Raw genomic sequence first — 72,089 nt, forward strand, 5'->3', positions numbered from 1 at the left:
TGTTCCTGCCTGTTTGTATGAGAGATTAAACCCGAATTCCGCTGGATGGATGGATGGATGGATGGATGGATGGATGGATGGATGGATGGATGGATGGATGGATGGATGGACGGATGGACGGATGGACGGATGGATGGATGGATGGATGGATGGATGGATGGATGGATGGATGGACGGACGGACGGACGGGCGTTGTCATAGGCTCCTGTAATGTATAAAAAGGCCACATAGAACGGTCTGTTTTCTACTTTTGATATTTCAGTACACTGAGTAATAACAAACAAGTTATCATCCAAACGCTTACCTATTCTGACACCATTCTGAAGCTCTCCCAAAATGCCATTATTCTCTGCCCATGCTTGAAGCTTTAATTTGATTGCCTCCATTGCTAGCCTGTATATTACCGATGTAATGGTCAACAGTCTAGACGAGTGAATTCTATGTTTCTCGCCCTTACCTTTATAAATTAAATTCATTCTACTTTGTCGCCAACTGTCTGGTATTCGTCTATCTTTTAAAGTTTTTCCAGTGCTTTCACCAGAGCGTCCTTACTTTTTGGTCCTAGTTCATTATTTAGCCTAACGGGAACCTCGTCCAGCCCTGTGGCTGTGCGCTTAGGAATTTTCTCTTCCGCTTTCTTCCAGTTTAAATTTGTCAGCACCAGCTCCTTATCCCCTTGGGTCTCTTTCGTGCTCTTTTTTTCATCAAGTACAACCTCGTCATTGCCTTGGAAAAATTCCGCTGTTGCTTTTCGGATGTAATTTATTGCCGCTTCTCCTTCCAGTCTGTTTTCATCTTCGTCTAGGATATGTTGGTGTATTGTTGTTGACTTCTTGCCTAATAATATTATGTGGTTCCAAAATATTTTAGGTGCGGCCTTCTTTTTCTCACGTATTTCTGACTACGAGCGTTCACTTTCACCTTTTAATTTTGCTTGCACCAGTATTTGAACCATAGACTTTTTCTCCCAGAATATTTCCAATTTACTAGTTACTTCAACCGGCGGCTACTGCGCCTTCTTTGCCTGCCTGTGCTCTCGAGATGCTTTCTGTCTTTCGGCGATCGCTTCTCGTATCTCCCTGTTCCACCAGCTTTTCGGTTTCTTTTTCGCTTTCCACCGAAGATGTTGTTTCTCTTTCCGTTTTCTGTCGTTATTACACTTAGAAGCTCACCATATTCCCACTCTTGGCCATTTCTCAAATTCTTCCTCAACTCTAGTGGCTATATTTGCTATTTGTTCAGCGTTCATATTTGGACTGGCCATTTTGCTCTCTTTGCCAACTACATATACGCCTTTATGGTCACTCCCTATGCTGCTAAACCTTTCCTCATCGATGACCATTTCTCTTAACTTATCAAGAATTCTTTCTGTCATCTGACAGTAATCAATGGTCGATTGCCGGTTTCCCACTTCCCACGTCATCTGTCCTTCACACTTAGGCCCTGCATTCACGATAACGAGGATATGTTGCTCACAAAGATCTAGTGCTGAATTCCCGTTGTTGTCGGTATAGCCATCTAAATCCTTTATGTGGGGATTCATGTCACCTAATAGGACAATTGCCTCACCATTTCTGAAACCCATAACATCAGCGCTTATGCATTCCACTAACTCTTTATTCTTCTCTGTGCAATTATTTCCGATCAACAAATACGTAACGCCCAGCCAAGTTTTTTTCCCACTCATTGTACCTGATAACCAAAGATGCTCTTGGCATTGTGAATTTACTTTTTTGCATTTGGCTCCCTGATGGATGAGCATTCCGACTTTCCGTCCCTTTCTTGCCCACTTAGTTCTGTTGTACCCCTTACCAAACATAATTCTCAATAACTGGCGGCTCTTCTGAGTCTCTTACGTGCGTTTCCGTAACCGCATAAACCCCTATTTGTTCGCTATTTAACTGCTCCTCAATCTCTGCCTACTTTTCCTTTCTTCTGCCGCCCTGCATATTTATGTAGCCTATTGCATGGCGAGCTCTTTTTCTTACTTTCCTCCTTTTTCTGTTATTGACGGTGATGCTCTTATGAGGTTCCCCTATAAGACCTTCTATATTACTACCTGCTCTGACCTCCAGTGCGCCCGCGGGCCCCATAAACAAGCAATAGCACGACCACCAAGTCACCAGCCCACTTCTCGTGCCAGCCTGTAATTGAAGTGGATCCCGTCTCGTTGAAAACCACCACACCTTCTCACTTCCCTGTTTACTTCGACAACCTCGAAGCATTTTTCTCGGCTCATTTTCCATATTGCCTCATTAGCAACCACTACGGCTCTTTGTACGTGACTCTGACGCACAGGCACCTCCGGTACCGTCCACACCACGATCTGCACCAGAGGGTGGTTCACTTGCTCGCGCAAGTCAACAACCCTCTTTGCCAAGCGCTGGCCTAGTCCTGTCCCTTTCCTGTTTACGACGTCGTTCAGCCCACCTGTTACTATGACGAGGTTGCTCACGTGGGCATTTTCCGCGAGCTTTTCTTTTGCTCGCTCCATGACAAAACCCAGTGTCTGCTCTGGAAATGTCCCTACCGCCACTCTTTTATCGCCTCGCACCCTCTCCACAATTGCTTTTGAGCACCCAGCCAGGTTTCATTTGCCGGCGATAATCACTCTTTCGCTCTCGCCTACCTCTCCTTGCTTCCCTTTGTCATTTTCCGCGTGATTCAGACTCTACAAGGGGCATTGTCCCCTGGGCTCCTGCTTTTTCCGTGTGGCGGCCTCAAGGTAGATGCCGCTGTTTCTTCATCACGCTGCACGCATTGCACGTACTTTCCTGACACTCCCTGTCCTGTCGCGTCGGGGGTCTGTGTCCCATTGTCACGCACATTCTCGTTCACAATGGCGGCCCTGTTCAGCTTTTCGTCGGCTGTTTCAAGTCCCTTTTCAACTACCTTTCGTGCATCACGCTCCCTGTTTAGCTCATTCCTGAACTCTTGCACCTGTTTGACAAGCGCTTCCTGGAAAGCCTCCATTTTCTGCAGCCTCGTATCCACATCACATTGTGTGCCGGTTGTTTCGACGCCCTCTCCATTCTCTTCCGTCTCCTCATCTGCCTTGAGGGACCTCCCGCGCACTTCCTGCTTTCCCTGCTTTCTCGCCATGTATTGCACGGCTTTTTGCAAATACTATAATACTATAATAATGCTACTACTGATGCAAATACTGGAGGCTTACGAAAAGGGTTCTACTCAAATTGAGGACGACACAACGAGCTATGGAAAGAAGAATGATAGGTGTAACGTTAAGGGATAAGAAAAGAGCAGATTGGGTGAGGGAACAAACGCGAGTTAATGACATCTTAGTTGAAATCAAGAAAAAGAAATGGGCATGGGCAGGACATGTAATGAGGAGGGAAGATAACCGATGGTCATTAAGGGTTACGGACTGGATCCCAAGGGAAGGGAAGCGTAGCAGGGGGCGGCAGAAAGTTAGGTGGGCGGATGAGATTAAGAAGTTTGCAGGGACGGCATGGCCACAATTAGTACATGACCGGGATTGTTGGAGAAGTATGGGAGAGGCCTTTGCCCTGCAGTGGGCGTAACCAGGCTGCTGCTGATGATGATGATGATGCAAATACTATAATACTATATGAATGCAGAGCACGTGCCTTTTAGAAAAAACCGACACGCACAGGATCCAAATCCTCAAAATGCCGCAAAGCAACTCTCACCATTGTTTCAAAAACAATCAATGCCGCGGAGGCCGAAGGTATGACACGCTCTCGCACGCGCTCAACCACGCGACCCCGCTCTCACTTTCCTACCAAAACACACACAGTAAAACCACTAATAGCTATTAGTTTTTTCACTTCCAAGCTACCATTTAAAGGCTACGAACACTCTATGTCCCACCCGGCTGCACGTGCACAAGCGCGTGGCGCGAAAGGACGTTTTAACCATTCTGCAAAACTAAATGTACACGAAACACACCCGCTCACCCGAAATACGAGAGACAAAGAAAAAGAAAGAAAGAAAGCCACCCAATTGCTATTTGAAGGCAAAAAAATCAGCAACTCAAGAACAGAAGCAAGCTCAAAGTATGCACAAAATCTTATGATTTCGTCGCCGCCACGGAGGCCCAAAAGCACGTCCATTCGACATGGCTGGATGGATGGAAGGTGGGAGCGTCCTTTTTGAAACCGGGTGATGGCAGTTGCAACCATGCTGAGCTTTTTATTTTGCCTTTTATTTTTGTTTACCTGTGTTGTGTGTAATTAAAATTCGCGATTTTCTTTAAGTATGTCTTCCTACCGTTTTAACCTTGTGTTACCTCTCCGCTTTTGAGCCACCAATCCTCGAAACGCGTTTTGCTAATTTCCACGGCATATTTTTTTGCATGAATATTGTTATCTCTGAACCCTAGGGCCTCAGGAATCGTTACTGCGGCCGCTTCGACATCGGGATTGATACCATCACATTTTAGTATGAGATGTTCCATTGCTTCTACATATTTAACACACACAGTACATGTGTCTTCTTCTTAGTCAAATTTCTTTTTGTAGCTCCGCGTTCTAAGACATCCTGACCTAGCTTCAAAGAGTAGGGCACTCTTGAATTATCATAAAACGCTTCCTTCCTGATCTGCTGTTTCCAGTATCGATATAGTTCCACATTATGCTTCTTTTCCATTGAATTTATCCAATTTTTACCTTCCGCGTTTTTAACCTGTCGTTTAATGCTCTGTCTTTCTGCGTCCTCGTGTCTGGCATACTTACTGGTTAGCTTCCTAGTTCTTTTCCGCCATTGTGAGTCAACGCTCTTTCTGTGTAGATGTTTCAATACCTTAGCCACCCACCTGTCATCGTCCAATTTCCGCAGACGTTTTTCGTATAGGAATTTACTCAGAGCTTCCCGTGCTTCGAACGATGCCCAGCCCATATCCGCCTGTACTGCTTCGTTTGTGGTTTTCCCGTGGGCTCCTATTGCTAATCTTCCCACAGCTCCCTGGTTTACTTCTAGCAGAGTCCTTCCATGTTTTTTCTGGTCCCGAAACTGCCGCCTCAGTTCCATATAGCGCCAGCGCTCGCCGCTAGAGGCGCAACCGTGCATGAGAGGGCATGCGAACGCCGCTACCGCTGTGGTTGTGTGTGGGGCAGCCTCGGTATTCTAGCTTTCTCAACTTCCTCAACGATCGCTTTAGTTTCACGTAACTATTTTTAACATTGAATATAATTAAATTACTGCCTGAGCGTGTCTTCTGCGATGATATGAGCGCACGGGACGAAAAAAAAAGCCGCTCATAACATGGAGCTTGCGGCGGTCTCAGACCAAAAAGAAGAAAGATCTGGAATTTTAAGAGCCAGAACCGCGATACTTTTATGAGGCACGCCGTAGTGGGGGACTCGGGATTAGTTTTGACCACCTGGGATCCTTTAAAATGCACCTAAATTTAAATAAACAGGTGTTTTGCATTTCGCCCCCGTCGAAGTGCGTCCGCTGTACACGGCCGGGCGGTCCCGGTCCGGATTTCTTCGTCATTGCCGTTCGCCTCAACGCTTCGGTGGGCTCCGCTTTTTAATATTTGCCTTAAATTAAACACCGCGCATTCGCAACAAAACGCCAGTGGTCCCACTTATCACCAGAGGAGTAAGCGCCAATTCTCCGTTGCGCATAGCGCCAGATTGTTCGCCGAGCACAGCTGTTCAGTTTCTGTTAAACTGTGGCATAGAAGCACTCTGTGGGCAGTATCTTATAACGAGATCAAAAGAATGAAATTGCTATTGCAAAGGGCTGCTACCGTAGAATACTTAATGACAAAGAAAAGGGAAATGAGCTGCTCCATGCGCTTAAGATTTCTTGCAAAGCGATGTCATTTCTGAATAAGATTTAGGTAGAATTAATGCAAGACGAACTTCGCTACTAAATGTCTTCCTAGACAATCACATGTAAGAAGATAGGACAGACAGACAGACCTGTCCTGTCTTCTTACATGTGATTGTCTAGAAAGCGCAACCAATGTTTCCTATTACAATGAACCAACTTGCCCAACAACGCATCCTGCTAAATGCCTTCGGTGCGACTTTTAACAACGGATTAAGGCGAACCTGAAGTGTTAGGACCTGCACAGTTGAAACTAGCTGTAATTAGGCAATTGCCTTAGCAAGCAGTCGTTTAGAAGCGTCAGTAAGCCCAGCACTTCACTGCTCGTGGTTTCGACGCAGAAACGACGAGACTAGGTATTTTGGTTCTCAATTCGCAACTATTTACAATATGTTAAAATGTTGCAATCACCGGTCCTGATATTCTTATCATGGTCGAAAAATGAAAAAAAAATCTTTATAATTCGATTAAGAAAATAAATAAAACGTGTTGGTGCAAAAACAAAATACAAGCACGATCATTTATTTATCATGTAAAATAAGCGGAGCGAAATACAGATAGCACGGAGGCGTCCGGTCACAAATGATCCACCATTCACAATGCAAGAAGTTTGTTAAAAGCATGACACTGATATAATACGCATAAAGAAATAAGATCAAACGTGAGAGGTATGCATTGGGAGGCAGGAAACAAACACCAGCAAACGAATGGCAATAAGTACAGAATGCATAGTCGATTGTTTCTATAAACAAGAAAGTGTAAAGCATAAGTATTTCATAACACACGGCCAAAGAACTCTCAAACGAACACAAGTAGCCACATCACAAATACAACAATTTTTTTTTTAAATGGCTTGTTAGAGATACCACCTTTCTACTTCTTCAGCTGTTACTTATACATGCAGACAAAACTTGCTCAGCAAATCACAATACAAATGTCGCTAACAGTGTGCTAATAACCTTCTTACTCATAGCAGCTTATAGACTTAAAAGTACGTGCAATTGAAGAATTGTAGCCCATCATTAGCCAAGACTAAAGGACAACGGAAAATAAAACAATGCATATTATTCTGTTTTAACACTTGCATTTAAAGGAATTCTAATGCTATACCTTTCATAGATGGTCGGGGTAAAGGCGCTATTGCTGTGAACTACTCTATCCTGGTATAACACAAATTCAGGTTGCAACAAAGCATAAAGCAAATGTGTTCAGCGTCGGCTTCTCACGCTCCAGGGACACGTCGTCGCCGTTGATGTTGAAATTGTACGCAGTGACGATGTCCGAGGCGTCAAAGTGTTTCGCGCACACACGTGTATACTTCGATTCGAAATTAAAACCGCCACTTTCCTGCCGCGGTACGGCCCGCTTCCATTTCTCGCGCTGCTCCTTGTTATTAGGTAAACAGAACAACGACACCTTTTCGGTCGTGCCCTTGTAGCCGGAACGGCACCCAGGCACGCAACACGTGTTCGGCATCGTTGTCCCAGCCCACCACTTCAACCGAACAGCCCAACACTCGAAAAATAGCACAGCACATGCACAGAACGTACCCGAAAAGTCAGCTCGCCTCGCACTGCGCACGCATTTCGGTACGCGAACGATGCCCTCTGTGGCACAGTGGCGCCGCGTCGCGGCACCTTTGGGCAGCATATGAACCTCTCCCATAGCGTGACGGCGGAGTTTCGTGACCAGAAAAACATGGAAGGACTCTGCTTCTAGTCTCGACTGAACCTCTGCCCTTAAACACAGGACCACATTCCCGAAAGTAAGCCCCGGCACCATTATTCCTTTCCAAATACCTCTCAGTACTTCATACCTGTTACCCGCAGGTGCGTCTGCGTCAGCAGGCCTTCGGTGTGTTGCGACACCACGTACCCGAGCACACGAGGGTTTGACCCTCCCGCGTGTAGCCGTGCGCGGCTTAGCCGTGTCCGGGGAAAGGGGGATCCTGGGGGTTGAGCCGATGCCGGGTGTACGGAACTTTAAGGCCACCCGGCGGAGGCAACACACCTTTTTGACCTCTGCCTCACGTAGACGGCACCCTGGGCTGACCCACCCAGGGGAAATCGGATGGTTGCCTTTTCCTGTCCCCCTGTCCGAATTTTTTTCTTTCCTGTGTACTTTCACCTCTGTCCTGTCTTCTGTTCTCTTCTGTTACTTCTACATTTTCGTAGGCGGCTTGGGTTACTCCCTTCCATTCACCATTACTCCCTTCCAAATTGCTCTCAGTACCACATACCTGTTGTACCCCCACAATGCCCTATGTTTCATTATCCCGGCATCTCTTCGCCCTTTTGCTATGAGAGACTGTTCGTGTTTTTTCGTTTACATCTGCCCCTTGTTTATCCATACCCCGAGATATTTGTATTCAGTCACTCGGGGTATTTCATGGCCTTGTATTGTAAGCTCCTGATCAGTTGTATCGTTGAAAAACATCCTACCGGACATAGCTGCACTAAAACTGAAACGTAAGCTGTCTCCTTTGTCTACACAGTAATTAATCAGAGTTTGAAAATCTTCCTGGCTACCTGCTAACAGTACAATGTCGTCCGCATACATTAAACCCGGTAGTCGTTGCTCAACAACCTTTCCGCCTAATATGTACGACAGATTATACCATAGATTGCTTCGTTGTAACCTTCTTTCCATACTTATCATATAAAGCATGAACAGCAGCGATGATAGAGGACAACCTTCCTTTAATCTTTTGTGTACCTCGATAGTTGCCATACTCTTAATTGCTTCCCATGTTATTTCAACATTATTTGCTCGATATATTTCTTGTAGAAAATCAATTACCTCATTACCGATACCTTCAGCTTTTAATATGCTCCACAGGAGTTCCCTGTTCACATTGTCGTATGCACCGCTTATGTCCAGGAAGGGTAAATACAGAGGTCTATTTCCCGCCTTAGCTATTTCTATACACTGGGTAAGCACGAACAGGCTATTATCTAAGCGCCTACCACTTCTGAACCCGTTCTGAAGTTCTCCGAGTATTCCTTTACTTTCTACCCATGACTGCATATTTAATTTCACCGCCTGCATCGCCAGCCTATATATAACTGATGTTATCGTAATTGGTCGGAAGGATTTTATGTTCTTCTTATCACGTTTCCCTTTATAAATCAAATTCATTTTACTCTGTTTCCAGCTGTGCGGAATTTGCTTATTTGTTATGACTGCCTCCAATGCTTTTATCATCGTTTCCTTGCTTCTTGGGCCAAGTTCATTAATTACCTTGATTGAAATCTCGTCTATCCCCGCGGACGTGCATTTTGGAACATTTGCTTCCGCCTTGTTGCAGTTAAGATTGGTCAGTTCTAAGCTGTTTTCTATTATGCTATCCTGTGTTGCTGCCTCATTTGGGGCGATTACCCTATCGTCTTTCCTAAATGACTTTGCAATAACTAAACCAATGTAGTTCACACCGTCATCTCCCTCTAAACAATTTCGTTCGGCATCGCGAATCTGTCCCTGCTTTCTGTGATTCGTTTTACCCAGCCAGCTTATATGTTTCCAGAATTTTCTTGACCCCCTTGTAGTTGCATCGCGAACTTCAGCCAGCCAACGATCAGAGGACTGCTTTATTTTAGCCTGGACGAGGACCTGCACTTGTTGTTTCTTTTGTCGATAAGATTCCCATTTTTGGCCTTTTTCGTCTTCAGGTAACTGCACCCTCTATGCTTCTCTGTGTTCCCGTTATGCCAACCGTCGTTGTTCGATGGCCTCCCTAATATCCTTATTCCACCAACTTCGTGGCTTTCTCTTCCCTAAATTATGGGGTTTTACGTGCGAAAACCACTTTCTGATTATGAGTCACGCCGTAGTGGAGTATTCCGAAAATTTCGACCACCTGAGGTTCTTTAACGTTCAATTAAATGTAAGTACACGGTTTTTTTTTTTTTTGCATTTCGCCTCCATTGAAATCCGGCCGCCGTGACCGGGATTCGATCCCGCGACCTCGCGCTCAGCAGCCCAACACCACAGGCACTGAGCAACCACGGCGGGCTTGCTTCCTCTTTCCTCTCCAGCGGTTTACTCCTTCTACTTCTTTTATTTTTGTACTAATGAGTAGTTCTAACTGATTATAATCCCACCTTTCCATGGGATGTTTCTCTATTGCTTCCTCTATGCCGGCCGCTATTTGCGCTATTTGTTCATCATTTAATTTAGCGTACTCTTTTTGACTTCCCTGCATTTCTCTTTTGAGCAGGGCTCCAAACTGTAGACAATACGCTTATGATCAGTTCCGAGGCTGTTCTTCCCCTCTTCGTCTATTTCCATTATTGCGAGCTTTCTTACAACCCCTGCGACATTAAGCAGTAGTCAATGGACGTTTGTCTGTTACGGGACTCCCACGTGATTTGTCCCTCACAATTAGTTTCTCTATTTACTGCAACTAGGTTGTGTCGCTCACAGAAGTCTAGCATCAACTTCCCATTACAATGTGTGTATCCATCCAGATCCTCGATGTGGTCATTCATGTCACCTAGCAGACAAATATCCGCACCTTCTCCAAACTGCTTTATATCGTCATCGAGACACTTCACGAGATCTCTGTTCTCATGCCTGCATTTGTCCCCTGTCTCTAAATAAACTACTCCTAGCCATGTCTTTTTACCGGCAATTGTGCCTGATACACAGGCATGTTCTTTGAAGGTAACTTTATTTTTGGCCAATCTGTTCCTTGATGTATCAGCATACCTATTCCTCCTCCCTTCCTTTCCGTTGCCGTTCTGTTGCTTCCTTCCCAGATGTAGTCTTCAATAAATGGTGGGTCTTCTTTTCGGCAATTTTCCGAACACCTGCTTTTATTCATCGAAAACTGTGGCGTCGACGGAATCGGCACGGAAGTGGTACCGAAGGATATCAAGTGTATGAGCGGTACGTCGAATTACCTTCATTTTTTGCTGTTTGAAGGCTTCACGCCACGCTAGCGGAGCTAACCCTACAAGGCTAAGCGGCCAGCCGAACGCGCGTGACCCGTGACCCGCGGAGTGTATCTCGTGGCTCATGAGCGCTCGTGAGCCGCCGCTCGCTCTCTTCGAGATCGACTCGGCGCTGCCGCTGTGTACCAATGACTGACGCATCCGACGCAGCAAGTGCACGAGAACTGAACCAGGAAAACAACAGCATTGAAATGCAGGTGGAGACGATACAAGAGCAGCAACAACTGGAAGCGGAGTGGACGTATGATGCGAGCAGCGGAAAGGCGATAAACATCCAGGAAGAGTGGCACATATGGGAGAGGAGAGGCAAGAAGACTCAGGTGCATACAAAACCCACAGCCGAGGAAGCAGACCAACTACGAGTGGAACAAGCCGGCGCAACAATACCTACTACGGGAAACATGCCACATTATAGAAAACCGAGACTTCCGCCTGTGCCAGTGGACGACACGAAAATCATCTACAGACCTAAGATGGGATTACAACTCTCCAAATGGACATTGGTGGCAGTGACACATGCCATCGGCCGAGCTAGCAAGTTGTCCCAAAAGGACTTCTACGACAACATCCGGATTCAAGTGCAACATGCCGAGAATATAATAATCGCAAGTATACTAAACAAAGGCATAACGTACGACATGCTCATCAAGATCACCAGCATCCAGCTTGGTGGGTCCATTTACGAAGTCAAATCCCGTGTCAGGACCCCAGAGGGCATCAGCAAAGGCGTAATCTACAACATCCCGCCAGGCACGAGCGAAGAAGAACTACTACAGGGGCTACGAGTATCCGCAAGATACACGGTTCTCGCAGCGCGCATGCCGCGAAGATCGTCAGCAGCACTGATCTACTTCGACGGACCGCACGTCCCATACAACATCATATATAAATGCTGTGACTACCGCTACAAACCATACAGGAAATCCGTGCAATACTGCGGAACCTGCGGAGAACTATGGCACCGGCAAGATATCTGCCCGAAACCCCTTATCAACTTCGGTTACATGTGCGGGATGGAAAATCAACCGGAAGAACATGACTGCCAACCCAGTTGTAAAATCTGTCAACAACCCCAAGAGACAGCAGGGAAGGGGTGCCGACATAAACTGAAGCCAAATCCACCACCGCACAAGATCAGACTGCAATGGGAAAACAAGATCCAAGAGCAGCAACGCAGATGGAACTCAAATTCAGACTCAGACTTCCCGGCACTATCCGAATCAAGCAGTACCTCACTACACAGTCCACGCAGATCCAGAAGTGACTCCAAATCAACAAGTGGTCAAGCAAACGATGGACCCCGGTCAAGATCACGATCTGGGTCTCTTACACGCAACCCACAAAAGCGAGTCACGTATGCAGGCGCTGCAGAAGGAAACACACGAGCACAAGAACCCACGGAAACCGAACGAAACCTGTGAGCTCAACTCCAAAATAAGCAAGCCCTCATTGACAAGCTCATCCAAAGGTGTAAAGAACAAAACACCGCCAATCAAGCCTCGAAACCTCAAGGAATGCCAAACATCCCACCGCCCCTTACGGAAGAAAGAATCAAGGAAATCGTAACAATGAAGGGGCGGAAGCAGATACAGGAGGCCATGGCCACTTTTGCACAGCAGATAACACAGCAGCTCCAGCAACACATCACCGCTCAGCTGGCCCCTATCCATGCTTCTCCAAGACCTCAGCAACTTCATGTCCTATGCCAACCAGAACCACGTAACGAAAGCCACAGTAGAAAAGCTACTCAACAACACCGACACGGCTCGCAAGAAAGCGCATAAAGACCTCCACAATGCAGCCAGAGCGGAATCCATGGCCCGGGGCGAAGAGAACGATATCGAACAAGATGGCGAGTAATATCAAGAAGAGATTACAACAACTCCCAATGAAGCTGTGGCAGTGGAACTGTCACTCTATCCGAACCAAAACAACAAACCTCCAAGAACTGACCAAACTGGAACAACCAGATATCATCGCTATCCAAGCAACTTATTACACCAATCTGCGCATACAGGGATATGATACATACACCGGATCTCAGAGAACAGCCATCTTGACGAAGAAAAATCTCACCACGCAAGATCACACAATTCAGGGAACAACCGTGGAACACACCCTAGTGGAAGTGCTACCTGAGAAGAAGACACACAAAAGACTATAAGTACTATGCTTATATAGCCCACCCAGAGATCCGTCATCCGACTTTGTAAATTCATCACGCAAGCCAGTAAACTATCTAAAGGCCATAAATGCGCAATAATGGGGGATTTTAATGCCCCCCACAAACCATGGGATTACCATCACACGACCAAGAAAGGAGCGCGAGTGTACGATTCGGCGCAACAAAATCACCTCACTCTCTGGAATGATCCTAAACTAACGACTCGAATAGGCAACAGTGTGTCCAGGGATACAAATCCCGATCTCACCTTTACAATAGGAATATCCAAGGCGGAATGTACCCGACTGGAAGAAAATCTCGGCAGCGACCACCACATCCTTCAGCTTGAAATTCTGCACCATAAGAAGCCGAGCAGAACCGGAACGGCAAAGCTGACGGATTGGAAAGCCTTCCGAGAACATGACATAGAAGAAAACATCGAAAATATTGAAGAGTGGCTCACCGAAGTGGTGAAGACGGCGGAGAAGCGCACTAAAGTCATCCAACTCACAATGGACACGCCGGCCGTAGACTCTCACCTCCTACATCTTTGGGATGCCAGAAGAGGACTACTGAGGCGGTGGAAAAAGATGAAAACCGCAAGCTGCAGAGACAGATTCTTCACATAACAAAGCAAGCAGAAGAATACGGTGATCAAGTCAGCAGGCAGAACTGGCATAAGCTGTGTGACGAACTTCAAGGCACACTCAGCATGAAGAAGACCTGGCATATACTGCGAGCCCTTCTAGCTACCACCAGAACCAAGACCCAGCAATGACATGACCTCAAGAAAACCATTAACTCCCATCCAGGAACATACAAACAAATTCTGGAAGAAATCAAGCGTAAACTTGTCGGAAACAATGCCCCCAAGGTCACCGATCCCCGACCGTACAAAGACGAACCAACCTCGACAGCCTTTTCACGCTTCCTGAACTCCATGCCACCCTTGCCAAATTGACCCGTAACACATCGCCAGGAAATGACAAAGTCACCAACAAAATCCTACGAAACCTCCCAGAAAAGGCCCTAAATGGACTCCTCGACTACATGAATAACTGCTGGGAAAAAGGTATGCTCCCGGAAGAATGGAAGCACGCAAAAGTCATTATGATCCCAAAACACAACAAGCCACTGCAAATCAGCAACCTACGGCCAATCTCCCTTACTTCATGCGCTGTAAGCTTTTTGAACACATGGTTCACGATCGCCTCACCACATACCTCGAAGACTCAGGACTCATGCCCGACACAATGTTTGGCTCCGACAGCTCCTCTCAGCACAAGATATACTACTACAGCTCAAGGAAGACCTCTTGGACCACCCAGAACGCCACAAAAAGTTCTCTCTTTTAACAATAGATGTAAAAGGAGCCTTCGATAATGTGAAGCATGAAGCAATCCTCTAAAATATCCAAGATACTAACTGCGGAATCAGGACCTACCAATATGTACATGACTTTCTCAAAGATCGCACGGCTACGGTGGGTATCGGCAACATCCGAAGCCACAAGTTCGAAATGCCCAACAAAGTAACTCCACAAGGGTCAGTCATTTCACCTTTGCTGTTCAATCTCGCAATGATTAAGCTCCCACAACAACTCCATGGCATCGAAGATTTAAGCCATGCAATATACGCCGACGATATAACGTTATGGACAAAAGCGTCCACAACCGGCCAACAGCAAGCTACCCTCCAAGAGGCAATCGATCAGATAGAACAGTACCTCTCAAAATGCGGTCTCCAGTGCGCCCCCGAAAAATCAGAGCTACTTATACTCAAGGGAAGGACCCGGGGAAAACCACCAGCCTACGTCGCTCCAGATCCCAGCGTCAGACTCAGTGGAATCAATATCCCTCAAGTTGGCTCCCTCCGCGTCCTTGGCCTCACAAGACATAAAGAAGGTTCTGGGGCAGCTACACTTCCGAAGCTTCAGAAGACTCTGACACGAGTAACCCATCTCACTCGGGGTATAACCACCCAAAGAAGAGGACTTAAAGAGCAAGAAACCGTTCAATTAATCGAAGCGCTCCTTATAAGCCGGATGACATATGGCACCCCGTATCTACTCCTCAAGAAAGCTGAAATTAAAAAAGTCAACATCATCATCAGAAAAGCAATCAAGAGCGCACTAGGACTCCCCAGTACAGTACTGCCTGTTTGAGTCAGCCTTAAGCTGACTCAAACAGGCAGAGCAGTAGTTCGCAAGCTCGCATACAGCGAAAACTTCATAGCAGACTTAGACACGAAAGCCCGATTGCCGCCACTTCGTGATTCTATCTCAGTCGCTCCAATACCTCGCAACATGCATGCAACATACTACAAAGACAGAAGACAAGCAAGAGTTAGAGCGCTTAGCAAGAAATACTCAAAGAACCCCAACACGAGATATATAGATGCGGCGAAATACCCTGGTAGAAGAGCATACGCAATTGCCGTGACCAACAGCCAAGGGAAGGAGCTAATCGCTGCCACCATACCGGCCAGAAATCCAGAAACGGCGGAGGAAGTGGCCATCGTCCTCGGCATCGCCACATGCAAAGACACAGCAATCATCTTGAGCGACTCGCAAACGGCATGTAGAAACTTACGAAAAGGCCCAATTTCTGCCGCAGCAGTGAAGATTCTAAAAGAAATAACAAGACGCCAAGAACTACCCGAACCCTACGTCGCATGGACCCCAGGCCACGAACACCTGGCAGTAAACGAAGCAGCACATGCTGTCGCCCGACAGCATACCAGCCGGGATTTCCTGCCGCACGGTCTCCGGAAAGCGACGACGGTGGAGGACATTCCCATCAGCTACACTGTAATATTGCAACATTACCGACTGGAAAGAAGACATCCTCTGCCTCATCCAAAATTAAGCAAGGAAGAAGTCACCGCCCTCCGCAGACTGCAAACGAATACGTATGTACATGGAATTATCATGCACCGAATGCACCTCACCAAATTCTCGTATACCTATGCCGGTATTGTGACGTACAAGACACGCTCCTACTCATGGTGTTGGTGTGCCCACACCGCGAGAAAAACAGTCAAGATGATGCCTCAGAACCGCTACAAGCGATCGAAGAAATGTGGGAGGGAATGTTAAAGGCACAGAGCCTGAAGATCAGCGAAGTCTGGTGGACCGGTCCCGGGCTGCGGCATTAGCCAACAGCTTTCTGGACTAAGAGAGCCGCCCACCTAGGGCAAAGAACACTTTCTCGCTGTTTCTTACAATAAACGTTCATTCCTCCTCCTCTAGATCCCTGAGATGTGTTTCACATAGCGCGTATACACCTACTTCTTCGTCCTTTAGCTGCTGTAAAGTTTCTAACCACTTCGCTCTCTTTCTACCGCCTTGCATGTTTATGTACCTGATCCTGGTGTTAAATTTCATTTTTGTAGTTTTCTTCCTGGACGCCCTAGTGGCCATTTTATTGGCGTCAGCCTCTATTGTTTCACTTTCTACACTGTTTCTACCTACCCCTACGCCCTGAGGCGCAGTGCACCCCCTAAAAAAGCTACTGCCCCACTAGCCAGGCGCCAGCCTATCTCGGCTCCTAGCCTTCCGTGGATGCCATTTCGTGTGAAGCCTCGGTCAACAGCGCCGCCCCGCGGCATCGGTGCGCTTTGGGGTCACGTTTTCACCGCCGGTATTCACACCTCCTCTTCTAGCCACCCTACCTGAGGTTATTGGCGGCGAGCTCCACCACTGGAGAAGCTGGCGCCACCGTCGGCGTGACGTGGCATGAGGGATCATGTGCACACAGCGGTTGCGCCAACTCCTTCGGAAGCGCCGAAGCGAGCTGCAAACGAAAGTTTAAAGTCCCACCTGCGCCGCTTTACCGCCTTGGGTGTCAACTTGACAACATCTGAAACTACTATAATAGGTAGTGGCTGCCTTTGGAGGCGTGCAGCATGTTAGGCTACTGCTCTGTGCCGCAGTGCCGGACGTACGCAACGGAGCCCGGTGTCAGCCTTATTCACACGTAGCCGCAGGGCAAGGAGCTGCGTGAAGCTTGGCTGGCGAAATTTAGAACCGGCAGGCAGCCATCGGCTACAACTCGGGTATGCAGCAAGCACACACGCCAGGAAGATTTCTGCTACGGCGCCGGGACTGCGCGATGTTCGGTCAGTAGCAGAAAACGCGCACTAGTTGAGACGCTCACTCACGCCCACAGCCCGGCTAATGTCAGGACGGTTTGGTCTATGAAATTGTCGATTCTAGATACTGGCAAGTTGACTGAAACGGAAAGAGAGTGGTAAGACGCACATTAAAGAAAGGCATGGCATGTGGTCATGTCTGTGTTAAGAATTAATGCACTGGATTACAAAAAAGAAGCAGAGGGAATTCGCGCACAAAGAAGACCGATAAACATACAGTGCGACGCCACTTGAGAAATTATATTAAAATGTCCAAGAATTTAGAAGGCAAAAAAGATTGAATCGTCGCGACGGCGCACCACAGTCGCCGTAGGCGTCGAAGTCACTATAACGAAACTATTTTTGGACAGCTCTGATAGCGTCCACGCAACAATGGTGGCTAGTGTACTGTCAAATGCTCATATGCTGCGGCCTAAAGCTCACGGCACGCGCACACACACACGATGCGAGAACGCGCTCACAGCGAAAACAAAACGTTGTGCGCGGACATGCATGCAGACGCGCAGTCGGTCGCTGCGAACCGGTGCGATCGCCGCATTGAGGCTTCATTCTGTTATGCCCCATACAACTCACGATAAGAAACCTCCTCCGTAGGGCCTAGGCAGAGTCGTATATTCAAGGAGCAAAAGCCCCCAGATTTTCTCTCTCACGCCCTTTCTTACTCGCGCCTGCGCACAAACGACTGGTGATCCCTCAAATGAACGTCTCGTCTACCTAGGTTACACAATAAAAAAGAGCAGAAGAAAAAGCACTATGAACTGCCCCACCCAAATTTTCTGATCCCCTATTTCGAACTGTGCTTATGCACATCTCCGTTTTTTGTCCTTTCCCCACTTTTCTTTCACCAATCCTCCAATCGACTCCTAATTGCTTATTGCAGACATGTTTACTTTTCCGGCCACTGCTCTCGCTGAACCAAAGTGTTTCAAGGAGGCCAGTGGCGCCTAAATCGACTGCTGGGTAGACGCCTTCACATTCTAATAAAACATGCTCCGTCGTTTCCCTAGCTTTACCGCAGCAAGCACGTGCTTCTTCTTCCGTCTTATATCTCGTTTTATAGGTACGTGTTCTAAGGCATCCCGATTTCGCTTCGAAAAGTAATGAGCTTCCCGTTGAGTTATCATAAATGGTTTCTTTCCTGATTTGGAGGGCGCCACCTGCTGCCGTAGTGACTGGCCGCACTCTGTATGGGCTCCGCTTTTCGAACCATCAACGAGCGGTTCCCCCGCCTTCTCACCACTGAAAATACTATCAAACGACGCAGCTCGGCGAGCGGCATCGATCGAGCCCAATTTCTCCAAGATCTGGTGAGATCCTCACATTTTATTGGCTTTGGAAGTTCTGGACCACCGACGCCGCCGCGCTGGGCCTCACCTGCGTTCACCTCGCCCGCCTAGACGCGGGCGCGCGTCCTTTCCAACGCCAATTTACTCCGCTCAGATGGAGACCGACGACACCCGCTCCCCTGACGCGATGGACGCCGACGCTTCGTCCGGTCAGGCCGAGGACGACACCAACTGGTTTCTCGTCGCTCGGAAAAAGAAACGCTTAGCAGAAGCTACTGCGAACTTGCCACCTCCTCCGACACCCGAAGCACCGCGCAAGAGGAACGCGCGACTCCCGCCACTGCCTGTCGACGACTACAAGATTGTGTTCCGCCCGAGAGACGGCCTGGAACCTCAGTGCGTGGCCTCATACTTCTGTTGCCCGAGCCATCGGCATAGCAGCGGGGCTGGACAGCGACGTGCTCAACGAGCTCATCATTCGTATTCGCACTGAACAAAATCTTGCGGTGCTCAGCACACCGGACGAGAACCTCGCGGCACGGCTGCAGAAAGTTAGATTCATCTCCATGGGCGTCACTCAACACGCCGTCCAAGCGTACGTAGCCGCCCCAGACAACTCCTGCAAGGGTGTAGTCTCAGGCTTTGGGCCCAACACCACTACAACGACGCTGCTAGAAAACCTCCGCTGCTCAGAAGCCCCTGTCTTACACGCTCGCATGATGGGACCTACGAATACGGCCCTGATCACATTCTCCGGCACCCAGGTACCCCGCTACGTCCGTATGTACGGAGCATAACTCCGCTGTCACGTATACCGACCGCGCCAACAGGTGTGTAGCTTGTGCTTGTCGATGGGCCATCGGGCGGACGTCTGTCCCACGCCCGACAAACCCCGCTGCCCGGCGTGTGGCATCTCAAACCCACCGAAGGAACATGAGTGCACACCTAAATGTATTCACTGCGACGGCGCTCATCCCGCTACTGACCCTCGCTGTCCATCGCGTCAACTGCCGCAACACAACAAATCGCGCGTGCTTCGTGAAAAAACAAACATAAGGACGAGCGCCCCCCGCCCGGATCAGCGCAAGGCCAGCCTGGGACGACGACTCAGCAGAGCGCTCAGCAAAGTATGACCCAAGTAGCAACGACGCCGGGGAACTCGGCGGAGAACCCCTGGACTAGAGGACGCAGCCGCAGTCGCGGATCACCCGGGGATCGCCGCCAGACTGATCGGAGTCGCTCCAAGGGCCACTCCAAGGGCCGGACTCCCAGTACCAGCCGTTCGAGGGACCGCGGCCATAAAGGAGATGGATCTGCCAGGAAGGAGCAAGCGGTAAGCTGGGCAGCGCAGTGCCCACCTCTGTCTCCCTCTCCACATCTCCACACCCCTTCAGTCACACAACACGTTAAACCTAAACCCACGCCGCAACCCATGGTGGCCGACAATGAGCCGCATCTTAATGACTCTGCACAAACCTCTCGCACCAACTACTGTACACAACAAGCACTGAACGAAATGGCCGTCTCTCTAAAGACAGAATTGGTTGCCATAATGCAGGCAGAAATGCAAAAAATGAAGGAGCTCATTATGGCTGAAGTCACAGCGCCACTTCAACAGCTAATACAACAGGCCCTGCAACCTGCTGTCCAGCAGATAGTGGCCGATATTAAACAACAAATAGCGGCTTCACTTGGCCAACTTTGGATCCCTCCGCCTTCATCCAAACGCTCCCTGTCCCCTTCACGTGAAACACAAAGATCACATCCTTACCTTCGTCCTGCCCGATTACCGTCACCGGACCGAAAACCCGCCTCACTGGGCCCGTAACACTCACTTCCCGGCACCTCCCAGACCGATGAGCCGCCACCCGGACAGTCCCCGGGTATAAAACACAAACAAATAATACTTGATCATGGCCAGAAACCGTAAAGGGACACGCGCTACCCCCCAACTCCTAAGCGTGTGGCAATGGAATTGCAGGGGCTACCGCCGGAAACGCGGATCCCTTACGCAATTCATTGCCACACAGCCCCATCTCCCCGATGTAATAGCGTTGCAGGAAGTGCATTGTACTCCTACACTTCCCGGCTACAACACACACACAGACACAATAAATAGCAACACACCACACCTCACAGCCACTTTAGTGTCCAAACATTTGAGCGTTATCGAACACACTCTCGAAACCTCACCCATACCGCATGTACTTCTCGAATTGGTCCCGTGCTCTCGCTCCCATAGCAGCCTGTTTGTGCTTAATATCTACAGCGCACCTAATGCGAGGAAGCATGAGTTCGGACATCTTTTTGCACATCTATGCAAGGTGGCTAAACGGATGGTCATTGTAGGCGACTTCAATGCCCCGCACCCGGCCTGGGGTTACCAAACAGAAACACCGAAAGGACGCCGGCTTGCTCAAGTTCTTGCGTTACATCGCATGACTCTGCTGACAGAACCAGATCGACCTACACGATTAGGCAACAGCGTAAGCAGAGACACGTGCCCTGATCTCACCATGGTCAGAGGGGTAGGTCAACACTCTTGGCGCAATCTCGTGGAGAACTTGGGCAGCGACCATTACATTCTAGCTACTGAACTGCAAGTACAACCAACACGAACTCCTGAACGTGCTGTTAAGCTAATCAATTGGGATAAATTTAGGCGTAATCGGTCCTCCCTAGCTCCTCAGGACACCCTCTCCCTTCAGGAGTGGATCAAACAACTCCAAACATCTAAAAAGGGCAACTCAACACATCACTGCGACAACAGAGACACCCGATGTGGATCTACATTTGCTCCATCTCTGGGAGGCCCTTAGAGGCCTCACCCGGAGGTGGCGGCGGCAAAAACATAATCGGAAACTTCGTCTGCGTATTGCCCGCCTAACTACGGAGGCAGATGACTACGCGAACACCCTCACTAATAACAATTGGCATAGCCTTTGGGATCGCCTCAGCGGCACGCTAAGCACACCTCGGACCTGGTCGCTACTCCGCGCATTATTAAACCCTACGCAAACCAAAATACACACTAGCAACAGAGTCCGCACCATCCTCCACAAATCAGGCCTCGATGACACTACTCTACTTCACACTCTACAGCAACGCTACATTACTACAGGCACCCGCCCCACCTACAGAGACTACCCACACATAGACGCCACCTCCCTAGACGCCGATATTAAAGAAGCCGAGGTTAGGGCGGCCTTACAGGGTATTAGGCGCAACACTGCACCCGGGGCTGATGGGATTCAATACACACTCCTACGCAACCTAGATGATGGGGCCATTAAAGACTTAACTGCATTCTACAATGACCACTGGAAGAATGGCACACTTCCACAGGAATGGCGCCATGCGGACATCATGCTAATTCCTAAGCAAGGCAAGCCACTGTCCCTCCAGAATCTCCGACCTATATCCTTAACTTCATGTGTAGTTAAACTCTTCGAGCGCGTTGTACTTTCGCGGCTACAACCCTTCCTCGAAGACAGACAATTCTTTCCGGATACACTATTCGGCTACCGCCCTAACCTCCCTGCGCAAGGCATTTTGCTGCAGCTTAAGGAGGACGTTGTGGGTGGCCCCACTACGGCACAAACCAGAGCTATTCTGGCCCTGGACCTAAAGGGGCTTTCGACAACGTCTCCCACGATCTAATTCTCGACAATCTGGCTTCTTCCCAATGCGGCACACGTACCTATAACTATGTCAGAGCTTTCCTGTCGGACCGCACAGCCACTATTGGCATAGGAAAGCTCCGGTCGGACGTCATCGCACTCACAGGTAGAGGAACACCACAGGGCTCGATCTTATCGCCCACCCTCTTCAACGTGGCCATGGCTAAGCTGCCCCCCTTACTAGACGGGGGGCAGCTTAGCCAGATACCCACCATCCGGCACGCTCTCTATGCCGACGACGTTACGATCTGGGCAACTCAGGAATCCGACGGGGCCATGCAGGATGCTCTCCAGGAAGCTGTACGTGTCGTGCAGAACTATGCAGCCACGGGAGGCCTTTCCTGTGCAGCCGAAAAGTCCGAATTGCTCCTCGTGCACAGGCGGCGCCACAAAACCAACGAATCCCCTCATATCATGCTTTAAGTATTAATAATCATAATCAAACTGACCTACTTTTACTAGATTTCAGTAAAGCGTTTGATTGTGTGTGCCATACTAAACTAACTGCCAAAATTACAGCTGCGATTGGCAATGGACCTATTACTGCATGGATAAAAAACTTTTTATCTCACCGATCCCAATTTGTTGTCATCGAAAGCACCCCATCTGCTACGGTGCCTGTCACATCAGGGGTCCCACAGGGCTCAGTAATAGGTCCGCTGTTATTTTTACTTTTTATCAATGACATTACAAATAACATTGATTGTAAAATCAAACTGTTTGCAGACGACTGCATAATATACAGAGAAATACGCAATCACCAAGATCAAGTTCAGCTCAATAACGCACTAGCGAAAATAACCGAATGGTGTGATAACTGGCAAATGACCATTAATACAAACAAAACGGTCTGCATGACAGTAACGAGAAAAAAGCACCCATCGTTTTTCCACTACACACTTAACGGCAGCCTCGTAACTAGAGTTCAACAGCATAAGTATCTTGGTTTAACAATAACGTCCGACCTTAACTGGACAGCGCATATAAACAACATTACTTCTTGTGCATTACGAAAACTCTTCTTTCTCAAAAGGTGCCTGCGGTTGGCACCAACTAACGTCAAACTTTTAACTTACATTACATTTGTGAGACCTGTCCTTGAGTATGCTAATGTTGTATGGTTCCCGCACACTAAAACAAACATATCTAAGCTGGAAAGGATCCAGAGAAAGGCAGTTAGGTTTATCCACCGAAAATACTGGCGCAGTGATTCTCCTACCCTTCTTCTAACACAGTCAGGGCTTGCAACTTTGGCTGTACGAGCAAAACGAGCTCGTCTAAAATTTCTGCATCAAATATTACACAGCCGACTAAAAATAAATGCCTCTGCATACGTTACCTTTTCTAAATCCCGCGTACTTCGTCATAATCATGCATATACACTAAACGAGTTCCTTTGTAGTAACGATACCTTTCAGTCTTCCTTTTTCCCCCGTGTTGTTCGCGAGTGGAATAACCTAGATTCATCTGTAACTAACACAGTATCGCAGTCTGATTTTGTTAAGTTATTAGAAAACGAAATAATTAATTAGGAAAGAATAGATCCTATGCATATATAATTGTCAGAACCCCCATTTTTTTTAACTGTAGCTAAACATTTACCCCCTTTGTTTCTTTCTTTGTTTTTATAACACTGTAACAATCCTTACGTACATGTAACCTGAAGTGTACTATTTCTGTGAGTTTCTCTTGTTATTCATATTATTAGTGTTGTAAAATTGCGCATTGAACCTGTTTTATGTATTTCCATTTACGTGTTTTCAAGTTCTTACCGCTCGGTATATAAACCATGAAATGTATGTATAATCATATGCCCACCTGCTATGGTCTCGATATGAGACTGGCAGTATTGTAAATAAATAAATAAATAAATATCTCCCTGTTCTTACACGGCAGCCCCATCCCTCAGGTAGCTAGACTCCGCATCTTGGGCCTCCACATTCAGTGGGATGGCTAAGCCTCGCACAGTACGCACCTTTTGGGTCAGCAGATAGCACAAGTCGGACATATGATAAACCGCATTACTAATCGTAGAAGAGGCCTTCGCGAGAAAGACGTCCTCCACATAGTACAGGCTCTGATAATCAGCCGGCTCACATATCACATCCCCTATCACAATCTCACCCTCACTCAAACTCAGAAGATGGACGCCCTTCTGCGGAAGGCAGTGAAAGCGGCTCTTGGGCTGCTTCCACATGCTTCCACAAAACGGCTTCTTCACCTTGGTATCCACAACACCGTAGGCGAGCTTTTGGAGGCTCATCGCAATGGTCAGCTCCAACGTCTCAGACGCAGCCGTCAGGGCTGCGCTATACTTTCTCGCCTTGGCTACCCTGTCCCTGAGACACCCACACATGTCCCACACTATCGCCTCGCTCCTGCTCTACACGCTAGCATACAAGTAGCTCCAATTCCCCGCAATATGCATCCCGAGCGACACGCCGGCCGTAGACGCGCCCGAACCCAGGCACTGGCACGCATTTTTGGAGACCGCGCCACAATTACACCGGTTTTGTACACGGACGCAGCCCGCTACCCAGAGAGGCGGGCCATGTGTTTAGCTGTAACTGACAATACAGACGCGCTTAGGGTGTGTGCCACAGTTCTAACAACGCACAGCTGCTCAGCAGAGGAAGGGGCAATAGCCGTGGCCATTGTCCATGCCTCGACCCTCACCGCACAAGACACCCCCATCCCCATAGTGACAGACTCGCAGGCTGCCTGCCGGGCCTTCGCGCAAGGACTCGTGACTGCACACACACATCGAATTCTCTCCTCTGTCCCCCCTCCCAGGTTACACAGGGTGCGTATCGTCTGCACTCCTGGACACGCCTCTCTCCATGGTAATGAACGCGTTAATGCGGTAGCCCGAGGTCTGACTGGCCGGGCACCATCGGAAGAGCTGTCCAACCCAGACGACGCACCGCCAGAGCCCCTACAGTACACTGAGACGCTCGAGTACTACCGACAAAGTCGCCATAACTATCCCCCTCCTCATCCTTCACTTAACAGAGCAGATGCCGCTGTCTGGCGGCAACTGCAGACCAATTCATTTCCTTGTCTCCACATGCTACATATCTTTCATCCTACCCTGTACCCTTCCTATTGTTCCCACTGTGGGGCCAAACCCACGGTGTCTCACTCCATGTGGGAATGCCCTAACCCTTCAGGTGTTCCTCCTATACCCAACCCTACTATTTCCTCTTGGGAGTCTGCGCTGCTCAGCACAAGCCAGCAGGAACAGCAACGGCTGTCCAGCGGGCTCGCGAAGTCGCGCATGGCAATGGAGCCCTGGACTGAGGGCCCCACTCATCGAGGAAATTTTCTACTCGCTTTACGAAATGAATGTTTATTCTCTCTCTCTTCCTGATTTCGTTTTTTTCCTCTTAAGTAGTAACTCACGGCAGGTTTCTTTTCCATTGCCGCCTCCCTGAGATTATTTGAGCCTTTCTGACTTTCCCCTTGACCTTCTTTTTTGCTCTGCTGCCCACCCTACAGGCCGCGTACTTGCTGGTAAACTTCCTAGTTCTTTTCCTCCGCTGTGAATCAATGTTTTTCCTGTACAGATACCTGACCACTTTCCCAGCCCATTTACTTTCTTCCATATTCCTCAGCCGTTCTTCACACTAAATTTTACTGCGAGCTTCCCTCACTTAAAAAACTAGTCCAGCCCATATCACCCTGCACAGCTTCATTTGTAGTCTTCCCGTGAGCGCCCAATGCGACGCGACCCGCTGACCTTTGGTTCCCGTCGAGTCCTGATTGTACCCCTGATTTATAGCAAACAACCGCATTTCCAAAAGTAAGTCCTGGAACCATTACACCTTTCCACACACCTCGGAGGACCTGGTACCTTTTGTATCCCCATAGCGCTCTGTGCTTCATTATGGGTGCATTTCTCTTCCCCTTTACTGTTATGGTTTTTTCCTGTGTTTCATATATCTATTGCCTTCGTTTATCCATATACCAAGTTATTTATACTCTGTTACCCGCAGTATTTCTTGGCCCTGTACCTCCACCGTCTGTCCAATGTTTCCATTGAATACCATAACATCTGATTTTCTAACACTAAATTTCAAACCTAAATTGTTGCCTATCCTGTCCACAGACATGAGCCAGACGTTGCAAATCACTTTGCTTGTTAGCTAGCAACACAATGTCGTCCTCATAAAATAAACCTGGGAGCTGCTGCTCTACTACTGTTGCCGCCTGTTTGTATGAGAGATTAAACCCTAATTCCACTGGATGGATGGATGGATGGATGGATTTTATGAGCGTCCCCTTTGGAACGGGGCGGTGGGTCGCACCACCAAGTTCTTGCTATTATACTGCCTAATGTCCTACCTAGCGAAAAATTATAAACAAAGAAGAAAAAAATACTACGAACTATAAACGCCCAAATTTTCTGATCACCTATTGCGAACTGTGCTTTTGTACGTCTCCGTCTTTTGTCGTTTCGCTACTTTTCTTCCATCAATCCTCCAATCGCCCCTTACTAATGCCTATTACGGACATGTTTGCTTTACCTCTGCTGCCGCAGAACCCAAGGGCTTCAAGGAGGCTAGTGGTGCATAAATCGACCGCTGGGTAGACGTCTTCACATTCTAATAAAACATGCTCCGTCGTTTCCCTAGCTTTACCGCAGCAAGCACATCCTTCTAGTTCCTTCTTGTACCTCGCTTTATAGGTGCGTGTTCTAAGGCATCCCGATCTCGCTTCGAAAAGTAATGAGCTTCCCGTTGAGTTATCATAAATTGTTTCTTTCCTCATTTCTTTTTTTCCTCTTAAGTAGTTACTCATGGCAGGTTTCTTTTCCATTGCCGCCACCCATGAGATTATTTCAGCCTCTCTGACTTTCCGCTTGACCTTCTTTGTTGCTGTGTTGCCCACCATACAGGCCGCATACTTGCTGGTAATCTTCCTAGTTCTTTTCCTCCAGTGTGAATCAATGTTTTTCCTGTACAGATAACTGAACACCCTCCCAATCCATTTACTTTCTTCCATATTCTCAGCCGTTCTTCATACTCGATTTTACTGCGAGCTTCCCTCACTTCAAAACTAGTCCAGCCCATATCACCCTGCACAGCTTCATTTGTAGTCTTCCCGTGAGCGCCCAATGCGAGGCGACCCACTGACCTTTGGTTCCCGTCGAGTCCTGATTGTACCCCTGATTTATAGCAAACAACCGCATTTCCAAAAGTAAGTCCTGGAACCATACACCTTTCCTCATATGCCTCGGAGGACCTCGTACCTATTGTATCCCCATAGCGCTCTGTGCTTCATTATGGCTGCATTTCTCTTCCCCCTTTACTGTTATGGTTCTTTCCTGTGTTTCCATATATCCATTGCCTTCGTTTATCCATATACCAAGGTATTTATATTCTGTTACGCGACGTATTTCTTGGCCCTGTATCTCCACTGTCTGTTCACTGTTTTCATTGAATACCATAACACCTAATTTTCTGACAGTAAATTTCAAACCTAAATTGTTGCCTTGCTGTCCACAGATATTAGCCAGACGTTGCAAATCACTTTGCTTGTTAGCTAGCAACACAATGTCGTCCGCATAAAATAAACCTGGGAGTTGCTGCTCTATTACTGTACCCGTCTGTTTGTCCGCTTTCGGATTGAGCAGCGTCATCTGGCGTCCACGTAAGTAAGTTCCATGCGCTGGCCACGGCCGCCTCGATCACGCGCGCACGGCTTGCCCCGCCGTGCGCGCATGATCATTGCATGATCTCTGTTTGCGTCTCGTGCTGCTAGCATCGCGAGGCTGCTGTTGGGCGGTCAGTGTGCACGTTTATTTACGTTAACTCGGGTGGAAAACCTAAAGTGCGTCGCTGCAACAAATCTTAGACACTGCGTCTGCCTAAAACCGTGTAAGCGCAGCTTGCTTTGCAGTCCCGAGTCCAAAGTTGCCGGCAATATACGCTTCTCTCTCGTCGTCATGGCGAGGCCGCGTAAAGTGCGCACTCCCGAGGAACAGCGCGCCTACGTAGAGCGACGACGGCAGCAAAGACGAGAATCTGATCGGCGGCGGCGGGCGGCGAACACCACCGGCGAAGAGCGTGCAAAAAACACCGAGCGCATGCGGCAAGTCAGGCAAGACGCCCAACGTCGCGAGGCGGAGAATGCATCACAAAGACGTAGGTACCACGCGGCTACATTGCACAACCTCAAAGGAGCGTACGCTGAATTCAAAAGATACTTTCTGGACCGACAATTTCGGTGTAGTTGTAGGGTGTGCGGTCGGCTGCGGTCCGAGAGCGACTTGACCACGATCGGCAACGTTCGCGATCCCGCAAAGCGGACCCGTGCTCTCCAAGTGTTGGCGGACACCTTTCCAGGCGCCGGGGACATGGCAAATTTCCGGGTGTGCGGCACCTGTAAAGGATCCCTGCTCAAAGGTGCCGCGCCCCGATTCCCAACTGCGAACGGGTACGTCTACCCCCCGATGCCTGACCATCGCCGAGATTGAACAACGACGAGGAACGGCTAATCGCAGCACGACTTTTACTTCATATAACGCTTGTTTTGACAAATACTTTGTACCGACCACCTTTGTAACGACTCAGAGTCCCTGAAGGTATACTTGATGGTATGTGTGTAGTAATCTGTTCTTGCACTTGTGTGGTGTCAGTGCCTCATAGAAGAGGCACTGGTGTTGTGTGTGTGTGTGTGTGTGTGTGTGTGTGCGCGCGCGCGCGTGCGTGCGTGCGTGCGTGTGTGTGTGCGCGCGCGTGCGTGCGTGCGTGCGTGTGTGTGTGTGTGTGTGTTTATTTACAGATATTGCAAACCTTCGTGGTCCAAGCAGGAAGGGCAAATTCAAGGACAGTACACATTGCATTGTACAAACAGCAATGCACATATATTTTACAATGCATGCATGTACATATAAAACACTTCCAAATACTTATACAGATTATGCACATCGTTAATGGCCTTTTTAAAGTTTTCACACTTGAAAAGCTCTTCAGGTAGTGAATTCCAATCAGTTATTGTTTTCGGGAAAAATTAGAACTTGTGGGCATTTGTTTTTGGCGAAATGAGAAGTTAAGCTATAGTTGTGTGTGTGTGTCGTGTTTTGCCGGTTAAAGCCGGCGTGACACATGGTGTGGCTGGGATGCCAAGCTTTGCATGTAACAAGGAGTGCGAAAATTCTATCCTCACTATTTTTCTTCTAGTACAGAGAAGTTATATTTGGTTAGTTATCATGAGAGATGGAGAGTCAGAATTCCTGTATTTGTTGTAGATGAATCGCCCAGTGCACCTTTGAACCTTCTCAATCTGTGCAATGTCTTTTTTCATATGAGGATCCCACACCATGGCAGCACACTCGACTTTTGGCCTAACAATAGTTTCATAAGCTAATTTTTTCGCACTGGCAGCTGCTCCCCTTGTGTCTTAAAAACCCGAGCATTTTCATAGCAGATGAGCTTATAAAGCAAATGTGATCGCTCCAAGTAAGCTGGTTGTTAATGGTTATGCCTAAATATTTGTATTTTGTGACCTGAGTCGCAGATGTAGTGTTGAGGGTGTAGTTAAACGCAAGAGGCATCTTCTTCCTAGCCATGCTCATAAATACTGTTTTCTCAAAGTTCACTGACATCCCATATTTGCCACACCAAGAGAAAACATCATTCAAAGCAGTATTCAGCAGGCTTTCATCTAAAGCGGAACATATTTCTTTACACCACATGCAATCATCAGCAAAAAAGTTAATTTTGACATTTTCATCAATAAAGGAGGCCAAATCATCTATATAGACCAAAAACTATAGAAGTCCCAGCACACTCCTCTGCGGAATGCCTGATGTGACATCAAGGGGAGGGGAACAAACACTGTCAGTTTCCACATACTGTGTTCTCTGCTTTAAGTAAGCACGAATTCATTTTATGAGTAGTGCCGGCACTCCAATTATTTTAAGCTTCGGAAGTAGTTTACTGTGAGGAACCTTGTCGAATTCCTTACTGAAATCGAGATATATTACGTCAACTTGTCCGAAGTTATCTAATATGGGTGTGAACAGCTGTTGCTAATTGTGCAATGGTTAAAAATCCCTTTCTGAAACCACGCTGACATGGACTGAGCGTGGAACTTGTATGGCAATATGTGATTTGCGACTATGTGTTTGAGGAGTTTCCAGGAGGAACAGGTTAAGGAGATAGGACAGTAGTTCCCTACAAAAATGCGGTCTCCGGTCTTGTGAATAGGCACAGTTCTGGCTTTAAGCCAATCGGGGGGGTAATGAAGCTGACAACAGTGATTCATGAAAGATTTTGGTTAGGACTTCTGTATATATATATATGTGTGTGTGTGTGTGTGTGTGTGTGTGTGTGTGTGTGTGTGTGTGTGTGTGTGTGTGTGTGTGTGTGTGTGTGTGTGTGCTATGAATGAGAAAGGAAACTGAGGGTCCCAGTTTTTATTTGATTTTGATTTGTTTTTGGTTTATTGACTTTCTTTCTGTACATGAACAGAAATCAAAGCAAAAGCAAGAGGCTATACAGCCTGACAGAGGCTTTTGCTCCGAGATACAGTTCAGCACGCAGTCATAATACAAGTAGAGAAACAGCAACAATATACAATAATTAACATCAGATAATCATTTAACAATCTAAATTGTCTCCATAGATATACAAAGAAAGAAATATCAGGGAGCAAAGAAAACAGAAAATCGTCATACATATATTGTGACAAGCAGTAACAAAATAAACGATGTGCGCTCGGAAATAAAATACACAGTGAACATTGAGCCAAGATAAAAAGTCAATACACATGGAAGTTATAATCAACACTTAAACAGTACTTAACCATATTCAATGCAGTTTTCTAGAAGAATTTGTTTAAACCTATTCTTGGAAATTTGTTTATTTAGCAGACTAGGTATTTGGTACAGAACGTGCTGCTGACCATAGGTTGTTCTAATTTTTGGTGTTCTTATACTTTGTGTACCGAGGCAGTATTGAACACATTGAGAAGAACTGCATGTGGGGTATAGCTTATTATTTTGGATATGAAAAAAAAGCTTGAGATAACAGATTTGGTTAGCATGCAATATGAAATGTTTTGAATATAGTGGACGCGTGCTGAGACCTTGCGGGTGACCATAATGTCCCTCAAATATTCATAGTACTTTCTTTTGTAATGTATAATTCTGTGCTGTCGTGCCCCAGATCAACACGCAGTAACTGAGCCTGGAATAGAACAGCGTATAATATAGTGCTTTCTTGAGCCAAAGTGGTAAAACCGACTTAATCTGTACATATATACATCCAACACTTTTACTTAATTCTACTGCTAATTTATTTATATGTTCATTCGAAGACAGGTCTTCCTGGAACCATACGCCCAGAAATTTTTTAACCTTGCTGAAGCATCTGGCCCTCAAAGGAAACATTTAAGCTTATATTTTGTGGCTTATTGATAGGTGCAAACAATATGTATTTAGTTTTACTCGCGTTTAGCCGTAACTTCTTGATTTTAAGCCAACAAGACAGCTTAGATATGTATTTACACTCCCTTCAAGGTTAGAAATTGAAGCACCAGAAAAAAAAAATGTTAGTGTCATCAGCATACATAATTATTTTAGGAGACTCTGGAATGCGAGACAGGTTGTTTACGTAAATTATGAATAACAGTGGACCGAGTATAGATCCTTATGGGACACCTTTGTTAACCTTAGCATGCGAGGATGTCTCCTGATTAATAACTTAATATTGGTAACGGCCTGTCAAGTAATTTTGTAGTAACATATTGGCAATACCATGGATGCCGTAATTATTCAGTTTTTGTAGAGGAACACTATGACACATGATATCGAATGCTTTATGGAAATCTGCAAACAATGTAAAGCTTTCCTTCGAAATGATTTAGTATCTCACTTTTAATATAAAGTAATGCAAGCTCGGCAGATTTGCCTTTTTGAAAGCCAAACTGGGCCTCACTTATGATATTGTACTTTAAAAAAATTTGTAATGTCGTATTAATAGCGCTTTCAAACACTTTCGACAGTATCGGAAGTACCGATATTGGCCGGTAATTTGCAATTTCTTTCTCATTACCACCTTTGAAAATCGGACACACAAGCTATTTTCAGTTGATCAGGAAAAACGCCAGTAGAGAAAGTTAAGTTAATAATATATGAGGCGTGGGCGATATCACATCAGCAACATATTTTATTGGCACAGGTCTGATGTATCATGTCCTGCTGCACAGTTATTTTCAATCTTGGTTATTAATTCTTCAGTCTCACGACATGAAATAGAATGCAAAACTATGGAGTAAGGTAAACCATGGTCATTTATCGATAATGTTGGATCATCGTCGTCACATATCTCATTGTAACCACAACTAGCAGTGAAGTAATCGTTCATTTCAGTTGCAACTTCTTTGTAGCCAAGGACGCTAGAGTTAGCTAGTATGCTAGGGACTTGGTTTTGTTTTATTCGACCGGAAAGACTTCTAACCTCGTTCCAAATTCTCCTGGGATCATTACTTATTTTACAAAATAAATTCTCATAATATCTGAACTTTGCACACCTTAGTTCACCATTTAGCTGGTTTCTGTACTTTTTAAACTCAATAAATGAATGTACGTCGCATGTCTTTACAAATTCATGGTACATGCTATTCTTTTTTATTTGTTAAGTAAGATATTAGTTATCCAGACTTTTCTAATTTTCTGCCGTTTTACGTACCTTACAGATACCGGGAAAGCATCATCATAACATTTTATTAGTTTAGACATTAATACGTTGTATGCCAAGTTAGGATTCTTTTCTCTGACCACGTGATTCCAATCAGTTTGAATAACACGATGCCGGAATATTTCTAGTGTCCTAGCGTTGATCTGGTGTGACTGCACTTTTTCATTAGCTTCGCGACTATCATAGGAAGAAGGAAGGGTACGAAAGATAGGTAAATGGTCGCTTACTTCTACAACCAACACTCCAGCAACGCAATGCGGCGGGTGTATGTTCTACAAACAGATATCAAGCAAAGTCGCAGTCTGTGTAGTGAGACGGGTTGCCTTAGAAATTACGTTTTTGCAAGCAAAAGATCTCGCTAGTACTGTTAACTGACGGGACGATGCCTCCTGAGATAACATATCGATATTCATGTCGCCCATTACCACAAATGGAAAGCTAGCGTGACACAAATATTCCAACACGTCTTCCATGAACTTAGCCAATCCAGATTTAGTCCCAGAAGGTAGTTGATAAACGACCACAGCAAATGTTTTTTCTAGGCATACCATAAGACACTACAATCTCGTTAATAATGGAGAATTGGGAGGTAACTTCATGTTTTAATGACTGCTTAATGTAGATAGCCACACCACCTCCTCTTCCTAAAGGACGCACTAGGCCATTGTAAATATAGTTTTCAAAGTATGGTGGGTCTTCGCCTACAGATAGCCATGTTTCAGAAAACATTAGTAAGTCAAAAATAAATGGAAAGGAGCCAAGAATATTGAGGATCATATCTGTCTTGTTGCGTATGCTGCGTGTGTTTAGATGAAAGGCCTTGATGTGCCTGCGCGCATCCCGAAGTAGGCTAGTCAAGGAATGGCTATCGTGATAATCATTGCTAGGCATTGCTCTAACAGTGTTCATGAAACTTGCGAGTGTCTGTCAATTTGGGCGTATTCAGATAACGTGTTTATTCTCCAGCAGATCCTCCTGCTTCTGCAGTCATCTTGTCGAGGTCGTTAGCATTTCTTATTTTCAGTGCAGGCGAGCCCTCATTTCTACGTGCAAAGACATTGCCCCCCGATGTCCAAGCAAATTTCCACCGCATTTCCTTGTTTCTCTGTATAGCTGACCAGAGAAACTGCTTGCCGTGCTTCGTCAGATGCTCATTGACATATACTCGTATGAGCCAACAAACAATGACACCAAGAACAGCAAGGTCCTTTGTCATTGTTTGTTGGTTTCTTGTATAGATACATATACATACACAGGGCGTCCCACATAACTTAAGCCAAACATAAAAAAATGCCACATAGTTGGACAGAACCAAGGTAATGGTTGTTTGGTGTTGGTAATGGTGTTTGCCATCACTTGGAGATACTCGGATAATTTTTCTCATTCTGCCTGATTAGATAATTAGTCTTAATCAAATTTTCAAATATTATAATTAGGTGGAAACTGTCAGAAATTGTAGAGCAACATGAAAAACTTCCAGTACAGCTTTCTGTTGCTCGATACGTGCCAAGTAAAAGTGCTTATCCGAGTGTGAAAGAAGCCTGAAATACACGCACAGTGCCACAAGCAGCCAGTCGCGTGGCAATTTTGCATGTTTTGCCGGCTGCTTTCACGCTCGGAAAAACACTTATGTCATAGAAGGCGTTTGTTGTGGGTAAGAATTAACCCTTTGAGGGTAAATTTTTTTCCCAAAATGCGACTGCCCAGGGTCGATTTTTTTACTGCAGATTCAAATTCTTCTTAGGGACTTTTTTCGAAAAAAATTTACCGTAATTTTTCTAGGGTGGTCATAAAGTGATAAAAAAATATTTTGAGTTTGAATATATGTACTTTTCATTCATGAAGAACAAAAATAAAAAAGGAAATAAAGTTATAAGAATGAAAAATTTGATGCATTGTTATACGCAGTTCAAGGCTTTAAAAATGCGCACACGAGAATATTTCGCAAGACTCAAATGTTCCTGCTCTTAAACTAATATGTACATCCATAGCGTAATCGAACTGCGTAGGTGCGCGCACTCAAGAAAACTGTGGTTGTGTGACCGTCAGAAAAGCAAAACATGCGACAAACTTACGCTAATCTTCATCTTATCGCCAACCACAGGCAATTAGTTTTCGTGAGTGTCCAAAAAAAAAAATTAAAAATGCAGCGGAACCGCATGCACAGCGGCATCCTTCCCATGCGCACCCTTGTGAGCACTGAATGAGTGAGAAACAAGTGGTAACCCTTTGAGTGATTAGTAACGAGATAACGATCAGTTTCGCAAGTGAAAGAAGCCGAACCCGCTTGCGGAACAAAAGCCAAACCACCGCACGCGCGCCAATGCGCGAGCGGTACTATGTAGACACACCGGTGCAAACTGGCTCTAAAACAAACCATGCAACGAAAACCCAGAGAGGGAGGCGCGCGAAAAATATTTCCTGTATTCTCACATAGTGGCAGCACATGATAGGAAAGAAAAATTTAGGAAATCTGCGCACTTTTTAAACGCAGAGACGGCACCGTAAATATACGGCATAAACCATTTTTGGACTTGTTAGCGGTGCCGTATGTTTACATCATTGACCCTCAGTGGGTTAAAAGAAGTGCATGCTATTCACTCCTTGCCTTCTCCTTGTGTCAGGTCCAGAAAATTTTTACGAATTTTAGGGTTGACGGGTGTGATATTATGCTGTAATGTGGTGGCACCTGCTACTGTCCCATGTCGCAGGGGAACAAATCAATTGTTATCATTTGTGTAGCCTGAGTGGGTTTGTGATGACCGATAGCACGGCAGTGTAGCAGTGTTTGATGTGCTCTTGCACTAGTGAGTCCTCGCAGAAATTGGTCCAAAACATTTGTAAACCGAGCAAGTGAAACTGTGGGGTCAGTGTTTGCCGTCTGGCGTCAGTTGAGTTGTTGCACTTGGTAACCGCATATATCGTCTGATATGCGTGTGACTTGCACACAATTTTTAAAGTTCTCTTATAGCGCACATCCTTTGGAACAGCAGTGCAGATCCTGTTGTGCCAAGAACCGCACGATGTGTTGTGCCAGTCTGCCGCTCGCGGTCAGCACCCAGCTATCTCCTGTACCCCCTGCCTGCTGAACCGTCCCAGCGCCAGGCTTGGATTGACTTTGTGCGTGGGTGCCCTTTTGGTGGTGCCTTTGACTGGAACCCACCGACCAACGAGATCAGCTTAGTGTGCTCACTGCACTTCACAGTTCGCTGCTTCCGGTTCCAGCGGCCACGTGGCTGCAGTGTGGGCTACAGGAAATGTCTAAGAAAGGGCGCAGTACCAACACTGTACCCAATTGAAGAGCAGGGTAGTTCGATGGCCCATAAGAATTCCCCTGGCAATCCTGCAGAAACTTTGGTGAGTCATGATACTTTGTGGCCCATTTGGCGGAAATTGCCACACATGTTTCTAGGACCATTAAAACTGCAAGATGCACATATGAAAAGGGACACCAAGGGCATAAGGCTTGCCTTTCTTCATTTTTTATTTCATTACATATATTTATTTCGTGGGCAATACTTGTAATTTCCTGTAGGTCAGGAATAAAGGAGGTGACTAACAGGGTCCTGCTGGGCTTACAGTAGCAATGCTCATCTCACAAAATAATTTCGTGTTGTGCAATAATTAAAAAAGTAGTTAGTGGTACGTGTGTGAATATTTTCAACTATCAATATGAATGGAATAGTCCGTGCTATTTGATCTACATTTAATTTGAGAATTCGGTATTATTTTCAGTATATTATTTATTTCAAATATATAAGCTATGTATAAAACACTTAATGGGAGGGAGAAAGGCTGATGGTTGTGAGGACTGTTCTGAATTATTCTGCAGCAGGAGAGCCATTGCGGTAGTCCTGAGTGAATGCATGAGGCACATAACTTGTACTCAATAATTTCCATGCACTCATCAAGAATGGCTTGCGTTGAGTCATCCTACATAGGAATCTGTTCCAATGCAGGATTTATTATTATTTTAGCAGTTGCATTGTGTTTGCATCCATGTAAGACAATGTGCAGTGCAGTTTTCTTCTTGAGAGAACTGCACTGCACATGCAAACACAACACTGCACATATGCCTGGTAATGTTCCCTAGTTTCCTTACTGTCATTGCCATTGTGTTCCAAATAATTGAAAGCAGCTGTTGCATGATGCCAATGTACATAAACCTGCTTACTTCTTTTACCAAACAATCTCCGAGCAAGCTAAATATTAAACATTTTATATCCAATTCAGTATTCTATGATCGTTTTGCTCAAAGTATATTCCAAAATTTTGCTTTTCACTAACACAGAGTAATCCACTGGAGCCACCCACTGCAGCAGCGTCCCCGTGATACTTGTCCACCCATCTCATCTGAAAACACCAATGTGCACTCGGTTTCTTATTCCAATACCAGCAAATCTTCCAGGTCATTGCTTGCTGCATTCACAGCTACTGCCACCAACCCTATTCCAATAAGCATCTTTGCAGTAAGCAACGACAACTGCCGTGCACTTGGGCCTGACCAGCTTGACTCGCATGGGCTTCTTGTGTTTGATTCATGCCAAGTGGGTGCATCAAAACTTCCCTCTGCAAGCTTCTGACACAGGCTCAATTCGAGTAGCGCAAGCACAAATGTAAGCTTGTGAAAGCCGCAAAAATGACAAATCGCCTCTTAGGCCCCACCAGCTTGGCGCATTGGTGTCTCACACTGCAACGATTCACGCATTGCTTCGCCTTTCATATAACAATAGATCTCGACTACAGTTGAGCCTGTCAAATTTATTAGTGACGTTCAATCATATGTTTTCCCGGTTGGTACGTTTTCTGTCATGTTTTTTTTTCGAAGACGTATGAATGAAGTTCTACTAGATTACGTCAAAATTAAGAAGTTATGAAAGTTCGCTTTGAAATTTCGAGCAGAGATACTGGTTTGTGCAAATTCAGTTATCACAGGTTGCTCGTGACATAGATTCATAATTTGGTAGTCTCTTGTATGATTCCCATAACTAGTGTGCGCTTGTTCTACAACTATCACGACCAGTATTCCTGTTTAGGCAGTGACGAGAAAATACTCTATTTCGATACTTCACAGTATCTTGAATGCAGTATTGCAGTGTTTCTATACTTCACAAACCTCTGATTCTCCCTCTGCCTGGAGCAGAGGAAACAGCCACGGGGACGTAGTGTCAAAAGTGTGGGAAAAAGGACTGCGTGGCTTGCTCATGGTAGTGAAAGAATTTGCCAAGCAACATGTGAGCATGTAACTTCTATTAAGTGTTATCAGACTTGTACATAAAGAAAGTTCATGTAATTATGTTTTTTGGTAATTTTCTAACTCAATTATTACTTTGATTACTCGGTAACACTCACTGTAATTCAATTACTTTTTTCAGTAACCAATTACATGTAGCCAGTTATATTTTAGTTAGGCGATGGAGCTTGTAACACTTGAATTGGCTGGAACTATAAAAACGAAAGGGATAAAACAACTTACATAGAGTTGCCTCCTACCCGTAATCAGCATCCTGCAGCTACACCTGGATCACCTGAACATGTCAGGCTTACAGGTTAGCACATTTCTCTTGGAAGTCCATCCTCGGAGCTTTTTTCCTTATAATAAATTTTTCTCACTTTCTCCTGAAAGTGCATATTAAGCTGCCTTTATAGGCGGAAAGAGCTGCTGCTCAATTCTTCGCTTAGTACAGTCTTTGACTTCTCTAGTGTAGACACAATTTTATGGCCATTAAGTCTTTCGTTACCGCGAGAAAATTGTCTTTTTTTTGTAGGTCTTGGGAAAAAATTATTTAGCACTACAAGTAATATTTCAGCATACATTGCAGCATAGCATATTGTGCATAAAAAAAATGCTCTTTCCAAAAACACACATTGCCGAACAAAAAAATACATTATGTAAAACTTACAAATTCTAGAAAAGCACCACTTTTGCTGCCAGTTGATAAGAACAACAATAAAAAGACACAATATCTACAAAAACATTAATATCAAAGGAAATTCAGAATATACATTTCAAAGATAAATAACCCAGGAATAGTCTCTGCAAAAATACATGATCAGTACACCGCCGTTATTCGTATTTAAAAAGAAACTAAGACCAGTTCTTAGCTCATGCCATGTGGTGAAGCAGTTTCTGGGTTTTGTGAAGCACAGGTGCACTCCGCACTTTTCCCACAAGACGTCTGGTTTTTGTTCAGCTTTGCCGTCTTCGTAACACATTTTGCAGTTCCGCCTTTTCAGCATCTTCTGAGAGTGGTCCGATAAGAACTCGAAGAAATGTACTTCACCAGTTTGTCTAGGGTCATGCACTTCTTCCAGGACCGATCGCTCTCAGCGTAGCTGGGCAACTACGAGATTATGCATCCAAGCATACTTGTATTTTTGCAGATTGTCTATATCACCTGTGTAGAGAAGAGTACAAAGAAATCCCACGCCGTTGTAAACTGTCTTGTGCTGATCTGTAGTGCTGGGCTGACATGTGCTATGGGCAGCCTTCTTGGCATGAACGGAAGTTTCTTTGCTGCGGATGGCAGCATATCATAACCAAGCAAAGTATTCACCTTGAAGAAAGTCAGTAGAACTCTCAAGTCGTGCAAAAAGATTGGCAGATAAGCGCACACTAGGAAGGAGACCGCTCAAGGCCGTAAAGAAAACTCACCGGTGAATAGCTGCGGTTGTCTCATGCTGACACAAAACAATGTCATTGTCAGAGCTTGAATCTGCCTTGCTGTCATCTTCGGAATCATAACTCGAGTCCTCGTCACTAACTTGGAAGTGCGGGTGCAGCATAGTTTCGAGCCCGACGCTTTTCTCGCCACGCAGCCGTGCAGGACTACGCCATGGGAGCGTTTTTCTATAACTGCGCACTGACATGGGCAGTGCCACGCAGCCGGGATTTTACAAAAGAAGTGTTACCGAAACTTTTGGGAACTGGTTGCAAAAGCCAGGTCCACATGTAGGACGTGCAGCGGACCTTCAGAAATACACTTTAGCAGAATAAAACGACTCGGACTCCATACCAAGGCTCACTAGTGAACAGGTGGCGTCATTTTCGATTAATTATCACTGCCCAGCGCTGTCAGACGGCAAAGCTGGCGACATAATTTAATTAGTGACTTGCTGGGAGTCATTTGATTACAAAATATTGATGCGAGTATGGCGTAATCGTGAGCGGCATGCTTTTTTCTCTATCATGGCAGAAGGTGACAGCCATGCCTCTTTGCTCTGTAACATATGCACATTAGTTCGCAAAGAGGTCCGTCAAAAATCATAACCTTGCTGGAGTGAAAAAATTTATACTGATTCTGAGAGTGCAGTGCCTGTACTAACTACTGGATGGCCTTAAGTGGATAAGAAATGGCTCCAACATGTCAAGCATCAATCACTGGTGATTGATTTGAATAGGCGTGGTAGATAAATGCATGTGTTTCTAACTGTTTGATATTACCTTACTCTTATAAATATATTTGTGTGATTGTAACACACAAACAGTATTTCTAAGGCTGAATAATATGCAGCTTTTTATTAAATTGCATTACTGATGTGGCCACCTTTTCAAGCAATAGAAACGTTTGCTGGTGTCTGTTGCATTTTGGCGTTTAAATGGCAACTCCGGCAATTTCTCGATGTCCACTGATGTTCATAAAATTTTGAATATATGTTCGCTTTTGCATTCTGATTATTTGTGCCAAACTATATGGCTGCAAGTCATTTAATCTTCCTGAAAATTAATTTAAAGATTGGTTGCGTTCGAGACTCATTACTTTCTACTGGCGACCCTGTGTTTGTTACGGCAGAGTCTACACCTCACTGTCGCTGAAATCGTCGCTTAAATCGCCACTGTCTAGTTCGGAAGCTCTGTAAAAGCTCCCTGTGTCGTCAGGAGACATCATCAGCTTCACTTCTTTGGTGTTAGCACCATGTGTGCTGTGTGTTTAGTGCGCATTCTGCATGTTTACATTATGGTAGTGCAGGACCCGACATCATTCACTCATCATGACGTCACACGAAGCAGCTACCTCTTTCGGTTTCAGTATCTCGTTTATTGGTTATTTAAAATTATTGATGATGTTCTAAACAAATTGAACCACCCTACATGTGATAGGACCATCAATACCATTTGAAAATGACGATAACCTAATATGGTTAAAAATACGCCGGAGTTGCCCTTTAAGTCTAAATCGCTAAAGAGTGAAGGGAGTCCAGAGAGGAGGTCCACTAGATGTTGGCCAACAAATTGAAATGGCACTTCTGTGGCTTGATTGGCGACTCGAACTAAATTGTCGCCATCTAGAAGCCATGCTGAGAAACAGCTCATCCACGTTCAAGCTTGAAATTAAAGAAGGCCTTCTATCATGGTGTGCGCTGAATGCCTCGTAGTTCTCAAACCATTGTGATGCCACTGTGCACAAGCCCGAAAAAGGAAGAAAAAAAGTACAGATGTCGAAACACTTGTTGTGTACCATTATGCGTGTCATTGTAGTGGAAAAACAGCAATGTATGATTTTATCTTTTCGCAAAAGGAGCAGAATACTTGCATTAGGGAGTGAGTTGGATAAGAAATTTCACATTGGGAAAAGATGAGGGTTGGTACTATACCGGTTTGGTCTTGACTGGAGGCTTTTTTTTCTTTGGCGAGCACAATATTGCTTTCAATATCTTGATGGTCTTTCAAACCGCGGAGTGTGCTTTGTTTAGGCAGGCGCTTTAACAAATTATAGTGATGTATGTTTAAGCATCATTTGGTTTTGTTCGTTTATAGCTTTCTGCCCCACCATTAGTGTTACTAATGGTTTAAGAAGCAGGAATATTCTCGCTAATGTACTTTTGCCTGCAGGCACGGTAGCAGAAATGATAACTGCCTCGAAAGGTCTGAAGTTCATCATGACACTCGTTATGCCGTGAGGCAACATATTGTTTTCATAGCATGCTTTAGTTTAGCAGTGCAAGAAGATGCTGTTTTCTCATTCAGCATGCTGTCAGTTTATTTGCTCGAAAGAGATTTAGAAGCAAGAACAAACAGCGCTCGTTCCAATGGAGCGTTCGACCTACGCAGAGCGCTGCTGGTTTGCTTTCCAACACTGTTCACTCAGCTAAATTCCATTACAACTGTTTCAGTTCATTTTCAAGTCATGCATTTACACTAATGCAGGTGACTTTGCCTCAACGAAAACTTGCGCTAAACTTTGGAATACTTCCTGCGTTTCACTAGGGTTTCAGAATTTCTGCGGGCGCTGTGGGTCAGTGTGTTCGCAAGCCCGAGCCCTACCTCGAACACTGCTTATGGCTAGCATGAGCAAGCGTCAGTCATAGGACGCAGACAACCTTATCACACGTATCAGCTAACTATAAAAAAAAAGGTGTGGCCCCGACTCAACAAGGGAACTCTAATTTGATTTTATCCCAAGACAGACTGACCAGGTAACATTGCAGATTTTAGCCTCAGTGCAGAATATGCATATTTAACTTCTGAAATCATGACAGACGTTACTGCCTGTACATTGTGAAATGCTATACGTGGTATACAACACAAATCGCAGTGCATAGTTGCCTGTGAAGGTCGAAAACAGTCAAGTATTATACCTGTACTAGTGGAGCAACACCGCGAACAAGTGCTTGCACATTTTGGAGGCCCGCTATACACAAACTCCCTTTCTTTAACTTCCAGGTCACTTAACATGCTCTATGTCTTTAACAAAATAGAATCTGATGTGGCTCACTGGGCAGGCCAGTTGTTGGCATGCACAGCGCAACAATTTCTGCGGTTTCGTCACTGAAATCCTTGAGACCGTGATCAAAATAAGGTGATTGGCAGCAAAGACTTTTTCAGCTTCGACGAAACACCTCGATTTGACACCATGAACGAGAAACATGGGAGTGCAGCATCAAGCGAAAGAGCTGCTGTGAACCTGGATGTGGTGGTAGCCATGTTTGTTTATTTGGACAGCGTTGCCAGTACAAGTGCCGAATTCTGGAGTTGCCAATAACATTGGCCACTTGGGATGTGGATGCCAGAAAATCACATATGAACACTTTTTCTGCCTTTAATTGACACTATCGGGAGCGCCTTCCCCTATTATTGAGCATTGCACTTCGTCGAAAAGCCAGACCGGAGTATCACGGGATTGAGTTTCTACAACCTTTTGAGCAAGCGATTGTATGTTACTATGCAGTCCTCTCCAGCACACACATCGAGAAAGTTTTCAGTTTCACTGCAGATGCCTTCATAAAGAAACGATGCAAGATTGTCAAACAAAATTTTGACAAGCAGTTCTTGTAAAGATAATGTGTCAAGGGCTGAAGAGGACACATTGTGAAAGAGCCAGGCAGCCTTGTTCTATTTACTGTATTTTTGCAGTGTTGATAAAAGTATGGAGGAAAGTAATGTTGAAGTAAGCACTTACTTTTTAGCATTTGCTCGAGTACTTTAGTGAGGCAGTGATCGGTAACCGTAATGAATTACACTTTTAAAAGAAATAATTGTAATCGGTTACCTTTTTTTCTTGAATGTGCAGAAGTTGGAATGCTGTTGCACTTAAGAGCATCGCAATATTTTGCATATGCACCAGTTTTTTCATAGCCTCCGAGATGGTGGTTTTATGCTACAGTCTTGGAACCTTGGCAACGTTGATGCCTTCAGGTAGCATGTGTGGATTTATTGACCGGTTGCCTTCACCCAAAAAGACCGCATTCTCATGATGCCTGCGGCAGAAAGGATGTTCCACATCCACCGCCAAGGCTTGTGAGTGGTGGTGCTGGTTAACACTCCCAAAGTTCTACTAGGAAACATAAATACCCAAGAAAGTGTATGAGGAAACAGCGTCACGGTAGCTGTATTGGTAGAGCATCCCATGTGTAATGCGAAAGTTGTGGGATCTTTTCCCACCTGCAGCAAGTTCTTTTTCATCCCCTTTCATTTCCATTAATTTATCGTTTCTTTATTTCATTTATTAAGCACAAGTAATTTCCCCATGTTGTCCTTGGTGTCAGTGTTTGTTGGCTTCTTATGATACGACTAATAAAAATCAGGCCCCTCAGTTAACTCCCTTTCTTGTCGTTTAGTCTTGGAACCTGTGCTTTTCGCATAGTGTGATGTTACCACTTGACAAAGTAGGATTAGGTCTGAAGATTAATGTGCAGAAGACAGGTAATGCTGAATAGCCAGGCAATGGAACAAGAATTGTTGATTTGCAGTTAACCCCTAAATCTGTGCAAGAGTAGTATATACCGTGGTTGCTTCGAGAGATGTTTGTGCATTGTGCATCCTGTCGGTCACTGTGTTGAGATTTTATCTGAAATGATTCAAACCATCTTTATTCCCCACTCTACTTTGTGAGGCATGACATGACAGCTGTAACATATATTAGCTTTTTATACATTGACAAATATGACCCCTATTGTAAATTATATCAGTTTACATTTCCTTGTATGTTCACAAATATGACCCCAAATGAAACAGGAAAGCAACATGACAACCACATGTGAAGTGCTGCCACATACAAGTATAGCTGCGACTTGCATTAATTGCGTCATTGCAGTAATTTGCAATGTTATCACTGCCTCCTTTGAGCAGCTTTATGCTTGCTACGGTGTCGCATGTTTTGCATTGCATGTTTTTGTTCAGAATGTTAGCTTGAAAAAGAGTGTCATACGACAGCACACAACAATGGAGGTTTGTCCTGTGCTGTAGAAAATGTATGCCGCGAGCTCTAAGTGGACGTTTTCAGAGCCCCCACATAGTCTACGCCTATGTTTACATGCAGTAGAAACTTTTGCACTTTAACTTCAACTTTATTGCCGTTATTCTGTGTTTCTGTTTAGTGCTTAGCCACATATACTGCCATTGTATTGTACAAAATATTCTATGAATTATTGCGTGAGCAATAATCTGCAAAGCTAATGTATACCTTGACAGTGCTGAGCAGTTCTTTTCAAATTCCAATCAAAATTTGTCAAAGCAACCATGGATCGCATCATGTGACATGTTTCCAGCGGTGTTTTGAGGTTGCTTGTAACCGCTTCTTTGCAGGCTTCCTCTGACGTCGAAGATCCAGAAGGGAAGACACGCAATTCATTGGCTTCCAGCTGGTCAGTTGCAGGTTAGTGAACAGTGCTGTACACAGGCCGCAATAGAGCAGTCTACATTTGTATTTTAGCAGCTTTAAAAGAAGTGTTGCACTTAGTCCTCCTTTGGGTTTCCTCAAATTTCACAGCAAGATTCCATTTTTAGGCCCCGTCATTCAATTAATAAAGGAAAATAATTGCTGTCGTTACCTGCCTCGTATGGATAGGCTTTTTGATTCCTATGAGCATCTATACAAGTCCACGTTTGTGTGGCAACTGACTTCTATAGCAGTGAGGTGCACATAAAATGATGGTGTTCCAGCTTTTATGGACAAACAAGGAATCTAAGTATTTAACTGAACAGTCTGCATCAGATATAAACAATCTTATTCCAATTTTAAAGAGAAAACAAAAATCAACTGCTGCAAGATATTCTTTAACTTTTTGAGAATCAATATGCAGGTCTCTTTATGTTGCAAAAAGCAGTAGGTCTTTTACCAAGAGTGTGAACATACGATTGGTCTTTATGACTGGCAAAGACTACCCTTTGAGGACTCCTGAATATTAGTGCATTCAGTTTCACTGATACACACGATGTCCTTTCATTGTTGCATCTTTAACGCATGACACTGTTGATTATTGCACAACATGAGCGCTTGCTTTGACCTTTGTTATCGTGTACGAACTACTTATTATTTCGCTGATCTTGCAGAATGTGCCCTGTGTTGTCCGTACTGGTTTCTCGAGTATAGACAACTCTGCTTTCTCTCTTCTGAGAAAACAGAGTTCTCTGCTTTCAGCATTCAAGTTTTTGTGCAGTGACAGTTGAAATCTGAAGTGCAAGCATGGTCCCATCTACAGACTCACGAACATTCTGTCATGCAACACGAGTCGCACAAGGTGTTCACATACCACGGTTAAAAGGGTGTTCCACATCTGCCACCATGGTTGTGAGTGGCCCCGGCTATCAACACACCCAGGGCTAAATCTATGACACATGCATGAATGCTCAGGAAAGTAGACAGTGGGACAGCCACCTTGGTAGCCTAATGTAAGAGCATTGCATGCATACCGTTCAGCTCTTGATGACTGCAAGTTGTAGTTTTGTCCACTTTTGCTTTCATTTTCCTCAAGACTTCTTCATTTCAACTAAAAGAACAGTTAACTTGTACCTATTCTTTGGCTTCATTATCTGTTCACTTTATGCGTAGTTGTAACTAGAGAAGATCAAGCCCCCTTCTTTCCCCTTATTCTTCTGAGTCCTCACACATGTGTGTCCTGGTGATGCGCAGATAGGGTGAAAAGTGATAGGCATGATGCCGAAAGGCATGACAGTTTATAGTCTTTTGACACAACAAAGGCATAATTGGAGATCTCTGTCACAGTCGACATAGACTGGGTATGCCTTCAAGACACAAAAACTTGCTCATGTCCCCGCATAATACTTGTTCCACATATTTTATTTTGCTGTGGCTTCAGACCTGTAAAGAATAGCTGTTTCAAGAGCAATGAACATCTTTTTGTGGCCTAGAGATGGATGTCTAGAGTTCTGTAAAATCTATTTTATGTATGCCTGAAAGTAGCAACTAAAATGGTTATACAGTTAAACCTGGATATAACGAAATTGACAAATGGTAGAAAATTTTCGTTACAAGGAGGCTTTCACTATATGCAATTTCAACATGAAAATTCGAAAAAGAAATGCACAAACTAAAGAAAGACAGAACTGGAGGTACTTACTCAAAACGCATTTATTTAGCGGCAAAAAACTGTTATTTTGCTCTGTTGCTTGTTCATGAGGGATGGCAACAGTGAACGCTCGTAAGACATCAAGGAACGCAACGCTGCACCATCATCGTCTAACGAGCCCGCGATGCAGCGCAAAATGTCAATGACATCCAGAACTTCCATTGCCAAAGGCAAAACACATGATGAATTGACCTCTGAAGGTGCGCCGTCGTCACCGTGATATCATGCACTTTCCAACAGCGCCTCATCTGCGATCTCTTCAGTAGCAACGGTGCAGTCATCTGCATACAAAAAATCTCAAAGCTGCACATTGCCCGGGGGATGCTCCATTCACGCACAGTGAAACCCAAGCTTTGGTGAGATCGGGCTGGCTTGACAGCTCCTCTTCTCCACTGTTAAATTTCTGCAGCCTGAACCAGTTTCCGAGCCTGAACTAGCTGGCATGCCAAATATGGCAGCTACATCCTTCTTTATTTCACCTCCAGAAACATTGTCCAAGATGACTATTTTGTTTTCAAGAGTCAATATTTTACGTTTCTTCATTGAGGCGTTTCATCCTTGGAATGATACACCGAAGTGACTGGATGCATGTACACAGGAGCAAACTCGCACATGTGCACGGCATCAAAAGTGGAGGAAGAGACAAAGAGAGACCATGAGACGTGGGAAGCTAGTCCTTTTTTTCTTAGTTGTGTCACTTGGTGTCAGGTTAATCAAATGAAGTGCAGAGACTTCTGCAGCTACGAAACAGTGGCGCTGCTGACGTGCCGCTGGATATTATTAAGGGGCTTTAGCCGGCGGCAACCCGCAAGTGGCAGCAGCGTCGCAGAACAAGCCACGGGATGTTAGAAGGGAGGAGGAAATAAGCACATGGCCGCGACGGCAACACGTTCCTAGGCGCCGCAAGGGACATAGGGGGTACCTCAATGCGCGGGCAGGCACGCGCAAACAAGTGTTGTCGCTTCCTACTCTTGGCGCCGGCGGCACTCTGTGGAAGCCTCGCTGTCGCCAGGATTACTATATGCGCGCCAAGTGCGATGACACCGCTTTGCGCTCTGTTGTCGGCAGGGCAGCTGCAGGAGATGCATGCGGCTGCTGCTTAACTAAAATAAAAAATTGGGGGCAAAATCACTAGGTGGTCTTCAGGGAGGAATTCATTATTTCCAGGGTGTCTCCCTCCACCAATTTGTTACATAGAGGTCACAAATACATGTGTTTCTGTGGAGTGATGGCAGGGAATAGAAAAACTTTGGAATATTGAGGAATTTGTTATATGGATGTTCATTACAGGCAGCTTAAACTGTAAATGAGTAGTATAAACTGTCGAAGTAACCTTGATCTAGCGTCAGGGCTGGCAACCACTAATTTATTTATTTAACAACCTTTAAATATAGCAGCTTGAAAGCATGCGCACCTATTCGTAAGTGGATGGGATGGATATCCCAGGATAATGCACGAATGTTGACATAAGTGTCGCTCCTGGATCCTGGAAGCATGTCGCCCACTCAATCTCTCCAGGTTGTGATGTGATAGCCACTGATAATTATTAATGTTCTAGGCTCTGTGCGATTTCTGGAAAGTGGGAATGGTGGCATTGTTTGCCTTTTGCTCTGGCTGTGGCATGTCGTCTTATCTTGCCAAGTGGATGTACTGAGCAGTCTCACACAAGTACCGTCACATTTATGCTTAGGAGAAGGAAAGTACCAGCATAGCGTGTTTGTGCAATAACATTGCGTTGCTCACATTGGGAGGAATGTACAGGAGGAAATGTGTGGCAATAAAGTTTTCCTTTTGTTCTCAACTTCTTTGCACCTCTGTGCTTCGCTTCAATAACATAACTGTGTTTGATAGTGGCTTTTGAACAGGATCCACCTGCACAAAAGCCTGATCCTCTACTCACCATGCCACACTAATTGGGATTGGCCCAGCTTACCTTGATTTGATGGTTAGGACATTTGTTGATTGTTTGTGTGTCGTGAGGCAAGAAATGACTCTTGACAAGTGATAACAGAACAAAAAGGATATCATTGTACGGAAGTTACAAAGAAACAAGTGGATTGCTACAATGCCTGAAAGTTTAGAAGACAAATAAAGCTTGAGCTCAAAGCAAAGGGCAAAAAATGACGCAGGTCCAACGAGTTGGAATCTGTGTACAGCGAAGCTTAGTGCGAGTGCATAAAGAGGCGAAACATGACTGCACTCATGCGCAACCGCACAAGCGCAGACATACACAAATTATACTGAGCATTTTGTTATGTGGAGTTGCTGCCTACTAGCAAGTATGACTGAGGCCTTGAATGGATTGGGATTTCAGAGGGCATGTGTGCATACGTTTGTAGCTCAATTTGAATCCATTCTAACAGCATGAACCATTTACTTCTTCTCATTACTGTGCAGCCACGGATGCACGAGGTGAGCTTTCTGGTTTTTCTTTTTCCTTCCCCTGCACAGCCAGCTCCACTGCTCCTGTGGATGCAGAGACAAGCACCATGTCGTGGTGCTGCAAGAAACCCAGCGGCGTACATGCTCTGCTATGTTTGGTTGGCCTATTTGGCAAGGGCACATCGAGGTCACAGCATCCACAGTCATGAAACCCGCCAATGTTCGCAAAAAAAAGCTTTGCTTTTAAATAATTGTGAACATCCTGAGCACTTCAGGTCCAAAAGCGGGGAAATGTCTCGCACATTTTGACATGACCAGTAGAAGGGTGGCAAGTGGATTTTCGTGTTGTTCCTACTCTCGGAGGGAAGCCGAGGTGACAGAACAGACTGACATCAACACATGACTGCAGTACCTTATTCAGCGTCGACACATGTCAGTCTGACCAGCCCATGTGGCCTGCACCTCTGGTGGCTTCATCCCAGAGAAGGACCTCATCCACGACGCCTCTCAACAGATGTACTGGGAGGGCTTCCTTAATACAGCCCCGGGGCAGGAACATCCTCTGGCCTGAGCTCATAGACTGGGACGATGCAGTGGTTCCGCGGGTCTGCAGCTCAAGTTTCCTTGCATTTCACCTGTTTCACCCTACGTCCCTCCTGCTCAAGCCACTGGCCCTTCTCTTGGCCTCGCATTTTTGTTGTCTTCCGCACACAGAGTCCACAAATCTAGATGCAGCCCAAAAGCTAATGAAACAAAACTGTCCATTTAAGTCCATTCACCACACCAGTTTACTACCCCTGCAGTTGGCACAGGTCCTAGTGTAACATGTAGCATTTCTTCACCATCACTGGCATACTAGCATTGTCATTGTTGTCGTCATCACTGTTTTCATGCTTTCACTTTGCCGTTATCATTTGCACAGTTGCTCACTCACCTTACACGGACAAATAGTGCCATCTTGTAACACTTTGCACTAGTCCAAGTGATGCTAGATAGACTGCACAATGGTTCTCATAACATAGTTTTCCACAGTGCATAGGATCTGCATATTTCTTCCTCTATTAGTTTTGGTACAAAGCTAATATTCTTTTAAAGGCTTTTGTGATAGGAATGTGAGCAGCATTGGCACTGTGTGCCCCTAGGACAGAGTCATCACTACAAAATTATTGAGGGCAAAGTTTTACCACAGAGTGCCTTGTTACTGTGAGTATAAAATGAACTTTAGGGCTTGGAGTCCTCATATAAGGCAAGTGAAGTGTAGAATGCAGCCCTTGATTAATGGGAGCCTCCTGTTTTTAGTACTTCAGTTTTCAACAGCTGGTGCTTTATTTGAAGATTTGTCATCTCGGTGGTCCAATCCCTGTCTCACTGTCTGACCTCTCTCCTTCCAGGACAATATAGAGGACATTGTGCTAGTGACCAGGACGCAGTGCGGAGAGTGGCGTGTCTTGCAGCATTCGAGCTCATCTTCCCCAAGGACGTCTCCACCCAGTGTAGCGTGGAAATGGCCTCAAAGGCTGCCAGCTGTGTTGCCAGAACTGCGTCCAAGTCAGTGCAGTGCACTGTGTGAATAGTGTTCCTCTTCAGAGATACTTTAAATGAAGAGAAGATCTTAGCCGTGTGTGTGTGCGCCATGCCTGTTCCTCTGACCTAAGTGACTGTGCAGTTTTGCTGCTGAGAGAAGCAAGGTTGCAGGATTGATTCCTGGCCGTGACCACTGCAGTCTGCTGGGGAGCACAAATCAAGAATGCTATTTCTTCATGTTGTCTTTGCAGGCAATAAACCAAGTGATCGAATGTTTCTTGAGAACGATGTTGCAGAGCTTGTCCAGGGAATCGGAAGGTGTAGTCAGAGGAGCCATGGATTGCTTAGCAGACCTCTCTCCGCAGCATGTACTAGAAGAGTGCCCTGCAGTTGCAGGAGCCTGTTGCTAGTGACCTTGCCGTGAAGTCATTGGGGAGAGGGGTTGCAAAGTTTACTGGCTGCGGATGACTGAGCATAGTGCTGCCAAATAGGATGCCACTATAGCAATGGCAGATGGGTATCAGTGTGGCCATAGGTGGTGGAAAGCCTGTATTATGATGGCTGCCATCGAATATGGAGGAGTTTTCAATCTCCGTGCAGCAAACGACACACCAGCATCTCACAGACAATTGGGCCACATGACAAGATTGTATGGGTCACATGACCCAATTCATGGCTTGGACCACAAATGCACAGAAGGCATGGCAGTATCGCAACTAAGTTGTGTACTCCAGACGTAGTACAGATCATTACACCCAGTGATTGACTCTTTATCAAGTTATTCTATTTCTGGCCTGCCAGCATCATGGTTGAAGCTACAAGTTTGTGACCTTCAGACAGTAAGCATGGATGACCAGCGCACTGAGCGTGAGCTTCAAAAAGGATTAAACATCGTATTTGGTACCGTTACATCCTTGTGAAGACCTGGTGCACCTCGTTATGCATTCCTTTGTTTCACGACTCTCAATCTCGTGGTGCTCCGGACACAATCACCTTCCTTTTATTTCTCATTGACAAGCTTCTCAGTTGATTTGATGTCAGCATACGGTATTTACAAGTGTCAGCGTAATAATCCTTATGTTGCTGAAGACACTCCTCGAAACCTTGATATTTTTCTTTGTTTAGAAAGGGGACACTTTCAGTATTCAACATTTCAAGCTTTCTTTTTAATCATTGTATTTAATTTGATTGCAGATTTTGCTGTTTGAGCACCCCTAAATTAGTTGCGAGAACATATAAGAGCAGCGTCATTTAGTTGTAAACTTTCTTTTCTTCCCACACTTCCAGCCATGGCATATGCTGCTACAGTTGAACCTACTTATAACAATATTCAAGTGCCAAGAAAATCTCATCGTTATAACCGGGTAGCACAAAGGAGCAAGGAGGACAAACATTTTAAGTAGACAGGAAGTACGGTTGAATCCATATACATTGAAACCTTGTTAAACCGTAGCTGACCGGAGCTCAGAAAAAGTACCTACTAAACGGTAGTACTGCTTAACCGAATAGCATGAGCTTGCCCACTTGCCTGTCAAAAACGAAACTCAGAGTGCGATGAAAGGGAAAAAATATGCAGTATTTATTCATTTCACATGACAAAAGTCTTATTTTCCTTTGATGCTGTGGTGGCCTAGAAGCGATGACAGCAGTCTCAAACATACTGAAGCTGCGAGCCAGCTTTTCAGCCAGACCCCTGTTCTCAGCAAACAGTCGCATGGGAGGTGCCTCGTTGGCATTGCATATTCTCTGTGCTCGGGCGCGGTAGTGCTGCAGAAGTCACGGGGCACCTATTTCATTGGGGGGTGCTGTTCTCGTCGCGATTATTGTATTCATGAGGATGACATAATGCTTAGCTTCTGCCACTGTCAGCTCTGAATTGCCTGTGCTGTCACTTTCTGTGTCGTCCTCATCGCTATCATTAGGCAACACTTTGGCAACAGAGGCAACGATGGAGAAAAGCCAAATCTCATAGCCGACCTCTTTTCACAGTCACAGCAGCGCTGCTGAGCAACTTCTTCGCATTCCAAATGCCACATAGCGTAGTCAACGATAGATCCCTGACGTGTTTGCCAGCGTCAACTTCTTCGTGCCACGTTTGATAGCATGAACTATGTCCAATTTTTCTTCTATGCGGAGCACCCAGTGTTTTTTTATCCGAGCTTCGGCGTGACACGAGTCCTTGCTTGCACACATTCCCTCCGCTGGCGGCCGAGACGGCTTTCGAGATTTGGTGGTTGGTGAAACTCTTCACCTGAAGGCCTTTGTTGGGTCGAATAATGATTTTGAAGTCGCTACGTGGCAGCGGCGGGAGTTGTGGCCTCCTCTTAAAAGAAGGCTTCTTTGATGCCCCAGCGCTTGCAGCTGCGTAGGATGTTGATAATGCGGTGGCAGAGGAGGGTAATAGCAGAGAGATCACCCTGCCTACCACGCATACTTGCTTGCCTCTGGCGAGCTTCTTCGTTCTTCGCTTGAGGTGAAAGACCAATTGGAATAACGACATTCCAATGGCATCCCTTGCGAAAGGTCCTCGTCCATAATGGCAGAGTCGTCATGGCAATCTTCCGAGATGTCTTGGAAGTCCATGGCTATGGTTTCTTGCGACAAAGGCCCGGCGGCAGCTTGAACAATAGCACCGAGGGCGGGTGGGGCTGTAGTAACAACTACACCACCACACCCTCCGGTAGGAATAGAAGCGGCCGGCTGGGATCCAGCAATGTGCACCATAGTGAGCGTCGAGAAACCGTAGCAAGCGAGCGAGCGAGTGGCGGCATAGGCGACGCAACGCCTCGCCTACCTCCGCGCTGCCACGTATGGCAACATCAGGCTTAACACGGCAGCGCTACCCCGGAGAACTTTGAAGTCCAAAAGCGCAAAATAATATGCACTCACGGTCTTCAAACTTCTCATGGGGGTCCGGATGACTTCACGAAGGTCTTCCGACAAAGACTTCAGTCCTCCGATGTGACTTTACAAGAATAATGAAAGTCGACGGAGCCCATGCGAAGCACATCTACTCCGCTCAGCTCTTCCTCGTGGGCTTGAGACACAGTTCCAACATAATCATTGTTAGTACCCCAGATCAGGAGGTCGCGGGTATTGCGCGCAACCTTTACGAAGTCAACTCTTACGTTGCGGCACGTCGACGGAGTGGCTCGGGGCGTCATTCATGGAATCGACCTGAATAGCCCGCCCGAGGAGCTTATGGCTCACCTAAGGGTGAGGACCCAAGGCGTAAAAATCGTGCAGGCCCGCATACTGGGAAAGACCAAGATGGCTGTGATCACGTTCAGCTCTCGTGTATTCCACGATACGACTACTGCTACGGAGGGGAGACCGAGTGCCAGCCCTACAAGCCCACAAAACAATTCCGCTACGTGTGCCAGCGCAAGTCGAGACACATTTCCGGACCTGTCATTTGTCAAAAACCTAAGGGAATACTCAGTGGCGTAGCTAGGTCGTCTGGCACCCGGGGCCCACAGGTCTTCTGTCACCCCCCCCCCGGGTGTAGTCGAGGAAGGCGAGGATATCGAATTTCCGGGTTTCAGCACAAGTACAGCCGCCTTGGACACCGCGCACGTCCCCCGGGTCCCCCTCTCCTTCGCTTTCTTTCCCAGAGGTCACGAATGCAGCAGGTATTGGCAGCAAGGAGTTGCGGAGTCGCCATCTATCGGAAGCGCCTCGCTGGCGTAGCATGAGATTTACGCAGCGCGCTCCTCATAGGTTTTGCTGTCAGCGCTCACTGAAAACACCACGTGGGAGCTCTCCCGGAAATTTCTGTAAGTACTTTCGAAACGGGAGAAGTTTTTTACTGTCTAAATAATAATCTTGGGCAAACTGAAAGCACAGAATCGTTTACAGACGCTATCTCTTTACCGAATACATACAGTAAACGCCACTGTGCGCGGTCGCCGCGATTTAGTCTCCCGAACCGGCTTCTTACGTGAAAGGTAGGCAAACGCCGAGACCAAACTATGTGAAATATGGTCTTATAGTGTTTGTATATCTAAATGGAGCGTAATAGAATGAAGCCTCAATGCAGCGATCGCACATGTGTGCAGCGACCGACTGCGCGTCTGCATGCTTGTCCGCGCACTGTTTCGCTTTCGCCGCGTGCGCGTTTTCGCACCGTGTCATGAGCTTTAGGCTGTAGAATATGAGCATTTGACAGTATACAAGCAGCCAATGTGGCGTGGGCGCTATCAGAGCTGTTCAAAGATAATTTCATTGTAGAGACTTCGACGCCTACGGGGACTGATGTGCCGGACGTCGCGAAGATTCCATTTTTTTTTTCTAAATTCTTGGACGTTTCACTATTATTTCTCGAGTTGCGTCGCACTATATGTTTATCGGTGTTCTCAGCGTGCGATTTCTCGCTGATTCTTTTTTGTAATCCAGTGCATTAATTCATAACACAAACATGACCATATGCCATGCGTTCTTTTTTTTGTGCTTCTTACCGCTCCCTATGCACTCCAGTGAACTTTCCAGTATATATAGCATCGACAAGTTCATAGACCAAACCGTCATGACATTAGTCGGGCAGCGGACTCGGGCGAGCGTCTCAGTGCGCGTTTTTCGAACATTGCAGACCCGGGGCCGAAGCAGAAATCTTCCTCGCGTCTGTGCTTGCTGCATACCCGAGTTGTAGCCGATGACTGTTTGCCGGTTTTGTTTCGTGAGCCAAGCCTCACGCAGCTTCTCGTCCTGCGGCTACGTATGAATAAGGCTGACACCGGGCTCCGTTGCGTACGTCCGGCACTGCGGCACTGAGCAGTAGCCTACCATGTTACGCACCTTCGAAGGCAGCCACTACCTATTCTAGTGCTTTCAATCGTTGTAAAGGAGACACTCGAAGCCGGAAAATCCCGCCAATAAATGAGGACCGCAGCGTACGAGGGAACTTAAACTTTCCTTTTCAGCTCGCTTCGGCGTTCCCGAAGCTGCCGACGCGGCCGCTATGTCCACGTGATCCCTAATAGCACATTACGCCGACGGTGGCGCCAGCTTTTCGAGTCGTGAAACTATACCATAGTGAAGCTCGAGGCCAATACACGCTGTTTTTTTCTGCGCCAAATAACACAGTGTGCTGCACTGATAACTTGTGATAAGCGCATGTGCACATCTTCTGTCAGACTGTAAGGCTTGGCAACCAATACAAATGCAGCATCGTGGCAAATACGGCTAACGTCACAAGTAAAAAAAATTATAAAGTTTTAATTACCAATTTTAGCGGCAACATTGCATTTGCAAAATTGAAGGCCGACATTCATATCTTGCCCAACAACAACTTCAGGAAAATCGTCGTAGGTTCTATGGCCCGCAGTATTTTGGCTGTGGGCAGCCCTGAACGAAAACGAAAATGAAATTGTGGCTCAGTGACGCTGATCTCCCCACCATATTAGAAAAACGGAAAACGCCACCTGCTTCCCTGCTGCGCGGGCGGCAATGTTATGACAATTACGACTTCTCTTTATTGTGATCAATAAAGCCTTGTTTTTATCTACTGCAATACGAACAAACGTGATTATCCTAGCTGCGGTACCACCAAAAGATTGGGAACAGACTAGAGCACGCTTCGCGTCGATTCTTGGCGTCACTATAAAAAAAGAAAGAAATGGCCGCGATGAAGCCCGCGCCAGCGAAAGCTTGCACTACTGTTCGTCTGCACTCGCAATGGAGAGGATTAAAGGATCAAGGTCACTGGTCCACTATTTCATATTTCTTTCGCTGCTGCCGCTCCTGCCCGCAGTGCCAAAGTACTGTAGGTTGTAGCACCCAAAACGATTTTGTTCAAGAAGTTTTTGTTGAGGTAATAATATGACTTTGAGTCATCAATTCTCGAATTCAAGTGCTTCCTCTATAATTACTAATTACGGGATTATTAAGGATATGGTTATTACTTATCTGCCATATTTTTCACGCTACCGAGTTCCTAGTAATCACAAAGACTCATAACTTCATAGAATATCCGGAAATATCCTTACAAAATTCACGTTTTTTTAAATTCTGTGCAGCTGACACAGACACTGTACTTGACATGAAGTCACACAATAACAACAGCTTTCTGAAACTTTCGAGGGTAAGAAGGAAAGCGTGAAACATAACGGCAGGTTTCGCAGCGGCTTCTCGGAGCGAGCGGGAAAGGGGAAGTAAAAGTGAGCTGAACGTCGCTGCGCCCGCGACTATACACAGCCTGTCGAGTCATACGCCGCCAAACTCTTCGGCCGAACCGAGTCTGAAGACGATCCAGAGAATCCCGTTCGCGACTTTTGACGGCCGCGCTTATGCAACGTCGCTCTCAACGAACGCTTCGCCGCAAACGAGAGCGGCGGGCGCGCTCGTTGAACCCCTCTTACTGCTGTCTTTGTTCGTCTTCGCTGCGCGTTCTGAACGGAAGAGGGACCCAAGAGCCTCAACGCCTTACTGTATGTTTAGCGACTCCTGCTCCCAGTATGAAAGCACGGCACACCCCACATGAAACATTCCGCTAAGGCGAATAGTTCAGCGACCATTTTGGGAATTAAATTTGTTAGCCCGCACATTCGTACAATTATTTCATGGGGTGTTGATAGAGCTGCAGCCGACAATTCTGCGGCGCGACGCATCGGGTACATGAGCTCGGGCTACTGGCTACATTCTTTGCCATTTGCGCCCAGTCAAGTCGGCGGAAAAAGAGGTCTCTTCAGGCATATGACACCCCCCCCCCCCTCCCTCTGGCGCCTTGCACCCGGGGCCCACGGCCCCCCGCCCCCCCTGTTGCTACGCCACTGGGAATACTTATGTACGCACTTGGGCGAAACACTGGGCAGCGATCACTGCATCCTCAGCATCTCGGTATCCACCCCGAAACTCAAGAGAACAATTCGCGAAATTAGGCTCACGGACTGGGAGGCGTAAAGGCACTACCCCTCGCCCGAAAGCGGTATAACGGCAGGGTGTCTACCAACCGTGAAAATCGGGAATTCTCAGGGATTTTCAATAGTCTGGAAGAACTCAGGGAATTTGCGCTTCTACCCGGGAAAATTAGCTGTAATTTTATTGCAAGGGAAAGAAAGTCGTGGTAAAGCTGGCTCGAGTAGGAGGAGTTGCCTGTGTTCAGTCAATGACCGACTTTCCGGACGCCCGATAATTCGGACGGCTTCGCGGCACCACGTACCCCATAGAGCCTATGTCTAACGTCGGAAATTTCGGATGCAAGAACCCTTCGCCATCCGATTTTCCGGACTTCTTGCCGTCATGACAGGTCCGAAATAGCATTAATAAAACCACCACCGCCGCCCTTTTGATTACCTCGTCGCTCCTCGAACCGGCGCTCGCACGCAGATCAGCTGGCAGCCGTAGCCACCACCGCATCAGTGCTAGGCCTAGCTGCTTCTGCGTTCGCTATTAAGCTCCTTGCCGCTCTGTGCTGTGTTTTTTATTGAAATAATTCGCCGCTGTCAGCAATGACACCGACTACGCCTTTGTGGCCCTCGCGGTTGGCTTCGAAGCTCGGAAAGCACGACGCGTTGCATAATGCCGGTTGTCGAAAGTCACCTTCGCCTCACTACAGCAATATTACGCGGTGAAGCGTGCGCAAATTATTGCGGTGAAGCTTAACAAGTGTGGGACGGGGCGATTGTTGCGGGACACAGTATGTATTCCTTAATTATACACGTGTGCACCTTTGCTGCCTGTCACAGGATGTGCACCGATATGCCTAATAAGTGTACTGGCAGGCCTTCAGAGCTTCTTTTGATGTGCTGTGATTAGTAAAAGACATGCAGTGGCGTACCGGTCTGACCTTCCGCTCTCTCTTTATTTGTGCAATATATATATAGCCTATTACATTTACAATAAGTGAAATAACCTGGAAATGCTTCTGTTATATGTATATTTAATTTAACCTACAGTGACCTGTTTGTCAATCACGCATGGTGAACCATGGGGGCCCGAAAAATGAGCTGTCTTTGCATTTATCCGTTGCAACTATATAACGTCTCAAGGTGATACAGGGACAAAAGGTAATGAGTGCACCCACAGTGGTCTCGGATCGCACCCAGTAGCAGCAATACAGTGTACATAAAAAGGCACATTTGCTACAAAGAATTTAAGTAATTCAACAAAGCATCGTACTTGCTGTTTAAGTCTACAACATAAATATATCGCTAGTTTAGGTAATAGTACTGTCGAGGTTACACGCAACGATGTACAATCAACATAAATTACTTGCAATATTCACGCACACACACCCAAAAATGGACTCGCCATTCCGGCCCTGCGACAGTGGACGTCCAGGGAAGCTGTTAAAAATCACCACTACAACTGCTGAGGGGGCTATGCAATGCTTTAGTGCTTTATAACTCCCCCCCCTACCCTTTCCACGCACTCAATTTCCACTAGATTTGATATCTGTTAAGTTCACAGCAGTGGCGTAGCTAGGTCGTTCGGCACCCGCGGCCCATAGGTCTTCTGTCACCCTTCCCCCCCCCCCCCCCTCCTCACCAGGGTGTAGTGAGGAAGGCGAGGATATAGAAAATTTTTGGATACCTTGGATACCACTTTGGATACCGCACATGTCCCCCCTCTCCCTCGCTTCACTTTCTTTCCCAGAGATCGCGAATGTAGCAGGTATACACGCTGTTTTATTTTCTGCACTAAATACCACAGGGTGCTGCACTGATAACATGCCATAAGCGCATTTGCACATCTGCTGTCAGACTGTACGCATAGCAGCCAATACAGATGCGGCATTGTGGAAAATATGGCTCACAAGTAACAACACAATTCTAATGGTATTTTAATTAGCGATTTTAGATACGATATTACATTTCCAAAATTGAAGTCCGAAAGTCATATGTTCCCGAACAACAACGTCACAGGATTCGTCGTAGGTACTACGGCGTGCAGTATTTTGGCTGTGGGCAGCCCTGAACCCAAATGAAAATTAAATAGTGTGTCAGTGACGATGATTTCTTCATCCTATTAGGAAACCCCATCTGCTTTCCTGCTGCGCAGCTGACAACGCTATGACAATTACGAGTTCTCTTCCTTCTGATCCTAAAGCCTTTCTTTATTTGCTGTTATTGGCAAACGTCATTATCTGAGCTGCGGTACCGCCACAAGGTTGGGAACGGAACAGAACTCGCTTCGCGTTGATTCCTGGCGTTACAATGGAAAAAGAGAGAGAGAGAGAAGGCCGCAATGAAGCCAGTGCCAGCGAAAGCTTGCGCTACTGCTGGTCTGCACTCGCAGTGGAGAGGATAGAAATATTGACGTCACTGGTGCAGTATCATATTTGTTTCGGTACTGCTATACTGGGCCACCCTCAGTGCCAAAGTACTGCAGGCTGTAGCACCCAAGACGATCTTGTTTAGAGACGACATGTTTGTTGAGTTATTAATATGACTTTGCGGTCCTCAATTCCAGAATTGCAATGCTTCCTCTATGATTGTTATTTAAGCTGTTGCTTAAGATATACTCTAAGATCGCGCGGACTAAACGGAAGAGGCACCCAAGAGCCACATGACCTAAAACTGTATGTTTAGCGACGTCAGCTCCGATCACGAGCGCACGGCGAGTGGTTTAGCGACCACTTAGCAAATAATTTTTTTTTTGCCAGCACATTCGTGCAATTATTATGTAGGATGTTGATAAAGCTGCAGCCGACAATTCTGCGGCACTACGCTTCTGGTACATGGGCTCAGGCTGCTGCAGCAGCCGGACCATTGTTACCGGAGCATCTTATCCAGTTACGCCCAGTCAAGCTGGCAGAAAGAGGGGTGTCTTCAGACATGTATGACACCCCCCACACCTATCTGGCACACGTGGCCCACGGCCCCCTAGCCCCCCCCCCCACCCCCTGTTACTATGCCATTATGGTTCACAGTTATTCCAGGGAAACATGATAAATTCTTTGTTCCCAAAGCACATTCATAAAGCTCCGAATAGCTTACATGCGTAATATACTAAAATTATCATAATTAGTTCTCTATCTTTGAAGTTTGCCTACATGTTGGTGATAACGCGCCCTTTACTTTTGTCAAATATAAACAAAATGTATTGTTTAGTTCTTGGAGGACATCGCTGAAACAAAGACAGATGGTGTTATATGACGCATGAAAATAAGGAAAGAAGAATGACGGCTCATTATTATTTACGCTTTTAACCGGACCGGGAACGTAAAAATTTTGTCACACAGTGCAGTTACAATGGCCCCACTCCACTTTCTGCAAAATATGTACCTGTTGTAAGCTACAGCTATGTCGAGACACTGGGAAGCATAGTTGATAGCGACCATATCACACGCTCTAATGCTTGAATAAGAACATTTTTATAAAGACTGTGTTTGATCCAACCACTTCGCACAGGAAGTTTCCATTGGGAATCACCAGTTTTCGCTAAATTTGGTCTTGGCGGCTTTTTATAGTGCTGCCAGGGCAGCGGGCTCAATTCTTCCGCTCTCGCTAGACACGCTCAAACATGCTGGAGTGCTTGCATATGTAATTTATTACGAAAGCCATCTATTTTGAACTTAACCTCCACATCACCCATTAATTTGTCCTTAAGTCAGCAAACCTAACGAAGCTGCCTTCTTTAGTTCATCAGTGAGGATACCAGCCAAAACTAATATATCACGCATGACAAAGTAAGAACAAAAGCAAATGTGGGTTCAGTGATTATTCGTAACACTTCTAAATAATTTACCCAGAGATATTAAAACTATGCGACACATTCCACTTGAAATGCTGCCTATTCCTTCAAAGTATAAAGTATGTTAAGCTCTCTTGGGTCAATATAGCAGTAGCGTGATAATTTCGAACACTTGGTCACAATTTTTATGCTGTATTTGATCATCACGCATTTACCATTGCACATAAACTTAGGGTGCTGTACCCCTTATGTTCGCACAATTTTATCTCAATTGTTATTGTAATTGTGCAAGCACAGCCGTCTAAGTCTTACACCACTCGTAAAACAGACTAATAAGGCTATGTACCACTTGTTTCCTATTCTACGTGAAAATGCGCATTTAACCCACCCATTTGGAGCATTGCCTACACCTTATCCATACCATGCCCCTAATTTCCCCTAGAATTAAACAAGATGCCTTGTTTTGCTCCCCGAGAACACCGGAGAAACAAACTACGCATCTCGTAATATCCCCTTCAGTCGCGGTGCAACATTTGCGAACGCAACTTATTTTTGCCGTTACTGTGTAGTGGTTACAAGGAATAGAAAGTGAACACTAGGCTTTGAGTAAATTGCACATTCTGCTTTCTGAAGGTGCGCCCATTCTACTTCTCAGTGAAATGTATCGCTTCAAACGACCGCTTTCACGAAGGCATTGCCCTCTTTGTTGTCCCTTCAAAGAGGGTAATGCCTTCGTTAAAGCGAAGTCGGAAGTTTCCGTAGTAATCGCAAAAGATTATTCCTTTCCTTGTTGTAATGCTTGTGCCCAATAACTAACCTTTGCAAGTAATTTGAGCTGGTGATTCAATATATTTATTGAAACGTAGCATGACTGACTGTACAATTAATGAATATTAGGTACTATGTATTTACGATGGGTCACTATAAAATTCAGAGGCATTATCCCGCCTTGACTTGCCTTCTATATGCAGTCTCCAGCACCTTGACATAAAATTATGTAACTTTCACACATTTATCGACAGTCAATCGTGTAGCGTAAGCAGCGCACGTTTTTTACAGTTTTAATTGGCCGGCGAAATATTCGGATCTCAGAGGCCATATGCCGTCGTTGCGGCTATTTCCCGACTGAAGCGAGAGGTGGCGCTGACATCTCAAAACGGTTTGGTTTTGTGGCGAATGGACGTGCTTTTCGGGGCTCCGTGACGACGGCGAAATCATAAGTTCTTGTGCATGCTTTGAGCTTGCTTCTGTTTTTATTTGCTGGTTTTTGCATATAAATAGTATTTGGGGGGTTTTCCTTTTGTTTCCTTTTTTTTGTCTCTCGTATTTCAGGTGCGCGGGTGTACTTCGTGTACATTTGTTGAATGTTTGTAGTCTTTAAATAGTAGCTTGGAAGTGGCAAGACAAATAGCTATTAGTGGTTTTACTGTGCGTGTTTGGCAGAAAAGTGATAGCGTGGCCGCGTGGTTGAGCGCGTGCGAGAGCGTGTCATACCTTCGGCCTCCGCGGCATTGATTGTTTTTGAAACAATGGTGAGAGTTGCTTTGCGGCATTTTGAGGATTTGGATCCTGTGCGTGTCGGTTTTTTCTAAAAGGCACGTGCTGTGCATTGATATAGTATTATAGTATTTGCAAAAAGCCGTGGAATACATGGCGAGAAAGCCGGTAAAGCAAGCAGTACGGGGGGAGGGGCGATGAGGAGACGGGTGAGAATAGAGAGGGCGTCGCATCAACCGGCACACAATGTGATGTCGATACTAGGCTGCAGAAAATGGAGGCTTTCCAGGAAGAGCTTGTCAAACAGGTGCAAGAGCTCCAAAATGAGCTAAACAGGGAGCGTGAGGCACGGAAGGTAGTTGAAAAGAGACTTGAAGCAGTCGAGGAAAAGCTGAACAGGGCCGCCACTGTGACCGAGAATGCGCGTGACAACGGAACGCAGACCCCCGACGCGACACGCGCGGGAGGGTCAGAGAAATACGCGAAACGCAGGCAGGGTGATGAAGGGTTAGCTGGAAAGAGCAGCACCTACCTTGAGGCCGTTACGAGGAAAAAGCAGGAGCCCAGGAAACAATGCCCCTTGTTGAGTCCGAATCCCGCGGAAAATGACATAAGGAAGCAGGGAGAGGTAGGAGAGAGTGAAAGGGTGATTATCGCTGGCGATTCAAACCTGGCTGGGTGCTCAAAAGCAATTGCGGAGAGGGTGACAGGCGACAAAAGAGTGGCGGTAGGGACATTTCCAGGGCGCACACTGGGTTCTGTCATGGAGCGAGCAAAAGAAAAGCTCGCGGAAAATGGCCACATGCGCAACCTCGTCAAAGTAGCAGGTGGGCTAAATGACGTCCTAAACAGGAAATGGCTAGGACTAGCCCAGCGCTTGGCGAAGGGGGTGGACGACTTGCGTGAGCTATCCCCTCAGGTGCAGATCGTGGTGTGCACGGTGCCGGAGGTGCCTGTGCCTGACAGTCATGTACAAAGAGCCGTAGTGGCTGCTAATGAGGTAATATGGAAAATGAGCCGAAAGAAAGCCTTCGAGGTTATCGAAGTAAACAGGGAACTGATTAGTTGTGGTGGTTTTAAACGAGACGGGATCCACTTCAATTACAGGCTAGCACGAGAAGTGGGCTCGCGACTTGGTGGTCGCGCTGCTGCTTTTTTAGGGGGCCCGCGGGCGCTCAGGAGGTCAGAGTAGATATTAAAGAAGAAGGTCCCCTAGGCGAACATCAGAAAAGCATCGCCGTCGATAACAGAAAAAGGAGGAAAACAAGAAAAAGAGGTCGCCATGCAATAGGCTACATAAACATGCAGGGCGGCAGAAGAAAGGAAAAGTGGGCAGAGATTGAGGAGCAGTTACACAGAGAAAAAATATGGGTGTATGCGGTTACAGAAACGCACCTTAGAGACTCAGAAGAGCCGCCAGTTATTGAGAATTATGTTTGGGAAGGGGATGTAACAGAACTAAGTCGGAAAGAAAGGGAGGGGGAGTCGGAACGCTCATCCATCAAGGAGCCAAATGGAAAAGAGTAAATTCACAAAGTCAAGAGCATCTTTGGTTATCAGGCACAATGAGTGGGAAAGAAACTTGGCTGGGCGTTACGTATTTGTGGACCGGAAGAAATTGCACAGAGAAGAATAAAGAGTTAGTGGAATGCATAAGCGCTAATATTAAGGGTTTCGGGAGTGGTGCTGAAATTGTGCTATTAGGTGACATGAATGCCCACATACAAGATTTAGATGGCTATACCGACAATAACTGGAATTCAATGCTGGACCTTTGTCAGCAACATAACCTCGTGATCGTGAATACAGGGCCTAAGTGTGAAGGACAGATCACGTGGGAAGTGGGAAACCGGCAATCGACCATTGATTACTGTCTGATGACAGAAGGAATTCATGATAAGTCGAGAGAAATGGTCATCGATGAGGAAGGGTTTAGCAGCATAGGGAGTGACCATAAACGCATCATTTTGAAAATGGGATATGTAGTTGGGAAAGAGAGCAAGGAGAGCAAAATGGCCAGTCCAAATTTGAACGCTGAACAAATAGCAAATACAGTCACTAGAGTTGAGGAAGAACTTGGCAAATGGCCAAGTAAAGAGTGGGAATATGGTGAGCTTCTAAGTGTAATAACGACAGAAATACGGAAAGAGAAACAACATGTTCGTTGGAAAGAAAAAAAGAAACCGAAAAGCTGGTGGAACAAGGAGATACGAGAAGCGATCGCCGAACGACAGAAAGCATCTCGAGAGCACAGGCAGGCAAAAAAGGCGCAGTTGCCACAGGATGAAGTAACCAGTAAATGGGAAATATACCGGCAGAAAAAGTATATGGTTCAAATACTGGGAAATACGTGAGAGAAAGAAGGCCGCACCTGGAATATTTTGGAACCACATAAAATTATTACGCAGGAAGTCAACAACAATACAACAACATATCCTAGACGAAGATGAAAACAGGCTGGAAGGAGAAGCGGCAATAAATTACATCCGAAAAGCAACAGCGGAATTTTTCCAAGGCAATGACGAGGTTGTACTTGATGAAAAAAGAGCACGAAAGAGACCCAAGGGGAAGAGGAGCTGGTGCTGACAAATTTAAACTGGAAGAAAGCGGAAGAGGAAATTCCTAAGCGCACAGCCACAGGGCTAGACGAGGTTCCCGTTAGGCTGATAAATGAACTAGGACCAAAAAGTAAGGAAGCTCTGGTGAAAGCAGTGGAAAAACCTTTAAAATAACGACGAATACCAGATAGTTGGCGACAAAGTAGAATGAATTTAATTTATACAGGTAAGGGGGAGAAAGAATTCACTCGTATAGACCGTTGACCATGCATTACATCGGTAATATACAGGCTAGCAATGCAGACAATCAAATTAAAGTTCAAGCATGGGCAGAGAATAATGGCATTTTGGGAGAGCTTCAGAATGGCTTCAGAATAGGTAGGCGTTTGGACGATAATTTGTTTGTTCTTACTCAGTGTACTGAAATATCAAAAGCAGGGAGCAGACCGTTGTATGTAGCCTTTTTAGACATTACAGGAGCCTACGACAACGTAGACCGCAACATATTTTGGGATATTCTGGAAGGGGAAGGCTAAGGTAACAATTTTCTAAACCTTTTGAGGGAGATTTACCTAGAAAATACCGTTTGCGTTGAATGGAAAGGGATGAGGAGCAAGGAAAAAGTTTATATCAACAAAGGACTGAGGCAGGGGTGCCCTTTATCCCCGCTGCTGTTTATGATGTACATGGTGAGGATGGAGAGGGCGCTAGAAGGAAATAATATCGGGTTTAATCTCTCATACACACAGGCGGGTACAGTAGTATAGCAGCAGCTTCCAGGTTTATATTATGCGTTGCATATTGTGCTGCTAGCTAACGAGCAAAGTGATTTGCAACGTCTGGCTAGTATCTGTGGACAGGAAGACAACAATTTAGGTTTGAAATTTAGTGTTAGAAAATCGGGTGTTATGGTATATAATGAAAACTGTGAACGGACAGTGGCAATACAGGGCCAGGAAATACCTCGGGTAAGAGAATATAAATACCTTGTTATACGGGTAAACGAAGGCAATAGATATATGGAGACACAGGAGAAGAACAATTACAGTGAAGGGAAGAGAAATGCAGCCATAATGGAAGCACAGAGCGCTATGGGGATACAATAGGTACGGGGTGCTCCGAGGTACGTGGAAACGTGTAATGGTACCAGCACTTACTTTTCGAAATGCAGTTGTTTGCTTTAAATCAGGGGTGTAATCAAGACTCGATGGGAACCAAAGGTAAGTGGGGCGCATCGCATTGTACGCTCACGGGAAGACTACAAATGAAGCTGTGCCGGTTGATACGGGCTGGACTAGTTTTGAAGTGAGGGAAGCTCGCAGTAAAATTGAGTATGAAGAACGGCTGAGGAATATGGAAGAAAGTAAATGGGCTAGGAGAGTGTTGAGGTATCTGTACAGGAAAAACATTGAGTCACAGTGGAGGAATAGTACTGGGAAGCTTAGCATCAAGTATACGGTGTTAGATCTGGAGGACAATCCCAATTTCTGTCCCCCAGATTTTGGACCTTGCCGTTGAGTGCGGGAGTTGGCCGAAGTTGAGGAGGACATTGAGATGAAAACTGGAGGTTTATTTACATTATTTACAGTGAGAGCACAAAGAAATTAGCAGTCATAAAGCCATTACGGGCCAGCAGCAACTCGGACGCTGCGGCCCGTGGCAAGAAGCTCGAAAGAGATGAATGAAGGAATGCCCTCTTGCTGCTCCCGGTCTCTGGCTTTTAACCCCTTCGGTGTCTGGAAGTCAGGTGACGTTCGACCAATCGGCGAGCCCGCTCAGGTGGCGTAATTTTCGGCCAATGGTAGGCGCCCGTGCGAATGTAAGTCACACCCGGCGCAGAGGGTCGCTCCTTGATTACTTGTCTGCGGTTTTGCCTTTCTGGTCTGCAACTGCCGTCACAAAGGCGGACGGGGGGTGGGGATTGCTCCCAGGACTTCACGGTGCATTAAGGCCGTCGTTGCCTCGCGGCTTGCAAGCGCCGTCACGGTAGGTGGATTGGGGGAGACGGCTTGTCTTCGAGCGACCTTTCAGAGCTGCAAAGCAGCTTGGCTCGGGACCCCCGTTACCTGGAACCGTGCCAGGTTCCCGCTACACTTTCGGGAAGAGTCAAGCAGTGGGACAATAGAGACTTTTAGCGTGTCCGGTATTCGGTCAAGCGCGGGCGGTTTTCCGGTTTAGCGGGGGCGTCAACGTGAGCGGCCAGATTGGTGGCGCCAGCTGGTGGCGCAAAGTTCAACCACACAAACACAGAGCTAATTACTATATTCTGCTTAGCTGCTGGCGTAAATTTTCGACAGTGGCCTAATCGTGTTCACAATTACGCCGCTGCCAAAAATTTGCACGAGTGGCGAAGCAGGATATGGTGAGTTACTGCAGTTTTAGCTATGCGTTTGTCTGGTTGAGCTCTACAACACCAGGCGGCTTCACCGCTCCGGCTGCTCACGTTTACGCCCCGACCATCCGGTAATCCGCCCAAACCGCTCCTGTTTACCGGAATAGCGGACAAGCTAAAGGTCTCTATTAGCTCCACCTGCTGCGCACGAGGTGGTGGACGCCAACTTGATTTGACGTGCCGCGCCTCGGGAACGTGGTAGATGTGCTTCTGCGCTCCTTAATTAGAGGAGATGCGATTCAATGTGTTCGGGTGAACTGGAAAGAGGCTCAGCAAAAAGGTGCCGTATCTAACAACGGCCTGTGGGGTAAGCAACACAGCAACAATGAACGTCAAGCGGAAAGTCAGAGAGGCCGAAATAATCTCATGGGTGGCGGCAATAGAAAAGAAACCTGCTATGAGTAACTACTTAAGAAGAAAAAAACCGAAATCGGGAAAGAAATTATTTATGATAACTCAAAGGGAATCTCATTACTCTTCGAAGCCGGATCGGGAGGCCTTAGAACACGTATCTATAAAGCTAGATATAAGAAGGAAGAAGAAACATGTGCTTGATGCAGTAAATCTAGAGAAACTATGAAGCTTGTTTTATTAGAATATGAAGACTTCTACCCAGCGGTCGATTTAGGCACCACTGGCCTCCTTGAAGATCTTGGGTTATGCGAGAGCAGTGGAAAAGTAAACATGTCCGCAATAGGGATTAGTAAGAGGCCATAGGAGGATTAGTGGAATAAAAGTAGGGAAATGACAAAACACGGAGACGTACAAAAGCACAGTGCGCAATAGGGGATCAGAAAATTTGGTTGTGGGAGTTCATAGTGCGTTTTTATTATTTTTTATTGTTTAGCTTAGGTAGGACATAAAGCAGTATAATAACAAGAGCTTGGTGGCGTAACCCACCGTCCCGTTCCAAAGCACATAACATTAATCCATCCATCCATGCTCGGCTCTCCGCGACAGGCGCTCACGCCCCATGCTTGCTTAGGGGTAGGTAGAAACAATGTAGAAAGTGCAACAATAATAATTTTTTTTTAATAATTGGGGTTTTACATGCCAAAACCACTTTCTGATTATGAGGCACGCCGTAGTGGAGGACTCCGGAAATTTTGACCACCTGGGGTTCTTTAACGTGCACCTAAATCTAAGCACACGGGTGTTTTCGCATTTCGCCCCCATCGAAATGCGGCCGCCGTGGCCGGGATTCGATCCCGCGACCTCGTGCTCAGCAGCCCAACACCATAGCCACTGAGCAACCACGACGGGTTAGTGCAACAATAGAGGCTGACGCCAATAAAATGGCGACTAGGATGTCCAGGAATAAAACTACAAAAAAGGAATTTAACACCAGGATGAGGTACATAAAAATGCAACGCGATAGAAAGAGAGTGAAGTGGTTAGAAATAGAACAGCAGTTAAAGGACGAAGAAGTAGGTGCATACGCGCTATGCGAAACACATCTCAGGGATCTAGAAGACCCACCATTTATTGAAGGCTACGTCTGGGAAGCGAGCAACAGAACGGCAACGGAGAGGAAGGGAGGGGGTGTAGGCATGCTGATACATCAAGGAACAAATTGGTAAAGAATAAAGTCAACTCGCAAAGAACATGTCTGGGTATCAGGTTCAATTGCTGGTAAAAAGACATGGCTAGAAGTAGTTTATTTAGGGACAGGGGACAAATACAGGCAAGAGAACAAGGATCTAGTGAAGTGTCTCAATGACGATATAAAGCAGTTTGGAGAAGGTGCCGATATTTGTCTGCTGGGTGTCATGCATGGCCACATCGCGGATCTGGATGGATACAGATTGGGACGGCAAGTTGATGCTAGACTTCTGTGAGCGACACAACCTAGTTATAATAAATAGAGAAACTAATTGGGAGGGACAAATCGCGTGGTAATGCCGTAACAGGCAAACGACCATTGACTACTACCTAATGCCGCATGGGATCTATAGCAAGCTCGCAATAATGGAAATAGACGAAGAGGGGAAGTACAGCCTCGGAAGTGATCATAAGCGTATTGTCTACAGTTTGGAGCCCTGCTCAAAAGAGAAATGCAGGGAAGTCAAAAAAGAGTACGCTAAATTAAATGACGAACAAATAGCGCAAATAGCGGCCGGCGTAGAGGAAGCAATAAACATCCCATGGAAAGGTAGAATTATAATCAGAACTACTCATTAGTACAAAAATAAAAGAAGTAAAAGGAGTAAACCGCTGGAGAGGGAAGAGGAAGCAAGCCCGCCGTGGTTGCTCAGTGCCTGTGGTGTCGGGCTGCTGAGCACGAGGTCGCGGGATCGAATCCCGGATTTCGATGGAGGCGAATAGCGAAAACACCCGTGTACTTACATTTAATTGCACGTTGAAGAACCTCAGGTGGTCGAAATTTCCGGAGTCCTCCACTACGGCGCGCCTCATAATCAGAAAGTGGTTTTCGCACGTAAAACTCCATAATTTAGGGAAGAGGAAGCCACGAAGTTGGTGGAATAAGGAAATTAGGGAGGCCATCGAACAACGAAGTTTGGCATAATGGGAACACAGAGAAGCAAAGAGGGCGCAGTTACCTGAAGAGGAAATAGACAAAAAATGGGAATCTTACCGACAAAAGAAACAACAAATGCAGGTCCTCGTCCGTGCTAAAATAAAGCAGTCCTTTGATCGCTGGCTGGCTGAAGTTCGCGATACAACTAAATGGGGGTCAAGAAAATTCTGGAACCGTAGAAGCTGGCTGTGTAAAGCGAATCACAGAAAGCCGGAACAGATTCACGATGCCGAGAGAAAATGTTTAGAGGGAGATGACGCCTTGAACTACATAGGTTCAATTATAGCTGAGTCATTTACTAAAGACGATAGGGTAATCGCCCCAAATGAGGGAGGAACACAGGATAGCACAGTAGAAAACAGCTTAGACCTGACCAATCTTAACTGGCAAAAGGCGAAAACAAGTCTTCCAATATGCACGACTGCAGTAATAGACGAAATTCCATTCAAGTTAATTAATGAACTTGGCCCAAGAAGTAAGGAAACGCTGATAAAAGCATTGGAGGCAGTCATAACAAATAAGCAAATTCCGCACAGCTGGAAACAGAGTAATATGAATTTGATTTATAAAGGGAAAGGCGATAAGACGAACATAAAATCCTTCCGATCAATTACGATAACATCGGTTATATTTAGGCTGGTGATGAAATTAAAAATGCAGTCATGGGTAGAAAGTAATAGAATACTCGGAGAACTTTAGAACGGGTTCAGAAGTGGTAGGCGCTTAGGTGATAGCCTGTTCGTGCTTACCCAGTGCATAGAAATAGCCCAGGCGGGAAATAGACCTCTGTATTTAGCCTTCCTGGACATAAGCGGTGCATACGACAACGTGAACAAGGAACTCCTGTGGAACATATTAAAAGATGACCGTATCAGTCATAAGGTAATTGATTTCCTACAGGAAATTTATCGAGAAAATAATGTTGAAATAACATAGGAAAGACTTAAGAGTACGACAACTGTCGAGGTACAGAAAGGATTAAGACAAGGTTTTCCTCTGTCACCGCTGCTGTTCATGCTTTATATTGCTACACGCGTGTAGTATTTCATCGTTTGAACGACGCGCGTGGGCGCCATCACTCGAGGAAAGAGGAAGAAGAACGATCTGGGCTCGCGCTATGAATCTAACCGGTCAGCGCTGCAACCGCTGTAGTAAATATACCCTGTAATTAGTTGCTCGTCTTACTGTCTTCGCGTAACATTGCGGTGGAGGTGGAACGTTCCCCGTCCTCGCCGCGGAGTTTCGAAGCGGCCGCACCGTTGTCTTCTCAGCCATGGCTTCCGATGGAATCACCCCGTCGCCACCTAGACCTGCGGCGCCAACCACAACGTGCGTTACGGTTCCTAGTCTCCGTGGTCCTGGGACATTCTCCGCCCAAAAAGACGGTGACGTGGCATTTCGGTGGGGGCGAAATGCGAAAACACCCGTGTACTTCGGTTTAGGTGCACGCTAAAGAACCCCAGGTGGTCGAAATTGGAGCCCTTCACTACGGCGTTCCTCATAATCAAAGTGGTTATGTCACGTAAAACCCCATAATTTAATTTAACATTCCTATTAAAAGTTATTGCGGACATCCTGGAGTCCTGTGCCACGAGGCACAAGCTATCCACGTCATACCATCCGCAAACAAATGGCCTCACGGAGCGGCTCAATCGCACTCTCCCAGACATGCTCGCGAAATGTCTCTTCAGACCACACTGACTGGGACCTCCCTCTGTCATTTGTCACATTTGCTTATAATTCCTCGCCCCAGGACACAGCCGGTTATTCCCCATTTTTCCTTCTGTTCGGCCGAGAACCAGCACTGCCCCTCGACACAACCCTCCCTGTTCACGCGGCACCGACCAGTGAATATGCACTTGACGTCATCGCCCGCTGTGCCCACGCAAGGGAAATTGCCCGTGATCGCCTTCTGTAATCCCAGGAGAGTCAAAGGCGTTTGTACGACCGGCGACACCGAGACGTGTACTTCCCGCCCGGTTCTTTGGTGCTTCTG

At 46.1% G+C, this 72,089-nt stretch overlaps 1 protein-coding gene across 5 annotated transcripts; it reads left to right on the plus strand.

Moving 5' to 3' along the window:
* Window positions 1–19,477: 19,477 nt before the first annotated feature.
* On the plus strand, window positions 19,478–51,384 carry LOC142590664 (uncharacterized). Of its 5 annotated transcripts, none has more exons than XM_075703057.1 (4): window positions 19,478–19,707; window positions 35,721–36,117; window positions 44,786–44,855; window positions 50,343–51,384. In XM_075703057.1, exons 1-4 carry the CDS (start codon window positions 19,682–19,684, stop codon window positions 50,519–50,521), a joined length of 672 nt encoding a protein of 223 aa, XP_075559172.1. In that variant the 5' UTR covers window positions 19,478–19,681; the 3' UTR covers window positions 50,522–51,384. The 5 variants fall into 5 exon arrangements, with proteins under 5 accessions (XP_075559172.1, XP_075559173.1, XP_075559168.1 ...); XM_075703058.1 differs by having other exon boundaries at window positions 19,479–19,707; window positions 35,754–36,117; XM_075703053.1 differs by lacking the exon at window positions 19,478–19,707 and adding an exon at window positions 27,717–28,492.
* Window positions 51,385–72,089: the final 20,705 nt, after the last annotated feature.

This window comes from Dermacentor variabilis, chromosome 8 (assembly GCF_050947875.1).
Source record: "Dermacentor variabilis isolate Ectoservices chromosome 8, ASM5094787v1, whole genome shotgun sequence".
Lineage (NCBI taxonomy): Eukaryota > Metazoa > Arthropoda > Arachnida > Ixodida > Ixodidae > Dermacentor > Dermacentor variabilis.

Excerpts from the sequence above, each read along its gene's own strand:
- LOC142590664 (XM_075703053.1), top strand. The coding sequence starts at position 28,002 with ATGGCGAGGCCGCGTAAAGTGCGCACTCCCGAGGAACAGCGCGCCTAC. Across the intron at positions 36,118-44,785 it reads GCAATCCTGCAGAAACTTTG|GCTTCCTCTGACGTCGAAGA; the intron begins GTGAGTCATGAT and ends GCTTCTTTGCAG. Across the intron at positions 44,856-50,342 it reads TTCCAGCTGGTCAGTTGCAG|GACAATATAGAGGACATTGT; the intron begins GTTAGTGAACAG and ends CTCTCCTTCCAG.